Source organism: Triticum dicoccoides, chromosome 3A, assembly GCF_002162155.2.
Source record: "Triticum dicoccoides isolate Atlit2015 ecotype Zavitan chromosome 3A, WEW_v2.0, whole genome shotgun sequence".
NCBI classification, from domain to species: Eukaryota; Viridiplantae; Streptophyta; class Magnoliopsida; order Poales; family Poaceae; genus Triticum; species Triticum dicoccoides.
In genome coordinates this window covers 572405439-572477527 of record NC_041384.1, presented here as the reverse complement: position 1 = coordinate 572477527, position 72089 = coordinate 572405439, and positions in this window count along the sequence as shown.

Below are 72089 nucleotides of genomic sequence, written 5' to 3'. Positions count from 1 at the left end.
AAGTGGCGATGTGTGTTGGAAGTGGTTGCAAAATTGATATGATCATCATCACACACTCCCTATACTTTCGAGATTAGTGTTGAACCTAAAATAAATGTTATTTGGTGTTTCCGTTAAGCATGAATATGATTGGATTGTGTTTATTGCAATATGGTTATTCATTTAAGTCAAAGAATAATTGTTGTTCTATTTACATGAATAAAACCTTCTATGGTCATACACTCAATATAAATGTTTTATTGAATCTCGATCGTAGTGATACACATATTCATAATATTGAAGCCAAAAGATGCAAAGTTAATAATGATAGTGCAACTTATTTGTGGCACTGCCGTTTAGGTCATATTGGTGTAAAGCGCATGAAGAAACTCCATGCTGATTGGTTTTTGGAATCACTTGATGCTTGCGAACCATGCCTCATGGGCAAGATGACTAAGACTCCGTTCTCCGGAACAATGGAGCGAGCAACTGACTTATCGGAAATAATACATACTGATGTATGCGGTCCGATGAGTGTTGAGGCTTGCGGCGGGTATCGCTATTTTCTAACCTTCATAGATTATTTGAGCAGATATGGGTATATCTACTTGATGAAACATAAGTCTGAAACATTTGAAAAGTTCAAAGAATTTCAGAGTGAAGTGGAAAATCATCATAACAAGAAAATAAAGTTTCTGCGATCTGATCGTGGAGGAGAATATTTGAGTTACGAGTTTGGTCTTTATTTGAAACAATGTGGAATAGTTTCGCAACTCACGCCACCTGGAACACCACAGCGTAATAGTGTGTCCGAACGTCATAACTGTACTTTATTAGATATGGTGCGATCTGTGATGTATCTTACTGATTTATCACTATCATGTTGGGGTTATGCATTAGAGACAACTGCATTCACGTTAAATAGGGCACCATCTAAATTGGTTGAGACGACACCATATGAACTATGTTTTGGCTAGAAACCTAAGCTATCATTTCTTAAAGTTTGGGGCTGCGATGCTTATGTGAAAAAGTTTCAACCTGATAAGCTCGAACCCAAATAGGAGAAATGTGTCTTCATAGAATACCCAAAGGAAACTGTTGGGTACACCTTCTATCACGGATCCGAAGGTAAGATCTTTGTTGCTAAAGGTGGATCCTTTCTAGAGAAGAAGCTTCTCTCGAAAGAAGTGAGTGGGAGGAAAGTAGAACTTGATGAGGTAATTGTACCTTCTTCCAAATTGGAAATTAGTTCATCACAGAAATCAGTTCCAGTGATTCCTACACCAATTAGTGAGGAAGCTAATGATGATGATCATGAAACTTCAGATCAGGTTACTACTGAACCTCATAGATCAACCAGAGTACGGTCCGCACCAGAGTGGTATGGTAATCCCGTTCTGGAAGTCATGTTACTAGACCATGACGAGCCTACGAACTATGGGGAAGCGATGATGAGCCCAGATTCCGCAAAATGGCTTGAGGCCATGAAATTTGAGATGGGATCCATGTATGAGAACAAAGTATGGACTTTGATTGACTTGCCCGATGATCGGTGAGTCATTGAGAATAAATGGACCTTCAAGATGAAGACGGACTGACGGTGTCCTGGACTAGGGGGTACTCACCACGTCATCTCCCGATCTGTTAGATTTGGCCGAGGACCCCCATGACCGTATACTCATGGGCCAGTTCGGATAGCTGCCGCATACATGGAAGATTCTACAAAACTTGGTGATCAAGACAAGGACTCCTCCCCACCGGCGTATTCGGCTAGGACTCTTGTTATCCTAGGCCTCTGGTGCATTATGTAAACCAAGGCCAGGCTAGTCGATAGAGATATACAACAATCATACCATAGGCTAGCTTCTAGGGTTTAGCCTCTCTGATCTCGTGGTAGATCTACTCTTGTACTACCCATATCATCAATATTAATCAAGCAGGATGTAGGGCTTTACCTCCATCAAGAGGGCCCAAACCTGGGTAAAACATTGTGCCCCCTGCCTCCTGTTACCATCCGCCTAGGCGCACAGTTTGGGACCCCCTAACCGAGATCCACCGGTTTTGACACCGACATTGGTGCTTTCATTGAGAGTTCCGCTGTGTGATTGGCAAAAGGATCGATGGCTCGTCTGCAGGTCAACTGTGGTGCCGGCATCTTTCGCCGGCTCGACTAGTCACCTTGGCTCGACCGAGGACCGTGATCCATCTCCGATCATCATGTTCGGACGAGGGCCTTCATCAACATCAACTCCGATCTCTATCAAGATCATGGAGGAATCATCCATGGAGCTCGGGGGCTCAACGTCAACATTGCCCTCGGGCGACCGTGGTGTTTTTCCGAACATCAAACTTGTATCCCCTGCCACCACCTCTTAGAGCATCGCTTTGACGATCCCTTTGGTGTAATTATGAGGAATTGAGTCTACAACAGCCCTGCAAAATTTCGTCGAGTTCCGATGGAGGAATCTCCGACAATCTACGATATACCGGAGCCCTGTCAAATCTGGACAGGAATCTGGTCGAGTTTAGGGCGTGGTCTCCAGAGCCTAGCTCGGAGGTCCTTTGGAAAATCCAACCGTTCATCTACTGCGGAATTCCCATATATACCACCCCACCAAATTTCAGCTCGATCTGATGGTTCAAACTCCTGGAACCTTCCGATGAGTGGATCAATTTTCGGATCCGTTTTCTGCGCTAATATGGATCCGACCCGAATTCATGGTCCTTTATGAACGTGACATTGGACAACCTTTTTAGAGGAATTCTCTTCTAGGGTATTGTGCGTTGTTTTTAAACACGCGTACGTAAATTTTTAAGCCTCTCCCGAGGTCGCCTTCATCATCATGCTGGTGTCAAACCAGACCGACGATATTGCTCCAAGGCTGCCGACCTACGCTAGACATGTCGTCACTTTATTGAGCCGAGCTCAACTTCTTCGGATCATCATCTCGGCAAGCCGAACAAGAGTCCGGCATCGCGAAGGATAAATCATCACCAACATTGCCGCCCACGGATTACACGAAGCGGGCATACCGGCATCGCCGCACGGTCACTTCATCAAGCCGGCATCGACCACGTCATTGCTTATTCAAGCTGGTGTCCATCATGCTGACCTACTTCGACTCATCGGCTGACATCGAGGCTTCGACATCGCGGCTGGACCGGGGGCTTCGCCATCTCTTCATCAACCTACTCTGGACACTTCGGCATCACTAGCCGACCAGCTCCGTCACGTTAGCTGGACCGAGGGCTTTGCTTCGGCGAGCCAACCTTTGCCAGCATTGCCATGCCGTCGTTTTATTGAGTCTCAATTTTGGGAATCACCTTCCTTCGGATTGCTACAACAAATAAACCAGGTGCTATTAATCCCAGTATTTTTTGCTTGTTTGGGTTCATTTTTCCCAAAGAATTATTACTCTAGTTTGTCCATCATATGTACACAGGTCTATCAAATGGTGGCTGCATTAACGACAGTCGCATGGTGGTTTGGTCAGTTTCCGTACATAGTCCGGCGAACGCCGCATCCGGAGCTCGGACCGACCTGTGAATTCAGGCTTTGCCACGCCTTTACCGCATCACGCCGACGCCCTACATTGACATTGACTTCGGCGCCAGGACATATTTCTTTTACTACTCACTTTGCATAAATTATTTATTATGCAACGATTTTTTTAATTATCATTATTACTATTATCTCCAGTTTGCACTATTTTTTGTGCACAGGAAAATGATCCAGGGACTTCGGCGTCACTCTGCGGGTCTACATTGACCGTGCTATGTCACCACTTCGGCGTGTCGAGCTCTCCGCTCCGCCACCTCGGGACCGGCTTGGGGGATGGAACCTTGTCCCGCATCAAGCTTGGACCGCGTCATCAATACCGAACACATTAACCAGCTAAGTCGCTTTCATGCTCAAAGTTTTAATTTCTAACTTGTGTTCGGTTCGACTAAGCATTATACTTTTTTGGAAAAAAGTTGCTTGTAAAAATTTCCTTGTCCAAACTTTGTTTGTGACGCATAAATTCAAATACCCAATTCATTTGGGGGCTTCCTTCATGAAGCTTTTCCTCTTGCATATGATTATACTTGTACGCCTTCGTTCCTTGTTCGTGTATTACGCTACAATATGCACCATATTGACTTAAGCGATTTGCAAGCTGGGTTGCCTGGCTCCTATGCTTACCCCTATGTTCCCGATTGTTCGGCTAGGGAGTAAAGGGAGCACCTCTGCGATTGTCACGACTGGGTCCTCCGAGCTCTGACCTCAGACTGGGTGAAGCCAAAAGCTAGCGCTCTTATTGTTTTTAATCATGGTCGGCACACAACGGAACTCATGAGTACAAAAAATCTATTGCACAAGTCTCATAGTAATAATGAGCACCGAAGAAAGGTATCGATGGGGGTACTATTTTCTTCGAAGATGCTTCTTACACTTTGTCTGTAATATAGCATAAGTTCCATGAGCGCGCTTTGTCTGTTACAGCCTTATGGCCCGGTTGCCTGGTTATCGGAAACACTGTCGATATTCTCGATAGGTGGAGTACATAACACTTTTCGGTCCTTGACCGAAGAGGGAGAAGCCGACGATCGGTTAAGACGCGTTTAAAGTTCGGTTGAACAAAGATATGATATAAGTACTTCGGTACATACAATCATTATACATAAAATCTTTTACCCAAGTCACTTGGGGGCTCTTAAAATTTATATGAGCTATTTTATAGTAAATGTGTTTTCTTCTTGGTCGTTGCAAAGTCTTTTTCTATCTCTCCTTTTTCGATGTGAGTGTGTGGTCAATAGCCAAATAACCCATTTTCTCTCTAGTGATCGCTCAAGTTTAGTTCGCTAAACCGGTCTAACGAGAAGCACTCCGCCTTCAGGATAGGAGGCTGCTGCTGTAGGCTGACCCGCTTGAAGTCTTGAGATCGGATGTGTAATGTTAAAGCACGACAGAAGCACTCTTTTTTTCTAAGACCAATTTTCGGATTGGCACCGAACACTTGATCTTGTTCGGACGTTAAGTTTTTACTGACGTTTTTTGGTTTTCCAAGCTTATGGAACTTTTAAACTATTTGTGTGTTTTCAGCACAAGTCTCGCAGTGCAATGTTGGACACCTTTATAGATTCGGCAAAAATATTCTCAGATATTGCTATATATGCATCGGTTTCAAATTGTGTCTTCGGTCAATAGTTGGGTTGCCCGGCTCCTGCACTTGCTTCCTACGTTCCGCTTTGTTCGGCTAGGCGTGCAAAGGGAGAACCACTGCGATTGTGCTTCCAGCTCACACGGTTAAGCACCTCAGTGGAGAAAGCCGAAAACTGACTGTCACAATAAGCGTAAACTGGTCAGCGATCCGATGACTGTGTTAAATGACGGGCCACTCATAACAATGGCCGAAGTGTTTACGGCTTGACCTCAACTGTCGCCGAACACTACCGAGGGCTATTAACTGGCCTCCCAAACTAAATCCTCGATATTTTCTCTTACATTAGAGCTGAGATTTCATGATCATGCTTAGCATGACAACCCAAAGAAAGAAACCGATAGCGGGACTATTTTCTTTGGAAGACATTTCTGATGTTAAACCGTAATATAACATATCTCTCTGCGTACCTTTGTTTATAAAACCGTATGGCCAGATTGCCTTGTTTGTCGTAAATCTTTGCCCTCATAAAGGCTTTATAAAGTAGGAAAAACACTCCTCGGTGTCGGTGTACAAAAAGAGGGGTACACTTTTTGTACCCCTATAACTGTGCATGGGCAGTCTGAGCCGCGGGCACCACCACACCAAGCAAGGCAAGGGAGGTGAGCTAGGGTAAGACCGAAGCTCAAGAGAACTATGACGCCAAGACCATGAAGAGCAAAGGGGATGAAGCGGACTCCCCCGGCAAGATCCTTGCCGGGAGACAGTTCTAGCAGCCCCGGCAAGACCCTTGCCGCGTTGACTCGTCCCGCGCCTACGGAGCGAATCACCCTTGAGTCCACTGCCCCCAAAGGGCAAGGATTCGAGAGACATCCCCGTGGCAGCATGCAGATCTTCGTGAAGACATTCAAGATCAGATACACACTAAGGAGGCGACAACCCTTGGCGGGATCCCAGCCGAGGAAGACCACAAGGCCCCCGGCAAGCGCCTTGCCGGGGATGACAGCAGGCGCCTCGGCAAGACCCTTGCCGGGGCCCCGGCAAGGCCCTTACCGAGGACACCCGCAGGGCCACCATCAGGCCCACGCCAACTAAACCTCCACCGCCGTTTGCATGCAGCTGCCGACCCAACCAGCTGGGCAGGCACCTGCGTGGTGGCATGCAGATCTTCGTGAAGACCCACCGCTGCGCCACCTCAGCTGCTTGCCTACCTACGTGGCATCTCAGGCATTGCTGGCCAGGGCGCGTGTCGACACAAGAAGGAGCGACGACGACGGACGAGGCAGATCTCTCCCCCGTCCCCGATAAAGCAAGGACACCTAAGCAAGACGCATTAAATGCTCCTTGTCATGTAATGTGAGAGATAACCTCGCATCAATGTTCCCTTTCCACCTCCTGTGTGCCACTGTGGCAACCCCTTTTCCTATAAAGGAGGCCTGAGGCGACTAGGAGAGGGATTCGGCTTTTTGGAGATCCTCACGCCCCATAGCTAGCTCAAGAACACAAATATACAATCCACCAAAGCAGGAGTAGGGTTTTACGCATCCTTGCGGCCTGAACCTGGATAAACGAACCATGTGCTACCTGCTAGATCCGCTCTTCTCATGACCCCGCGCCCCGCCAACCGTAGTAGGGATTCTTGTGATCCCATAGGTGTCGTTCCCCACCGACATCTCTGGCGCGCCAGGTAGGGGGCGCAGTTGTGAGAATCAGCTCTAGTAATCAGCCCAGCACTCCTTCGTCTTTGTGGCTCTTGGACAGGGAAGGAGGCCGGAAGATCAGCGCTCGAGCGACTACAAACAGAAGCTAAGTTGCACTGAACCCTTATTTGTTCTATCCTTTTTATATGAGGTTATTCCCCCCGGAGATGTCACGCCTTTGTATGAGAAACCTGCACGCCAAGGGGCTCTCCCATGATCGGCAACGCCCTTGCCCTGTTTCGAGTCTGCTCAACAGCTCAAGCGGCTGCGTCGAGAATGGCAGAGTAGCCTTCCGCGACCAACAACGCTCTCGATTCTGACTCGAGTCAAGCTCGACAGTTCGAGCGACCGCGTTCGGAACGGAAAGGTGGCTCGTCCGGCAGCACACGTACCCAGCAGGCCCATGGGGATCCGTCCCCAAAACGCCGCTAGGGGCTTCCGCACCGGCGAGCCTACCCAATCGGCATAGGGCGCGCATACAAAGAGGAATTGAACGGGGAAATAACATACATGAAATTAAAAGTATTGCAAAGTTATATTACATCACATCATTGCTGTGGTTCTAACTAAAGATGAAATTTGTCTTGGTCATGAACCTGCAACGGCGGTGAAGAACGGGATGCCTAATCCCGGCGCTGGCCTTCCACCCTCTTGATTTCGTCGATGCTGCTGATGACGGGCTTGATACACTCCTTGAGCACCGTGAGGTCAATACCCTCCGGCAAGCTATCCATCGCGGCATCGAAGTCGAGGTCGGGATTCCAGTATGCCATCTTGGTGAGGACCTTGGTCATGACCCCCCGGCAAAGTCGCCGGGCTTCCCTGGCCAACGTGGCCGCTCGGTTGGAGTGAAGATAAGCCAAGGCTCCGAGGATGCCCACAAAGAACAGGGTCAGCTTGGTGTTGACGGTCCCGCTGCGCTCAAGGGCGTACCTCACGTTTGGCATCCCCATGGTGGCCAACTGCGAGGTGACCCTGCCGGTGACCTCCTCCAGACGGCTGATCCATCTGTTCTCGCCCGCCACATAATCCTGGTGGGAGGCGGCCTCGTTCACCCACAGCTGCTTCTCCTCCTCCAGACTCCTGGTCAAGGTCTCCTCCCGAGCCCTGCTCTCTGACAACATCTTCTCGAGATCCTCCAGCTTCAGCTTGAGATCTCTGACGGAGTTTGCGCTTCGGAGAGCTCCCTAGCCCTGCTGATGACCGCTCCTTGCGCCTCCACCAAGGCGCTGTTGAGCGTGCTCTTCTCGTTGGACAGCTTGAGGGCCTGCTCCTTCAGCTCGTCCTGCGCCACCTCCAACTCCCTTACTTTGCTGGCATCGGCCAGAGCCTGGGCATCGAGCGCCTCCTTGTGCCTCTGCTCTAGCTCGCGAGTCCGCCATGCGACAAGGGCCTCGAGCTCCTCATCCTTGCCACGGAGCGCTGCGGCAAGCTTCGCCTCACGCGCGGTGAGGTCCTCTTCCTGGGAATCCAGTGCGGCTTGATGCTGGTTCCGGATGGCCTCGGCCGTGGCAGCTAAGGTCGCCGCCTGTTCCCGGGCCTTCTCGATGTCAGCCATCTTCATGGTGAGCTCGACATTGCGCTTGGCCAATTCCTCCTGAAAGACCCTCTGCTCCTGGCGAGTCTGGTGGAACAAGGTCTGCGCCTCAACAACGCGTGCCTTGAAATCCACCTCCGCCTGGTCTACCGTTGCCGTCCTGGACTTAACCTTGTCCAGACGGACACAGTAGAGCGCCTGGAGTTTTCGGAAGTTGGCCCCCATGGCGCGGAAAAGCTGCTCTTCTGGAGAACCATCACCGCCAACGTCCGGCTCACCGACAACCTCGAGCCCGGTGGCGGCAAGCACCTCGCCGTCAAAGACTTCCCCTTCGGCGGGCGCCCGGGAACTTGACGCCCCTGGAAGGTGGACGAAAAGATCGTCGCCCACCTTCAGATACCTGCCGGGGCCCGAGGTTGAGGAGGAGGAAGGCTGATCATCAACCGCCTCTTCCTCGGCGGTGGCCTTGCCGGCTTCCCTGGCAGGCCCACCATTGGCGCCCTCGGTAGAAGCCCCGCCGGTCGCCTTGGCGGCCCCTGCAGTGGTGTCCTCGGCAGCATCCTTGGCGGCCTCATCAGCGGCAACCTCGGCAGCATCCTTGGCGGCCTCCTCAGCAATGTTCCCAACAATGGTATCCACATCCTCCATACCTATTGAAGGAGGGCCTGGGTAGTAAGGGGAGCATTGAAGCCAAGAAAAAGAATAAGGGAAAAACAAAGACGGAGGACAGGCGACTCACCAGTGCCAGGGTGTGAAGCAGAAGTCCCCTCCCCGCCAGCATCCGACGCCATGGCAGAGTCACCAGTGCCCAAGTTCCCCTCTTCCTCCATGGGTGTGGGCTCCGTGCTTGATGCCCTTGCCGGGGACGCCCCTCGCGGCGGCGTGGTCGATGGGGGTGGTGTGTTGGGGGTAGCCCTCTGCGGCTCCTCCTGCTGCCGCTCCCCTCCTGCAAACCCGACAAGGTCAACAGCATAGCATCGAACGCCTACCACATGTCGAGTAAGAGGAGGGTGACGAACTTACGCTGGGGGCTGTGCCGGGGGCTGCTGTCCGGGCTGCTCAACACCACCAGTGGCGTCTTTGAAGCCCCAGCTGGGGGCTGACTGCTCGCCGAGGCCTTCGCCCTCTTCACCCTCTGGGCCAACGTCTCTGCATCCCTGCAAAAGCAAAAACGGATCAAGATGGGTGGCTTAATTCAGAGGAATGGAAATGGCAGTAAGGAACGGAGTACTTACTCGTCATCCACCTCCTCCTCTTCCACCACTTTCCTCTTCCTCTTCGGGCTGAGAGGCCCGAGATCAAAAGTGACCTCCGCGTCAACATCCGAGTCGACATCTGCCGGAGGAGGCGAAGACGGCGGGGTTTGTGCACGCCCAAATGAAGAAGGGGCTGATGTCTTCTTCTTCTCAGCGGCCTTCATCGGCCTCTTGGCTGCCGTGGCCCTCGTGTGACGCCCAGACCCCTCCAGGGTCAATTGAGGCCGCGCAGCCCTGCCGGGCCGGACCGACTCGCCGGAGCCAGCCCACCGCGGGACTCACCCTCTTCCCCTGGTTGGCGTCGAGCCCGCTGCCACGTCCTCCTCCGACGACTCGTCGGCCGCGTCTTCGATGAGCGGAGCTCCAGTGTCGGCGCTGCTGACCTCCCCGGAGGCCGCCGCCCACCAGGTGAGCTCCTCTTCCTCCACAGCCGTTGCGGCCTTGTCCTCCACACCCCCGGTGCTGCCGGCCTCCACGGCAAGCTGTGCCTCCCTCGCCCTAGTGGCGATGTAGTCCAGCTCTGCCTGGGTGGTGTCCATGACAAGTCACCGCTCGGCGTCAGCATTGACATACACCTCGATCAGGGTGTCAAAGAATTGATGCACATCTGCGTCCTTCGGCTCCTCCCAGCTCGGGACAGGGCCGTGCGCATTACAGTCCGGCATCATGGCAATGATCTCGGACCGACGCGAATTGTTGCACAACGGGACCACCCCCACTGGCAGCTTGAAAAACGGCCCCTTGAGGGCCTTGCCAACCTTTGCGGCAGCCCTCGCGGCCTTGCCGTCTGTTCGACCTCGCCATCGCGACCCACATCGAGCTGGAAAAGCCGCTGGCAGAAGTGGGCATGCGCCATCACTGTGAAGTTGTGATCAAGGCTGGGGCGAAGTCGCATAATGTCAGCCGGATTCGTAAAGAGCCAAGCTGGCCTCCCCTTGTTGTGCAACGGGGCAATCTAGCGACGAATGAAGTCCGCCCCGATCATCTCAAGGGTGAGTCCAGCCCGGGTGAGCCGGAGAATCCTGGTGGTGGCGACAGTGAGCCTCCCGTCGGCGGTGTCGACATCGCTCCAATCGCTGCCGCGAACCGGCGACACTCGGCGGACCTTGCAGAATTCCGGCGGGTTTTCATCCTCAATCCAACACCACCGGCCGCGCCATTCCTCCCACCTCTCCTTCACGGCACCGTCCGGGTACGCCCCCTTGGATCTTGGGATCCAGGTGACGCAACCAGAGACGGCACCTCCCGGCTGGATCCGAGGGAAGAAGTAATGGCGGAAGAGCACCGTGTTGGGCTGCACCCTGGCAAAGCCTTCGCAAAGATGCGCGAAGAAAGCCATGCACGCCACCGCATTCGGAGTAAAATCCAAGAGGCGAAAGCCGAAGGTGTGCATAATGTCGCAGAAGAAATCGGAGAAAGGGGGCATAACCCGCAAGAAAGATAATCGACGAAAAAGGGATACCGATTTTGAGCAGGATCGGCGCAAGCAGCAGGGATGACGCGCGTGGCCGGGTGTCCTGAATTATCTCCCCCCGTCTTCGCTCCCCATAGGGGCCTGAAGGAGGCCCGGAGCTCTTGAACATCAACCGTCGAGGGGAAGAAAAAGGCAGACTTCGTCCGGTCCCCCGACAACGCGCTCTCCGGCGGCTCCACAGTCCCAGCGCCCTTAGCCATCCCCTTGCCCTTGATGGATTTGGGCGCCATGGCAACCAAGAAGTTTAGAGGGCTGAGGAAGGGGGATGGTGAAGCAACAACAGCGGGCGACGGCGGAAGCTTAAGAAGGAAGGAAGAGAGGAAACGGTGGCTCTGAGATTGGAAAAGGCACGAGGAAAGAGGAGAAAGTGAGCAGCGCACTCGCGGTTATTCCTTTTTTATGGGGGAAAACACGGGCCGCCTCCTTTCACATTTACTACGACGTGACACATGCCTGCGGGAACCAACCCCACGCATGCCGCGCACGTCACACGCGCCTCCCCACACCGCGGCACGCGCGGGAATCGTGGGAAGCGCAATGCGCGAAGAATCTTACCACGGTAAAAACCGCCCCGCCTGCCCGCGCACCGTTTTTGGGCCTAGCCCAAACAACGCGTTGCGCTTATGTGTGGCCCAGGCCCGGGGGCTCCTGTCAGTGTACAAAAAGAGGGGTACACTTTTTGTACCCCTATAACTGTGCATGGGCAGTCTGAGCCGCAGGCACCACCACACCAAGCAAGGCAAGGGAGGTGAGCCAGGGTAAGACCGAAGCTCAAGAGAACTACGACGCCAAGGCCAAGACCATGAAGAGCAAAGGGGACGAAGCGGACTCCCCCGGCAAGATCCTTGTCGGGAGACAGTTCTAGCAGCCCCAACAAGACCCTTGTCGCGGCGACTCGTCCCGCGCCTACGGAGCGAATCACCCTTGACTCCACTGCCCCCAAATTGCAAGGATTCGGGAGACATCCCCGTGGAAGCATGCAGATCTTTGTGAAGACATTCAAGATCAGATACACACTAAGGAGGCGACAACCCTTGGCGGGATCCCAGCCGAGGAAGACCACAAGGCCCCCGGCAAGCGCCTTGCTGGGGATGACAGCAGGCGCCTCGGCAAGACCCTTGCCGGGGCCCCGGCAAGGCCCTTATCAAGGACACCCGCAGGTCCACCATCAGGCCCACGCCGACTAAACCTCCACCTCCGTTCGCATGCAGCTGCCGACCCAACTAGCTGGGCAGGCACCTGCGTGGCGGCATGCAGATCTTCGTGAAGACCCACCGCTGCGCCACCTCAGCTGCTTGCCTACCTACATGGCATCTCAGGCATCGCTGGCCAGGGCGCATGTCGACACAAGAAGGAGCGGCAACGACGGACGAGGCAGATCTCTCCCCCGTCCCCGATAAAGCAAGGAAACCTAAGCAAGACGCATTAAATGTGCCTTGTCATGTAATGCGAACGATAACCTCGCATCACTGTTCCCTTTCCACCTCCTGTGTGCCACTGTGGCAACCCCTTTTCCTATAAAAGGAGGCCCGAGGCGACCAGGAGAGGGATTCGGCTTTTTGGAGCTCCTCATGCCCCATAGCTGAAGGAAATATGCCCTAGAGGCAATAATAAAGTTATTATTTATTTCCTTATAATCATGTTAAATGTTTATTATTCATGCTAGAATTGTATTAACCGGAAACATAATACATGTGTGAATACATAGACAAACAAAGTGTCACTAGTATGCCTCTACTTGACTAGCTTGTTAATCAAAGATGGTTATATTTCCTAACCATGAACAATGAGTTGTTATTTGATTAACGGGATCACATCATTGAGAGAATGATCTGATTGACATGACCCATTCCATTAGCTTAGCACCCGATCGTTTAGTATGTTGCTATTGCTTTCTTCATGACTTATACATGTTCCTATAACTATGAGATTATGCAACTCCCGTTTACCGGAGGAACACTTTGGGTACTACCAAACATCACAACGTAACTGGGTGATTATAAAGGAGTACTACATGTGTCTCCAAAGGTACATGTTGGGTTGGCGTATTTCGAGATTAGGTTTTGTCACTCCGATTGTCGGAGAGGTATCTCTGGGCCCTCTCGGTAATGCACATCACATAAGCCTTGCAAGCATTGCAACTAATGAGTTAGTTGCGAGATGATGTATTACAAAACGAGTAAAGAGACTTGCCGATAACGAGATTGAACTAGGTATTGGATACCGACGATCGAATCTCGGGCAAGTAACATACCGATGACAAAGGGAACAACGTATGTTGTTATGCGGTCTGACCGATAAAGATCTTCGTAGAATATGTAGGATCCAATATGGGCATCCAGGTCCCGCTATTGGTTATTGACCGGAGACATGTCTCGATCATGTCTACATTGTTCTCGAACCCGTAGGGTCCGCACGCTTAAGGTTACGATGACAGTTATATTATGAGTTTATGCATTTTGATGTACCGAAGGTTGTTCGGAGTCCCGGATGTGATCACGGACATGACGAGGAGTCTCGAAATGGTCGAGACGTAAAGATTGATATATTGGAAGCCTATGTTTGGATATCGGAAGTGTTCCGGGTGAAATCGGGATTTTACCGGAGTACCGGGAAGGTTACCGGAACCCCCCGGGAGCTAAATGGGCCATGATGGGCTTTAGTGGAAAAGAGAAGAGGCAGCCCTACATGGGCTGCGCGCCCCCCCTTCCCCTAGTCCTATTAGGACTAGGAGAGGTGGCCGGCCCCCTCTCTCTCTTTTCCCCCTCCGCGAATCCTATTCCAACTAGGATTGGGGGGGTCCTACTCCCAGAGGGAGTAGGACTCTCCTGGCGCGCCAAGCTTGGCCGGCCAGCCTCCCCCTCTAGTCCTTTATATACTGAGGCAGAGGCACCCCAGAAACACACAAGTTGATCCGCGTGATCTATTCCTTAGCCGTGTGCGGTGCCCCCAGCCACCATAGTCCTCGATAATACTGTAGCGGAGTTTAGGTGAAGCCCTGTTGCTGTAGTACATCAAGATCATCACCACGCCTTCGTGCTGACGGAACTCTTCCCCGACACTTTGCTGGATCGGAGTCCGGGGATCGTCATCGAGCTGAACGTGTGCTCAAACTCGGAGGTGCCGTAGTTTCGGTGCTTGATCGGTTGGATCGTGAAGACGTACGACTACTTCCTCTACTTTGTGTCCATGCTTCCGCAGTCGGTCTGCGTGGGTACGTAGACAACACTCTCCCCTCTCGTTGTTGTGCATCACATGATCTTGCGTGTGCATAGGAATTTTTTTGAAATTACTACGAAACCCAACAGTGGCATCCGAGCCTAGGTTTTTTATGTTGATGTTATATGCACGAGTAGAACACAAGTGAGTTGTGGGCGATATAAGTTATACTGCCTACCAGCATGTCATACTTCTGTTCGGCGGCATTGTTGGACGAGACGACCCGGACCAACATTACGCGTACGCTTACGCGAGACCGGTTCCCTCGACGTGCTTTGCACATAGGTGGCTTGCGGGCGACTGTCTCCCCAACTTTAGTTGAACCAAGTGTGGCTACGCCTGGTCCTTGCGAAGGTTAAAATGGAGTCTATTTGACAAACTATCATTGTGGTTTTGATGCGTAGGTGAGATTGGTTCTTGCTTAAGCTCGTAGCAGCCACGTAAAACTTGCAACAACAAAGTAGAGGACGTCTAACTTGTTTTTGCAGGGCATGTTGTGATGTGATATGGTCAAGACATGATGCTGAATTTTATTGTATGAGATGATCATGTTTTGTAACCGAGTTATCGGCAACTGGCAGGAGCCATATGGTTGTCGCTTTATTGTATGCAATGCAATCGCGATGTAATGCTTTACTTTATTACTAAGCGGTAGTGATAGTCGTAGAAGCATAAGCTTGGTGAGACGACAACGATGCTACGATGGAGATCAAGGTGTCACGCCGGTGACGATGGTGATCACGACGGTGCTTCGGAGATGGAGATCACAAGCACAAGATGATGATGGCCATATCACATCACTTATATTGATTGCATGTGATGTTTATCCTTTTATGCATCTTATCTTGCTTTGATTGACGGTAGCATTATAAGATGATCTCTCACTAAAATTATCAAGAAGTGTTCTCCCTGAGTATGCACCGTTGCTAAAGTTCTTCGTGCTGAGACACCACGTGATGATCGGGTGTGATAGGTTCTACGTTCAAATACAACGGGTGCAAAATAGTTGCACACGCGGAATACTCAGGTTATACTTGACGAGCCAAGCATATATAGATATGGCCTCGGAACACGGAGACCGAAAGGTCGAGCGTGAATCATATAGTAGATATGATCAACATAACGATGTTCACCATTGAAAACTACTCCATCTCACGTGATGATCGGTTATGGTTTAGTTGATTTGGATCACGTAATCACTTAGAGGATTAGAGGGATGTCTATCTAAGTGGGAGTTCTTTAATTAATTTGATTAACTGAACTTAAATTTATCATGAAACTTAGTACCTGATTAGTATCTTGCTTGTTTATGTTTGATTGTAGATAGATGGCTCGTGCTGTTGTTCCGTTGAATTTTAATGCGTTCCTTGAGAAAGCAAAGTTGAAAGATGATGGTAGCAATTACACGGACTGGGTCCGTAACTTGAGGATTATCCTCATTGCTGCACAGAAGAATTACGTCCTGGAAGCACCGCTGGGTGCCAGGCCTGATGCAGGAGCAACGCCGGATGTTATGAACGTCTGGCAGAGCAAAGCTGATGACTACTCGATAGTTCAGTGTGCCATGCTTTACGGCTTATAATCGGGACTTCAACGACGTTTTGAACGTCATGGAGCATATGATATGTTCCAGGAGTTGAAGTTAATATTTCAAGCAAATGCCTGGATTGAGAGATATGAAGTCTCCAATAAGTTCTATAGCTGCAAGATGGAGGAGAACAATTCTGTCAGTGAGCAAATACTCAAAATGTCTGGGTATAATAATCACTTGATTCAATTGGGAGTTAATCTTCCAGATGATTGCGTCATTGACAGAATTCTTCAATCACTGCCACCAAGCTACAAGAGCTTCGTGATGAACTATAATATGCAAGGGATGAACAAGACTATTCCCGAGCTCTTCGCGATGCTGAAAGCTGCGGAGGTAGAAATCAAGAAGGAGCATCAAGTGTTGATGGTCAACAAGACCACTAGTTTCAAGAAAAAGGGCAAAGGGAAGAAGAAGGGGAACTTCAAAAAGAACGGCAAGCAAGTTGCTACTCAAGAGAAGAAACCCAAACCTGGACCTAAGCCTGAAACTGAGTGCTTCTATTGCAAGCAGACTGGTCACTGGAAGCAGAACTGCCCCAAGTATTTGGCGGATAAGAAGGATGGCAAGGTGAACAAAGGTATATGTGATATACATGTTATTGATGTGTACCTTACTAATGCTCGCAGTAGCACCTGGGTATTTGATACTGGTTCTGTTGCTAATATTTGCAACTCGAAACAGGGACTACGGATCAAGCTAAGATTGGTTAAGGACGAGGTGACGATGCGCGTGGGAAACGGTTCCAAAGTCGATGTGATCGCAGTCGGCACGCTACCTCTACATCTACCTTCTGGATTAGTATTAGACCTAAATAATTGTTATTTGGTGCCAGCGTTAAGCATGAACATTATATCTGGATCTTGTTTGATGCGAGACGATTATTCATTTAAATCAGAGAATAATGGTTGTTCTATTTATATGAGTAATATCTTTTATGGTCATGCACCCTTGAAGAGTGGTCTATTCTTGTTGAATCTCGATAGTAGTAACACACATATTCATAATGTTGAAACCAAAAGATGCAGAGTTGATAATGAGAGTGCAACTTATTTGTGGCACTGCCGTTTAGGTCATATCGGTGTAAAGCGCATGAAGAAACTCCATTCTGATGGACTTTTGGAACCACTTGATTATGAATCACTTGGTACTTGCGAACCGTGCCTCATGGGCAAGATGACCAAAACACCGTTCTCCGGTACTATGGAGAGAGCAATAGATTTGTTGGAAATCATACATACAGATGTATGTGGTCCGATGAATATTGAGGCTCGTGGCAGATATCATTATTTTCTCACCTTCACAGATGATTTAAGAAGATATGGGTATATCTACTTAATGAAACATAATCTGAAACATTTGAAAAGTTCAAGGAATTTTAGAGTGAAGTTGAAAATCATCGTAACAAGAAAATAAAGTTTCTACGATCTGATCGTGGAGGAGAATATTTGAGTTACGAGTTTGGTGTACATTTGAAAAATTGTGGAATAGTTTCGCAACTCACGCCACCCGGAACACCACAGCGTAATGGTGTGTCCGAACGTTGTAATCGTACTTTACTAGATATGGTGCAATCTATGATGTCTCTTACTGATTTACCGCTATCATTTTGGGGATACGCTCTAGAGACGGCCGCATTCACGTTAAATAGGGCACCATCAAAATCCGTTGAGATGACGCCTTATGAACTATGGTTTGGCAAGAAACCAAAGTTGTCGTTTCTGAAAGTTTGGGGCTGCGATGCTTATGTGAAAAAGCTTCAACCTGATAAGCTCGAACCCAAATCAGAGAAATGTGTCTTCATAGGATATCCAAAGGAAACTATTGGATACACCTTCTATCACAGATCCGAAGGCAAGACTTTTGTTGCTAAATTCGGAAACTTTCTAGAGAAGGAGTTTCTCTCGAAAGAAGTGAGTGGGAGGAAAGAAGAACTTGACGAGGTAACTGTACCTGCTCCCTTACTGGAAAGTAGTACATCACAGAAAACTGTTTCAGTGACACCTACACCAGTTAGTGAGGAAGCTAATGATAATGATCATGAAACTTCAGATCAAGATACTACTGAACCTCGTAGATCAACCAGAGTGAGATCCGCGCCAGAGTGGTACGGTAATCCTGTTCTGGAAATCATGCTACTAGATCATGATGAACCTACGAACTATGAAGAAGCGATGGTGAGCCCAGATTCCGCAAAATGGCTTGAAGCCATGAAATCTGAGATGGGATCCATGTATGAGAACAAAGTATGGACTTTGGTTGACTTGCCCGATGATCGACAAGCAATTGAGAATAAATGGATCTTCAAGAAGAAGACTGACGCTGACGGTAATATTACTGTCTACAAAGCTCGACTTGTCGCAAAAGGTTTTCGGCAAGTTCAAGGGGTTGACTACGATGAGACCTTCTCACCCGTAGCGATGCTTAAGTCTGTCCGAATCATGTTAGCAATTGCCGCATTTTATGGTTATGAAATTTGGCAAATGGATGTCAAAACTGTATTCCTGAATGGATTTCTGGAAGAAGAATTGTATATGATGCAAGCAGAAGGTTTTGTCGATCCAAAGGGAGCTAACAAAGTGTGCAAGCTCCAGTGATCCATTTATGGACTGGTGCAAGCCTCTCGGAGTTGGAATAAACGCTTTGATAGTGTGATCAAAGCATTTGGTTTTATACAGACTTTCGGTGAAGCCTGTATTTACAAGAAAGTGAGTGGGAGCTCTGTAGAATTTCTGGTATTATATGTGGATGATATATTACTGATTGGAAATAATATAGAATTTCTGGATAGCATAAAGGGATACTTGAATAAGAGTTTTTCAATGAAAGACCTCGGTGAAGCTGCTTACATATTAGGCATAAAGATCTATAGAGATAGATCAAAACACTTAATTGGACTTTCACAAAGCACATACCTTGACAAGATTTTGAAGAAGTTCAAAATGGATCAAGCAAAGAAAGGATTCTTGCTTGTGTTACAAGGTGTGAAATTGAGTAAGACTCAATGCCCGACCACTGCAGAAGATAGAGAGAATATGAAAGATGTTCCCTATGCATCAGCAATAGGATCTATCATGTATGCAATGCTGTGTACCAGACCTGATGTGTGCCTTGCTATAAGTCTAGCAGGGAGGTACCAAAGTAATCCAGGAGTGGATCACTGGACAGCGGTCAAGAACATCCTGAAATACCTGAAAAGGACTAAGGATATGTTTCTCGTATATGGAGGTGACAAAGAGCTCATCGTAAATGGTTACGTTGATGCAAGCTTTGACACTGATCCGGACGATTCTAAATCGCAAACCGGATACGTGTTTACATTAAACGGTGGAGCTGTCAGTTGGTGCAGTTCTAAACAAAGCATCGTAGCGGGATCTACATGTGAAGCGGAGTACGTAGCTGCTTCGGAAGCAGCGAACGAAGGAGTCTGGATGAAGGAGTTCATATCCGATCTAGGTGTCATACCTAGTGCATCGGGTCCAATGAAAATCTTTTGTGACAATACTGGTGCAATTGCCTTGGCAAAGGAATCCAGATTTCACAAGAGAACCAAGCACATCAAGAGACGCTTCAATTCCATCTGGGATCTAGTCCAGGTGGGAGACATAGAGATTTGCAAGATACATACGGATCTGAATGTTGCAGACCCGTTGACTAAGCCTCTACCACGAGCAAAACATGATCAGCACCAAGGCTCCATGGGTGTTAGAATCATTATGGTGTAATCTAGATTATTGACTCTAGTGCAAGTGGGAGACTGAAGGAAATATGCCCTAGAGGCAATAATAAAGTTATTATTTATTTCCTTATAATCATGATAAATGTTTATTATTCATGCTAGAATTGTATTAACTGGAAACATAATACATGTGTGAATACATAGACAAACAAAGTGACACTAGTATGCCTCTACTTGACTAGCTCGTTAATCAAAGATGGTTATGTTTCCTAACCATGAACAATGAGTTGTTATTTGATTAATGGGATCACATCATTAAGAGAATGATCTGATTGACATGACCCATTCCATTAGCTTAGCACCCGATCGTTTAGTATGTTGCTATTGCTTTCTTCATGACTTATACATGTTCCTATAACTATGAGATTATGCAACTCCCGTTTACCGGAGGAACACTTTGGGTACTACCAAACATCACAACGTAACTAGGTGATTATAAAGGAGTACTACAGGTGTCTCCAAAGGTACATGTTGGGTTGGCGTATTTCGAGATTAGGTTTTGTCACTCCGATTGTCGGAGAGGTATCTCTGGGCCCTCTCAGTAATGCACATCACATAAGCCTTGCAAGCATTGCAACTAATGAGTTAGTTGCGGGATGATGTATTACAGAACGAGTAAAGAGACTTGCCGGTAACGAGATTGAACTAGGTATTGGATACCGACGATCGAATCTCGGGCAAGTAACATACCGATGACAAAGGGAACAACGTATGTTGTTATGCGGTCTGACCGATAAAGATCTTCGTAGAATATGTAGGAGCCAATATGGGCATCCAGGTCCCGCTATTGGTTATTGACCGGAGACATGTCTCGGTCATGTCTACATTGTTCTCGAACCCGTAGGGTCCGCACGCTTAAGGTTATGATGACAATTATATTATGAGTTTATGCATTTTGATGTACCGAAGGTTGTTCGGAGTCCCGGATGTGATCATAGACATGACGAGGAGTCTCGAAATGGTCGAGATGTAAAGATTGATATATTGGAAGCCTATGTTTGGATATCGGAAGTGTTCCGGGTGAAATCGGGATTTTACTGGAGTACCGGGAAGGTTACCGGAACCCCCCGGGAGCTAAATGGGCCATGATGGGCTTTAGTGGAAAAGAGAAGAGGCAGCCCTACATGGGCTGCGTGCCTCCCCCTTCCCCTAGTCCTATTAGGACTAGGAGAGGTGGCCGGCCCCCTCTCTCTCTTTTCCCCCTCCGTGAATCCTATTCCAACTAGGATTGGGGGGGGGAATCCTACTCCCAGAGGGAGTAGGACTCTCCTGGCGCGACAAGCTTGGCCGGCCAGCCTCCCCCTCTAGTCCTTTATATACTGAGGCAGAGGCACCCCAGAAACACACAAGTTGATCCACATGATCTATTCCTTAGCCGTGTGCGGTGCCCCCAGCCACCATAGTCCTCGATAATACTGTAGCGGAGTTTAGGCGAAGCCCTGCTGCTGTAGTACATCAAGATCGTCACCACGCCGTCGTGCTGACGGAACTCTTCCCCGACACTTTGCTAGATCGGAGTCCGAGGATCGTCATCGAGCTGAACGTGTGCTCGAACTCGGAGGTGCCGTAGTTTCGGTGCTTGATCGGTTGGATCGTGAAGACGTACGACTACTTCCTCTACGTTGTGTCAACGCTTCCGCGGTCGGTCTGCGTGGGTACGTAGACAGCACTCTCCCCTCTCGTTGCTGTGCATCACATGATCTTGCGTGTGCGTAGGAATGTTTTTGAAATTACTACGAAACCCAACAATAGCTAGCTCAAGAACACAAATATACAATCCACCAAAGTAGGAGTAGGGTTTTACGCATCCTTGCGGCCTGAACCTGGATAAACGAACCGTGTGCTACCTGCTAGATCCGCTCTTCTCACGACCCCGCGCCCCGCCAACCATAGTAGGGATTCTTTTGATCCCATAGGTGTCGTTCCGCACCGACACTCGGCTACTGGCCGAGGAGGTGGAAGCCGATGGTCGGTCAACAAAGTTTTATACAATGTGGATCCGAGCATTAATGACGTAAAGTACTTGGATACATAGAGTCATTACACATAATTTGTGATTTTACTATGGATATTGATCCTTAATTAGGCCACCCATGCCCGCATTAAGGCTCGGGGGCTACTGGGCTTTGGGCTTATTATTTACAAATATTAAAGGGGCACATCGATCCCCTGATCTGGAGTTGCCACCCGACCAGTGTCTCGGGGGCTACTGCATTGCCTATCCAATACAGAAAATTTTAAGTGCAATACAATTTCCGAGGAGATTTTGATCCTCAGGTTGGTCGGCCGCACCCAACCTGAGTCTCGAGGACTGAGCATGCCGCTTTTTGTGTCCCGAAGTACCCTACCGAGCTAGGACTTGATCCTCAGGCCGATTTTACAAATCAACCTGAGTCTCAGCGGCTACTGGGATCAGCAGTCTTACGTCATCCTTCAGGTGCATCTCGGGTTTTAAACCGATACACACCTTGAGGGCTACTGGCTATATATCTCGGCAGAGAATAAATTGCACCAATCAAAAATATTGACAAAAAATCGGCCCACAGTCGGGGTGGTGCACCACCTCGGAAGCAGTCCGGCATAAAGCTCGGGCCCTAGTGGCTGGCTCCATAGAGGGCATTTCCAGCATTAAGCTCGGCTAAACTCCTTTATATTTTTTGGACCAAGATGATCTATGACATCTTGGATATAGTCCGACATTGGAGCTTGGACACAGTCCGGCGTTGGAGCTCGGATATATTTCGGCATTGGAGCTCGGAAGCAGTCCGGCATTAGTGCTCGGCTGCAAAAGATACCTCGAATGCTATCTGGCATTAGAGCTCGGACGCAAGAGGACACTGCCTCCCGGGAACAACTTCAAACCCGAGGTGTGGCATAAAAATAACAAGGCATTGATAAAGGCCGGAAACTTAAAGAGGCTCCTCGGATACCCGACGTGTAAACTCGTCGAATGCATTTCGGCGATCCTCAAGATCGAAGATGGGAAGATTTGTTGAACCAGTTTCCAAGACCGACAACCAAAGATGAAGAACAGTTCGGAAGAATCGAGGAGCATCTCTAACTTGAAGACAGGTTCAGGGGTCTACTGACGGTGTCCTGGACTATGGGGTACTCACCACGTCATCTCCCAATCTGTTAGATTGGGCCGAGGACCCCCATGGTCGTATACTCATGGGCCAGTTCGGATAGCTGCCGCATACATGGAAAATTCTACAAAACTTGGTGATCAAGACAAGGACTCCTCCCCACCGGCGTATTCGGCTAGGACTCGTGTTATCCTAGGCCTCTGGTGCATTATATAAACCGAGGCCAGGCTAGTCGATAGAGATATACAACAATCATACCATAGGCTAGCTTCTAGGGTTTATCCTCTCTGATCTCGTGGTAGATCTACTCTTGTACTACCCATATCATCAATATTAATCAAGCAGGACGTAGGGTTTTACCTCCATCAAGAGGGCCCGAACCTGGGTAAAACATTGTGCCCCCCGCCTCCTGTTACCATCCGCCTAGACGCACAGTTCGGGACCCCCTATCCGAGATCCGCCGGTTTTGACACCAACACACATGTTGATAGTAGTGTTACTATCTACAAAGCTCGTATTGTCGCAAAAATGTTTTTGACAAGTTCAAGGTGTTGACTACGATGAGATTTTTCTCACTCGTATCGATGCTTAAAAGTCTGTCCGAATCATGTTAGCAGTTGTCGCATTTTATGAAATCTAGCAAATGGATGTCAAAACTGTATTCCTTCATGGATTTCTTAAAAGAAGAGTTGTATATGATGCAACCAGAAGGTTTTGTCGATCCTAAAGGTGCTAGAAAAGTGAGCAAGCTCCAGTGATCCATCTATGGACGGGTGCAAGTATCTCGGAGTTGGAATATATGCTTTGATAAAGTGATCAAAGCATGTGGTTTTATACAGACTTGCGGTGAAGCCTGTATTTACAAGAAAGTGAGTGGGAGCACTACAACATTTCTGATAAGTATATGTGAATGACATATTGTTGATCGGAAATAATGTATAATTTTCTGGAAAGCATAAAGGAGTGTTTGAAAAGAGTTTTTGAAAGAAAGACCTCGATGAAGCTGCTTACATATTGATCATCAAGATCTATAGAGATAGATCAAGACGCTTGATAAGTTTTTTCAATGAGTACATACCTTGACAAGATTTTGAAGTAGTTAAAAATGGAACTGTCAAAGAAGGAGTTCTTGCCTGTGTTGCAAGGTGTGAAGTTGAGTAGAGACTCAAAACCCGACCAAGGCAGAAAATAGAAAGAGAATGAAAAGTCATTCCCTATGCCTCAGTCATAGATTCTATAAAGTATACTATGCTATTCACTAGTCCTATTGTATACCTTAGCATTTTTCTGGCAAGGGAGTACAATAGTGATCTAGTAGTAGATCACTGGACAACGGTCAAAATTATCCTTAGAGGACTAAGGAAATATTTCTCAGTTATGGAGGTGATAAAAGAGTTCATCGTAAAGAGTTACGTCGATGCAAGCTTTTTACATCGATCTAGATGACTCCAAGTGTCGTCTGGATACATATTGAAAGTGGGAGCAATTAGCTAGAGTAGCTCCGTGCAGAGCATTGTAGACATAGAAATTTGCGAAATACATACGGATCTGAATGTTGCAGACCCATAGACTAAACTTCTCTCACAAGCAAAACATGATCACTCTTTGGGTATTAATCACATAGAGATGTGAACTAGATAATTGACTCTAGTAAACCTTTTGAGTGTTAGTCACATGGAGATGTGAACTAATCACATAAGGATGTGAACTATTGGTGTTAAATCGCATGACGATGTGAACTAGATTATTGACTCTAGTGCAAGTGGGAGACTGAAGGAAATATGCCCTAGAGGCAATAATAAAGTTATTCTTTATCTCCTTATACCATGATAAATGTTTATTATTCATGCTAGAATTGTATTAACCGGAAACTTAGTACATGTGTGAATACATAGATAAACACAGTGTCACTAGTATGCCTCTACTTGACTAGCTCATTGAATCAAAGATGGTTAAGTTTCCTAGCCGTAGACATGAGTTGTCATTTGATTAACGGGATCACATCATTAGAGAATGATGTGATTGACTTGACCAATTCCGTTAGCTTAGCACGATGATCGTTTAGTTTGTTCCTACTGCTTTCTTCATGACTTATACATGTTCCTCTGACTATGAGATTATGCAACTCCCGAATACTGGAGGAACACTTTGTGTGCTACCAAACGTCACAACGTAACTGGGTGATTATAAATGTGCTCTACAATTGTCTCCGATGGTACTTGTTGAGTTGGCATAGATCGAGATTAGGATTTGTCACTCCGATTGTCGGAGAGGTATCTCTGGGCCCTCTCGGTAATGCACATCACTATAAGCCTTGCAAGTAATGAAACTAATGAGTTGGTTGCGGGATGATGTATTAGGGAACGAGTAAAGAGACTTGCCGGTAATGATATTGTGCTAGGTATTGAGATACCGACGATCGAATCTCGGGCAAGTAACATACCGATGACAAAGGGAACAACATATGTTGTTATGCGGTTTGACCGATAAAGATCTTCGTATAATATGTAGGAGCCAATATGAGCATCCAGGTTCCGCTATTGGTTATTGACCGGAGATGTGTCTCGGTCATGTCTACATAGTTCTCGAACGCGTAGGGTCCGCACGCTTAACATTCGGTGACGATCGGTAATATGAGTTTATGTGTTTTGATGTAGCGAAGGTAGTTCAGAGCTCCGAATGAGATCGAGGACATGACGAGGTGTCTCGAAATGGTCTAGACGTAAAGATCGATATGTTGGACAACTATATTCGGACATCGGAAAGGTTCCGAGTTATTCGGGTATTTTTCTGAGTACCGGAGAGTTACGGGAATTCGCCGGGGAGTATATGGGCCTTATTGGGCTTTAGAGGAAAGAGAGAGGGGAGGCTGCACTCCCCCCAAGGCTTAGGCTGTGTTTGGTGTAGCTTTTGCTCCAACTTCTGGCTTTTGGAAGCTATAAGCTAACCAAAGGGGGAGAAAAGAGAAGCAGAAGTAGCAAAAGCTAGTGCTTCCCCGTAGTGTAATTTCGCAGCAGCGAAACCCCCAACTTCAGTCGTGCACTTTTAGTTGTCCCTTGGAAGTTTAGTAGTATTTACCCACGTTTGCCACTCGCAAGTGAAAAATGATTGGGCCACATCCAACAGCACACACCACCCCTCGTTGTCCCCATCCACCCGAGCGGCAGCTAGGGTTCCTAGCCGCCGCCAGCACCGCCGCGCGCCCAGCCGCCTCCCCGCTGTGACCTCCTCCCTCATCCACTGCCCGTCGGACCTCCTCCCTTCGCCTCCTCGTGGCCCCTCCCTGTCGCGACCTCATCCCTCCCCCATCGCCGGCCCTCCACCGCCGTGCGCCCAGCCGCCGGCGACGCCTCCTATAACTCCAGCGCGACCTACTCCCTCCATTCTGCAAGGTACTGCGCCCCTTTCCTTCCAATCCCCAACCCCCTCCCACCTCCTGTACAAGTAGAAATAGGATGATTTTTTTTTGCTCGTTCATATTGTTGTGTATTTATGATGTAAAGTGGATGAAATTTTGATGGGATGATGCATATTGCTTGTCATATTGGTGTATATTGATGTGAAATCGATGAAATTTTGATAGTATCACTGCACATTGTCGTGTGTTCCTATACAATGATAAATACTTGCTGCATTTTGCTCTAGATTACATGATTGCTTGCTGCAGATTGCTATGCAATTGCTTGCTGGACCATATATATTGATTTAGTGCTATGCCATTTTTTTCTTGACTAAAGTATGACTGAAAAGGCTGTGTGGGATGATGCCCATTTGAAGAAACTCATTGATATATTGAGAGAAGAGGTTTCAAATGGAAATAGATCATTAGGTCATCTAAGAAAGAAGGGCTGGAAAAATGTTTTGGAGAAATGGGAAGCAAGAACGGGAAAGAAGTATCCTAAGGATAAATTCAAGAACAAATGGGATGAATAAAAATGAGTATGTTTGGTTCACGGAGCTGAAAAATGAAGCTACTAGACTTGGATGGAATGATGCAAAGGGGACGGTTGATTGCTCAAAAGAATGGTGGGACAGACATCTTGTGGTAAGAGTTTGCATTTTTTTTAATTGACATGCTTTATATGATTGCAGTACCTTACCTGCACTCTTATTATTATTTTAGAGATGCCAGGAGAGGACAAAAAAGAAATGCAACAATTTGAAGTTCAAGAAGAACGGACCAAAGCACCTTGAAGATTTACATATCATATTTCAGAATGTACATCTCACTGGAGCTAGTGCTTCTTGTGCTGGATATATTTCCTCCGATGAATCAAGTGATGACAATGCAGTTCTTTTGGAGAAACCAGAAGATAATGCTGAAATAAAATTGTCCTCTTTGAAGAAACCAAGTGCAAGCAAGAAGCGCAAGCAACCCTCTAATGTAAATGAGGAGAAGGATGGAAGAGTCCCTTCTTACGGTTTTACTGTTGGGGAACGTAGTAATTTCAAAAAAAAATCCTACGCACACGCAAGATCATGGTGATGCATAGCAACGAGAGGGGAGAGTGTTGTCCACATACCCTCATAGACCGAAAGCAGAAGCGTTAGCACAACACGGTTGATGTAGTCGTACATCTTCATGATCCGACCGATCAAGTACCGAACGCACGGCACCTCCGAGTTCTGCACACGTTCAACTCGATGACGTCCCTTGAACTCCGATCCAGCCGAGTGTTGAGGGAGAGTTTCGTCAGCACGACGGCGTGGTGACGATGGTGATGTTCTACCGACGCAGGGCTTCGCCTAAGCACCGCTACGATATGATCGAGGTGGATTATGGTGGAGGGGGGCACCGCACACGGCTAAGAGATCAAGAGATCAATTGTTGTCTATGGGGTGCCCCCTGGCCACGTATATAAAGGAGTGGAGGAGGGGAGGGGCCATCCCTCTCTATGGCGCGCGCTAGGGGAGTCCTACTCCCACTGGGAGTAGGATCCCCCCTTTCCTAGTAGAACTAGGAGCCCTTCCAAGTAGTAGGAGTAGGAGAGAAGGAAAGGGAAAAGAGAAGAGAAGGAAGGAGGGGGCGCATCCCTTCCCTCTAGTCCAATTCGGACTAGGCCTTGGGGGCGTGCGGCCTGCCTCTCTCTCTTTCCCCTACAGCCCAATAAGGCCCATACACTCCCCGGCGAATTCCCGTAACTCCCCAGTACTCCGATAAATACCCGAATCACTCGGAACCTTTCCGGTGTCCGAATACAGTCGTCCAATATATAGATCTTTACATCTGGACCATTTCGAGACTCCTCGTCATGTCCCCAATCTCATATGGGACTCCGAACTACCTTCAGTACATCAAAACACATAAACTCATAATATAACCGTCATCGAACTTTAAGCGTGCGGACCCTACGGGTTCGAGAACTATGTAGACATGACCGAGACACGTCTCTGGTCAATAACCAATAGCGGAACCTGGATGCTCATATTGGCTCCTACATATTCTACGAAGATCATTATCGGTCAAACCGCATAACAACATATGTTGTTCCCTTTGTCATCGGTATGTTACTTGCCCGAGATTCGATCGTCGGTATCTCAATACCTAGTTCAATCTCGTTACCGGCAAGTCTCTTTACTCGTTCCATAATACATCATCCCGCAACTAACTCATTAGTTGCAATGCTTGCAAGGCTTATAGTGATGTGCATTACCGAGTGGCCCCAGAGATACCTCTCCGACAATCGGAGTGACAAATCCTAATCTCGAAATACGCCAACCCAACAAGTACCTTCGGAGACACCTGTAGAGCACCTTTATAATCACCCAGTTACATTGTGACGTTTGGTGGCACACAAAGTGTTCCTCCAGTAAACGGGAGTTGCATAATCTCATAGTCATAGGAACATGTATAAGTCATGAAGAAAGCAATAGCAACAAACTAAACGATCAAGTGCTAAGCTAACAGAATGGGTCAAGTCAATGACATCATTCTCCTAATGATGTGATCCCGTTAATAAAATGACAACTCATATCTATGGTTAGGAAACATAAGCATCTTTGATCAACGAGCTAGTCAAGTAGAGGTATACTAGTGACACTCTGTTTGTCTATGTATTCACACATGTATTATGTTTCTGCTTAATACAATTCTAGCATGAATAATAAACATTTATCATGATATAAGGAAATAAATAATAACTTTATTATTGCCTCTAGGGCATATTTCCTTCAGTCTCCCACTTGCACTAGAGTTAATATTCTAGTTCACATCGCCATGTGATTCAACACCAATAGTTCACATCACCATGTGATTAACACCCATAGTTCACATCGACATGTGACCAAACACCCAAAGGGTTAACTAGAGTCAATAATCTAGTTCACATCGCTATGTGATTAACACCCAAAGAGTACTAAGGTGTGATCATGTTTTGCTTGTGAGAGAAGTTTAGTCAACGGGTCTGCCACATTCAGATCCGTAAGTATTTTGCAAATTTCTTTGTCAACAATGCTCTGCACGAAGTTACTCTAGCTAATTGCTCCCACTTTCAATATGTATCCAGATTGAAATTTAGAGTCATCTGGATCAGTGTCAAAATTTGCATCGACATAACCCTTTACGACGAACCTTTTTTGTCACCTCCATAATCAAGAAACATATCCTTATTCCACTAAGGATAATTTTGATCGATGTCCAGTGATCTACTCCTAAATCACTATTGTACTCCCTTGCCAAAATCAGTGTAGGGTATACAATAGATCTGGTACATAGCATGGCATATTTTATAGAACCTATGGCCAAGGCATAGGGAATGACTTGCATTCTCTTTCTATCTTCTGCCGTGGTCGGGCTTGAGTCTTACTCAGTTTCACACCTTGTAACACAGGCAAGAACTCTTTCTTTGACTGTTCCATTTTGAACTACTTCAAAATCTTGTCAGGGTATGTACTCATTGAAAAACTTATCAAACGTCTTGATCTATCTCTATAGATCTTGATGCTCAATATGTAAGCAGTTTCACTGAGGTCTTTCTTTGAAAAACTCCTTTCAAACACTCCTTTATGTTTCGCAGAATAATTCTACATTATCTCCAATCAACAATATGTCATTCACATATACTTATCAAAAATGTTGTAGTGCTCCCACTCACTTTCTTGTAAATACAAGCTTCACCGCAAGTCTGTATAAAACTATATGATGTGATCAACTTATCAAAGCGTATATTCCAACTCCGAGATGCTTACACCAGTCCATAGATGGATCGCTGGAGCTTGCATATTTTGTTAGCACCTTTAGGATTGACAAAACTTTCTTGTTGTATCATATACAACTCTTCTTTAATAAATCCATTAAGGAATGTAGTTTTTTTTATCCATTTGCCAGATCTCATAAAATGTGGCAATTGCTAACATGATTCGGACAGACTTAAGCATAGATACGAGTGAGAAACTCTTATCATAGTCAACACCTTGAACTTGTCGAAAACCTTTTGCGACAATTCTAGCTTTGTAGATAGTAACACTACTATCAGTGTCTGTCTTCCTCTTGAAGATCCATTTAATCTCAATGGCTCGCCGATCTTTGGGCAAGTCAATCAAAGTCCATACTTTGTTCTTATACATGGATCTCATCTCAGATTTCATGGCCTCAAGCCATTTCGCGGAATCTTGGCTCATCATCGCTTCCTCATAGTTCGTACGTTCGCCATGGTCAAGTAATATGACCTCCAGAACAGGATTACCGTACCACTATGGTGCGGATCTCACTCTGGTTTACCTACGAGGTTCGGTAGTAACTTGATCTGAAGTTACATGATCATCATCATTAGCTTCATCACTATTTGGTGTAGTAGTCACATGAACAGATTTTTGTGATGAACTACTTTCCAATAAGGGAGCAGGTACAGTTACCTCATCAAGTTCTACTTTCCTCCCACTCAGTTCTTTCGAGAGAAACTCCTTCTCTAGAAAGGATCCACTCTCAGCAATGAATATCTTGCCTTCGGATCTGTGATAGAAGGTGTACCCAACATTTTCTTTTGGGTATCCTATGAAGATGCACTTCTCCGACTTGGGCTTGAGCTTGTCAAGATGAAACTTTTTCACATAAGCATTGCAACCCCAAATTTTAAGAAACGACAACTTAGGTTTCTTGCTAAACCACAGTTCATATGGTGTCGTCTCTACGGATTTAGATGGTGCCCTTTTAATGTGAATGCAGCTGTCTCTAATGCATAACCCCAAAACGATAGCGGTAAATCAGTAAGAGACGTCATAGATCGCATCATATCTAATAAAGTACGGTGACGACGTTCGAACACACCATTACACTATGGTGTTCCAGGTGGCGTGAGTAGTGAAACTATTTCACATTGTTTTAACTGAAGGCCAAACTCGTAACTCAAATATTTTACTTCTGCGATCATATCATAGAAACTTTTATTTTTGTTACAATGATTCTCCACTTCACTCTGAAATTCTTTGAACTTTTCAAATGTTTCAGACTTGTGTTTCATCAAGTAGATATACTCATATCTGCTCAAATCATCTGTGAAGATCATAAAATAATGATACCTGCCGCGAGCCTCAATATTCATCGGACCACATACATCAGTATGTATGATTTCGAACAAATCTTTTGCTCGCTCCATTGTTCCGGAGAACGGAGTCTTAGTCATCTTGCCCATGAGGCATGGTTCGCAAGCATCAACTGATTCATAATCAAGTGATTCCAAAAGCCCATCAGCATGGATTTTCTTCATGCGCTTTACACCAATATGACCTAAAAGGCAGTGCCACAAATAAGTTGCACTATCATTATTAACTTTGCATCTTTTGGCTTCAATATTATGAAAATGTGTATCACCACGATTGAGATCCAACAAACCATTTTCATTGGGTGTATGACCATAGAAGGTTTTATTCATGTAAACAAAACAACAATTATTCTCTAACTTATATGAATAACCGTATTGCAATAAACATGATCCAATCATATTCATGCTCAACACAAACACTAAATAACATTTATTTTAGGTTTAACACTAATCCCAATTGTATAGGGAGTGTGCGATGATGATCATATCAATCTTGGAACCATTTCCAATACACATCGTCACTTCACCCTTAACTAGTCTCTGTTCATTCCGCAACTCCTGTTTCGAGTTACTATTCTTAGCAACTGAACTAGTATCAAATACTGAGGGGTTGCTATAAACACTAGTAAAGTACACATCAATAACATGTATATCAAATATACCTATGTTCACTTTGCCATCCTTCTTATCCGCCAATTACTTGGGGTAGTTCCGCTTCCAGTGACCAGTCCCTTTGCAGTAGAAGCACTCAGTTTCAGGCTTAGGTCCAGACTTGGGTTTTTTCACTTGAGTAGCAACTTGCTTGCCCTTCTTCTTGAAGTTCCCATTTCTTCCCTTTGTCCCTTTACTTGAAACTAGTGGTTTTGTTTACCATCAACACTTGATGCTTTTCTTGATTTCTACCTTCGTCGATTTCAGCATCACGAAGAGCTTGGGAATCAGTTCTGTTATCCCTTGCATATTATAGTTCATCACGAAGTTCTACTAACTTGGTGATGGTGACTAGAGAATTCTGTCAATCACTAGTTTATCTGGAAGATTAACTCCCACATATTCAAGCGATTGTAGTACCCAGACAATCTGAGCACATGCTCACTGCTTGAGCTATTCTCCTCCATCTTTTAGCTATAGAACTTGTTGGAGACTTCATATCTCTCAACTCAGGTATTTGCTTGAAATATTAACTTCAACTCGTGGAACATCTCATATGGTCCATGACGTTCAAAACGTCTTTGAAGTCCCAATTCTAAGCCGTTTAAGCATGGTGCACTAAACTATCAAGTAGTCATCATATTGAGCTAGCCAAACGTTCATATCATCTGCATCTGCTCCTGTAATAGGTTTGTCACCTAGCGGTGCATCAAGGACGTAATTCTTCTGTGTAGCAATGAGGATAAACCTCAGATCACGAATCCAATCCGCATCATTGCTACTAACATCTTTCAACTTAGTTTTCTCTCGGAACATATCAAAAATAAAACAGGGGAGCTAAACGCGAGCTATTAATCTACAACATAGATATGCTAATACTACCAGGACTAAGTTCATGATAAATTTAAGTTCAATTAATCATATTACTTAAGAACTCCCACTGAGATAGACATCCCTCTAATCCTCTAAGTGACCACGTGATCCATGTCAACTAAACCATGTCTGATCATCACGTGAGATGGAGTAGTTTCAATGGTGAACATCACTATGTTGATCATATCTACTATATGATTCACGCTTGACCTTTCGGTCTCAGTGTTCCGAGGCCATATCTGTTATATGCTAGGCTCGTCAAGTTTAACCTGAGTATACCGCGTGTGCAACTATTTTGCACCCGTTGTATTTGAACGTAGAGCCTATCACACCCGATCATCACGTGGTGTCTCAGCACGAACAACTTTCGCAACGGTGCATACTCAGGGAGAACACTTATACCTTGATAATTAGTGAGAGATCATCTTATAAAGCTACCGTTGAACTAAGCAAAATAAGATGTATAAAAGATAAACATCACATGCAATCAAAAAATGTTACATGATATGGCCATCATCATCTTGTGCCTTTGATCTCCATCTCCAAAGCATCGTCATGATTTCCATCGTCATCGGCATGACACCATGATCTCCATCATATTGATCTATATCAATGTGTCATCACATGGTCGTCTCCCCAACTATTGCACTTGCAACTATTGCTATCGCATAGTGATAGAGTAAAGCAATTATTTCGCACTTGCATCTTATGCAATTGTCGGCGTTCTGGGAACGGGGGTCCCCAGACTTGCCTGCCTGCAGCCTGCGGCGTGGCTCAAAGGGGGCCCAGCATGGCCTGTCTTCATCAACACAGACCCAAGACCCTCGCGAGGGGCCAAGCCTCGCGGGGCGGACGAAACGGAGCTTCCTCAGGCACGGCCTCATCAGGCTGGCTCGCGAGGAGGCGGAGAGATCAAGCCGGGGTACCTCATGAGGTGCCCGTGACGCAAGCCATGACGACCAAGGGCGCCAGGCGGGCGCCAGCCCGCGTAGTGTCCTCCTTTCCTCTTTGGTGCAAAGGGAGCAAGCGCAGGCGAGAGCATCAAGCGAAGGCACCCGTTTAGGTGCAACGAGACCAAGACCAGTCCAACGGTAGGGAGGAAGTCATTGTGGAGCCCAAGCCAGCGTCACCACCAGAGTCTTTGGCAGGCGAGGACCAACTTTAGTCAGGATAAGTGTACCAGATGTTCCCCTTCAAAATGGCCAATTGTTGGCGCCCTTCCCGCTCAATATTTGGGAAGAGGCCCAGGGCCTTTGCCTATAAATAGGGCTAGCCACCCACAGAAGAGGAGGATCGAAATCAGAGAGAGGATTGAGAAGAGAGAGAGAGAGAGAGAGAGAAGGGTGACTGAACTCCCCGTAGCAGTTCATCCCCCCAACCAAGAACAGACCCTCGCGAGGTTGTTCTTCCTTGTATTGCTCATCATCATCAGCCCAAGAGGCAATCCACCACATCACACACTGGAGTAGGGTATTACACCACAACGGTGGCCCGAACCAGTATAAACCCTGTGTCTCTTGTGTTGTTCTTTCCATGGCTTAGATCTTAGCGAGGCGAAGGGGTGCAGGAAGGTAGAAGGCGAAATCTCCACGCGCACCCTAGTGTTCGAACCTCAAGGGTCTGCCGGAACCCGAAATCCGACATTTGGCGCGCCAGGTAGGGGTGCGCCGGAATTCGTCTTCCACCACCCCGTTCTCCTCCGACCATCGCGTCCATGTCTGACGCTCGTCGGGCCCGCGCCGAGCGCCGGGCCGCTCTCGCCTCCCGCGTCGCACAGACGGCTCCTGTCGGTGGGCGTCCTCGCCGTTCCCCGTCACCTGCCGTCAACGCCGCGACCGGCCCAGCGGGGGACGAGCAGCAAGCGTTGTCTCAGCATCCGTCCGTGCGGCAAGACGGCCGCACCGCTACTCCCTCTCTCACCCCAGCTGGTTCTTCGTCCCGCGCGCTCCGCGCACCCATGGAGGCTCGAGCTGCGCTCATCGCGGCAAACGAGCTCCTGCGCTACCGTCCCGTCGACGACGTCTATGAAGAATGGCTCGACCGCGTCGCCGAGCTCGTCCGTGCCACAGGGGGTTCTCCTGCACCGACCGTTCCGCTACACCGCACCCCACCCCGCGCGGGCGACGAAGCTCCGGTGACGCTCCGGCCGCCTCCTCCTCAAGAAGGTGCCATGGCTCCAAGGCGCATGGCCCCTGGGCGGAACCCGCTCCGTCAGGTGCCAGCGCGGCAAGAGCAGAGCTGCCAAGAAGTCCCTCGCCCGCAAGAAGCTGCCCGAGCGCTCCCTGCTCCAGCACGTCACGACCACGCTCCTGCTCCCGCACGTCAAGACCCCGCGCTACTCCCAGTTGCAGCACATGGGGACATGCAAGACCAAGCTCTCCGTCACCCAAGGCCTCCCGTGGCCACAGCTGGCTACCGTGCCTTCACCACCGAGCTACGCAGCATCGCGTGGCCCGGCAAGTTCAAGCCAGACCTGCCTCCTCGTTACGACGGCACGGCCGACCCTGCGGAGTTCCTCCAGCTATATGAGCTAGGCATCGAAGCTGCCAACGGAGACGAGAAGGTCATGGCGAATTGGTTTCCCATGGCGCTCAAGGACGGGGCCCGCACCTGGCTCCTGAACCTGGCTCCAGGCATGATCTCCTCCTGGGACGAGATGCGCACCTGCCGTGAGCGACATGCGCCGCATCAAGCAACAACCCAGAGAGACCCTGCAGAAGTACATCCAGCGCTTCAACAACGCACGCCTCAAGATTCCCAAGGTGACCGAGGAGGCCATCATCTCAGCCTTCTCTGACGGCGTGCGCGATGTCAAGATGAAGGAGGAGCTGGCGATGCATGAAGACCTGTGCACCTCCTTGGAGTTGTTCAACTTGGCAACCAAGTGCGCCAGGGCTGAAGAAGGGCGTCTCTCCCTCCTCGAGCTGTCTACCGCAGACCCAGAAGAGAAGAAGCCCAAGGCCAAGGATGTGAAGCACAAGGGGGCTATCGTGCTCGCGGCAGAACCAGACACCAAGCGGGGCAGAGATCAGCCCGAACCTTCCAAGGGCAGTTGGTACTGTGTGTACCACGACCTCCACACCCACAACACCAACGAATGTCAAGAGCTCCGAGCCGTGCGAGAAGGAAGGATCGGCCGTCGCCCCGACCGCGGTGACTGGGGCTATGGTCGAGGAGGAGTAAGGAACGCAGGACACTGGCAAGACCGCTGCCCGCGCCAAGGGTGGCGCGATCAACCTCGCGAGGATCACTGGCAAGACCCGCCTCGCGAGGGAGACTGGAGGGATGAAAGCACAAGTGCTCCCTAGGTGGTTTTGGTAATTGGTGACAACATATCTCTTGTTGGACTAACACTTCTATCTAGCATGTTTCAGATAAGTTCAACATTGGCATGGCATGGATATGAAAGTGGAACCCTCAAAATGCTAAGGACAATGGAGTGACCGAGTTTGGCTTAGAGTTTAGGTCATATGTGGATATGGGAAAGTAGTTGAGGGTTTTGGAGCATATCACTAAGCACATGGAGCAAGAGGCTCATTAAGCAACACCTCATCCCTCCTTTATAGTATTGGCTTTTCCTATGGACTCAATTACCGGGGAAAGCTTGCCGCCGTGAACAGTAACCTTGTCGGGGAAAGCTTGCCGCCGTGACAGTAACCTTGCCAGGGAAAGCTTGCCGCCATGATAGTAACCTTGCCGGGGAAAGCTTGCCGCCGTGACAGTAACCTTGCCGGGGAAAGCTTGCCGCCGTGACAGTAACCTTGCCGGGGAAGAGCCACTCCATTGTCCTTAGCATTTTGAGGGTTCCACTTTCATATCCATGCCATGCCAATGTTGAACTTATCTGAAACATGCTAGATAGAAGTGTTAGTCCAACAAGAGATATGTTGTCATCAATTATCAAAACCACCTAGGGAGCACTTGTGCTTTCAATCTCCCCCTTTTTGGTAATTGATGGCAACATACATCAAAGCTTTAGATAAAGATGTACAGAACAGCAAGTAAAGCTTTGGAAGAACATGTAGCAAGCATAGGCTCCCCCTACATGTATGCACTCATGTAAATATGAAATATAGAGGCATGTGAGAGCATAAACATGACAGAGTAGGCAATGTGTTACATGTATCTTGGCCATATGCATCAGAGCAAAAGATTATTAAGGAAAGTACCTTCATGCTCATGAGTCCTTCTTGCAAACAGTATGTACATAAGCAAGAACTCCTCATACTCATGATTTTGATGCATATACTTACCTTGTGGTCTCGAGTTGGCTTAGGATGGAATGAACCTGTAAACAAGGTTAGATAACACAGGTACGTCCACTAGCCAGAGCAAACAAAAGAAACCACAAGAATGCCAAGACTGGGATGACATGTAGAGAGTAATAACATTGGATTCAACATGTCCCCAAGAATAAAGATATGCAATGAATTTGACTGATTTCTTTTCCCTTAGGTGTCTTGCTCCCCCTGAATCTTAAATGGGATATTGGGAGAAGATAGGAAACAGAAATCAGAGCTGAATAGAACTTAATTCAAATGAGTTCATATGAACATGTCTTTCCCCCAAGAAGACATGTGGCATCTCTCCTCTTGAACAACAAGCATCTGGGATCCTTGAGTATTTTCTCTCCCCCTTGAGGTCTCTCTCTCCCCCTTAATACTTTCTCTCTTGTGGGTTTGGTCCTTGAGACTGTTTCTCTCCCTTGATGTGATCTCTCTCTCCTACAAGCTTTGATGTGATCTCTCTCTCCCCCTTTGACATCAATTTCCAAGAAGGTTTTTCCTGGAATCCGTCGAATAGGTTTGGTCCTTGAGATTCAGCACAAAGCAGAGGATAAAATTGTGATGCTTGTGGAGGACAAGATTCATTGAGTGGAGCTGGATCAGAAGAAATGTAGAACAAGTGGCAAACTGTTTTTCTGATTGCAAAGTCGGTGGCACCGAGTGGCACATTTCGGTGGTACCGAAAAGATTCCGTTGGACCGAAATTTGCAAGTCGGTGAGACCGAGTTTACACAGAGAAAAACACTTGTCACCTCAGCTCACTAGTCAAGTAAGATCTCACAAAAGATTTGCAATGAATTAGCTGAAGGATTTGCAAGGAATGTGATGCAGAAATATGCAGAACAAGAACAAAAAGAAAAAAAGTGAAAGTTTCTAGATGAAGTTTTTTTGTTTGAGAGAGAAGGAAACAAATATGCAGGGAACAAATGCAATAACTCAGAAAAGGACACAAGAGAACTTCATCTAGAATTGGGTGGTGACATAGTCACCTATGTTAGAGTATATTGACTTAGGAGTCAAGTGAGGACACTTGATCATAGGTCATACTCATCGTTTAAGCTCAAAATGGGGTTACCATTTTTCGTTTAAGCATCTTGATGTATTCACATCTTGTTGAGTTGCTTTGACTCATGACTCGGAGTAAAGCTTATCTAAGATGGAATGACATACCTTGGGTGGTGATGTGGTTCTTGCTCATGTAGTTGAACTTGTGTGGGTGCTCAGGGGTGATGTAGTTCATCAAGAGTTGGGAGCACCACTTGGAGTTTGAGTTTATCTACCTACATGGGTTAGTTCTTGCAAGGAAGAGCACTTGTGTATCCAAAAATGACAATCATGAAGCTTAACATAGAATTTGTCAAAGGATATGTTTGAATGGTTTTGTGCTTCCTTGTCTTAAACCACTATTGTATAGAGTCTTGGTGATGTAGAGATTGCTCAAGATATGAGTGAGTCGCAATCTCATGGAATTAGATTCAACCAAGCACCTATAAGGGTTAGACAACATACAAGGTGCAAATATATCCAAGACATAAGATAGTTATCATAAGAGATATATCATGGATTAGTCATAAGCTCATGTCTTGCATGTACCCAATGGAGTTTCTACTCCAAGTTCGAGGCATGAATGATGTTCAATTCTCCTCTCAACCTGCAAAATACTTTCTCATCAAGCGGTTTAGTGAATATATCTGCTAATTGCTTATCGGTGCGAACATGCTTAAGGTTGATGTCACCCTTAGCAACATGATCTCGAATGAAATGATGACGAACTTCAATATGCTTAGTTCGAGAATGTTGTACAGGATTATGACCAATTTTGATAGCACTTTCATTGTCACAAAGCAGTGGAACATGTTTCACATAAATCCCATAATCTTTAAGAGTTTGTGTCATCCAAAGTAATTGAGCACAACATGAACCAGCGGCAATGTATTCCGCTTCGGCGGTGGATAAGGATACCGAGTTTTGTTTCTTGGAAGACCAAGACACAAGAGATCTACCAAGAAATTGACAAGTACCCGAAGTGGACTTTCTATCAACCTTGTCTCCGGCATAATCTGAGTCAGAATAGCCAACCAGATCAAAAGAAGACCTCTTAGGATACCAAATGCCAAAATTTGGTGTATGATTAAATATCTCACTATCCTTTTCACAGCCTTAAGATGACAATCTTTAGGAGCAGCTTGATATCGAGCACACATGCACACACTTAGCATAATATCGGGACGTGAAGCACATAGGTATAACAATGAACCAATCATAGAGCGATAAACCTTTTGATCAACAGGTTCACCATCTTTAGTCAAATCATTATGTCCACTAGTGGGCATGGGTGTAGACATACCTTTGCATTCTTGCATATTGAACTTCTTGAATAAGTCCTTGGTGTACTTTGTCTGAGAGACAAATGTACCTTCCTTAGTTTGCTTGATTTGCAACCCGAGAAAGAATTTGAGTTCACTCATCATAGACATCTCAAACTTCTCTGACATTAGCTTTCCAAACTTTTCACTAAAGAGAGGGTTAGTTGAACCAAATATGATGTCATCAACATAAATTTGGCATACAAATAGTTCTCCATTAACCCTTTTAGTAAAAAGAGTAGAATCAATTTTACCAATTTCAAAACCACTTGTAATAAGGAACTTGGTCAAGCATTTATACCATGCTCTAGGAGCTTGTTTGAGACCATAAAGAGCTTTGTGAAGTTTGTAAACATGATTAGGTTTCTTAGGATTGACAAAGCCGGGAGGTTGTTTGACATAAACTTCCTCCTCTATTTCTCCATTTAGAAAAGCACTTTTAATGTCCATTTGGTACAAGGTGATATTATGGTGATTAGCATAGGCAAGTAAGATGCGAATGGACTCAAGTCTAGCAACGGGAGCATATGTCTCACCATAGTCCATACCTTCGACTTGTGTGTATCCTTGGGCGACGAGACGTGCTTTGTTGCGGACCACTTGTCCATCTTCATCTTGCTTGTTGTGAAACACTCATTTGGTACCAATGATATTGTGGTTGTTGTCGGGCTTCTCAACCAATGTCCAAACTTGGTTTCTCTCGAAATTATGTAGCTCTTCATGCATAGCGTTTATCCAATCCGGATCTTCCAATGCTTCTTCAACCTTCATTGGTTCAATGCTAGAGATGAATGAATAGTTTTCACAAAAGTTAGCTAAACGAGTTTTTGAGCGAGTGATTCTCCTGGTTTGTATATCATTGAGGATTTGCTCAACGGGATGATCTTTGGCAATTCTTGCTCGAACTCGTGAGAGCTTTTGCTTGGGTCTTTGTTGAGCATCTTCTTCATCTTGTTCTTCTTCTTGGCCTTCTTCATTGTTGACGTTGTCGTTCTCTTGTCGTGGTGGAGAAGGAGGTTGTTGATGTTCATCTTGACGTACTTCCTTGTTTTCTTCATCTTGGTGTGTCCCACTTGTGGATGCATCCGTGTTGATTCTTGGTTCACCTTGTTGTGAAGTAGAAGCTTCCACTTGGACGGATGAAGTACTCTCCTTCACCTCCGTTGGACGAATTTTGCCAATGGACAAGTCTTGGATTGCTTCTGAAGGGTCTTTGTCTCCTACATCAATTGGCAATTGCTCTACTTGCGAGCCATTAGATTCATCAAACTTCACATCTACCGTCTCTTCAACCTTTCGGGTGAAATTGTTGTAGACACGGTAAGTGTGAGAGTTTGAGCCATAACCAAGTAGAAAACCTTCATGATATTTAGGAGCAAACTTTGAACGACGATGCTTATCAAGAATGTAGCACTTTGAGCCGAATACTCGAAAGTATCCAACTTGAGGCTTGTTACCGGTGAGGAGCTCGTATGCCGTCTTGCCGAGTAGCTTGTGAAGATATAAGCGATTTGTTGCCTGACATGCTGTCTCAACCGCTTCTGCCCAAAAGTGCTTTGGCGTCTTGTATTCATCAAGCATTGTCCTTGCCATTTCGATGAGCGTCCGGTTCTTCCTCTCAACAACTCCATTTTGTTGAGGTGTGTATGTAGCCGAGAACTCGTGTGAAATCCCTTCTTCGTCAAGAAAGGTGTCCACATTTGCGTTCTTGAACTCTGTTCCGTTGTCACTCCGAACCTTCTTGATCTTCACATCAAACTGATTTTGGGCTTTCCTAGCGAAGCATCTGAAGATCTTCTGGACCTGCGATTTGTCACTGAGGAAAAACACCCACGTGAATCTTGAAAAATCATCAACTATAACTAGACCAAAGGAATTTCCACCGAGACTCTTGTAGGCATTGGGACCAAAAAGATCCATGTGAAGCAGCTCGAGTGGCCTCCTTGTGGTCATGATGTTCTTCACATGATGTCTCCCTCCAACCTGTTTACCTGCTTGACAAGCACTGCAAAGTCTATCCTTATCAAATATGACATCGTTAACTCCAAGGATATGATTTCCTTTAATAAGCTTGTCAAGGTTTCTCATGCCAACGTGACCTAGTCGTCTATGCCACAACCAACCTTTTGAGGATTTAGCAATAAAGCAAGTTTTAGGTTGTGCCTTTTTAGAGAAATCGACAATGTAAAGATCACCTCTACGCATACCGGTAAAGACCATTTTATGATTGTCTCGACAAAAGACTTGGCAATCTATCTCAGTAAATAAGACATTCAAACCGAAATCAGCAAGTCTAGATACAGAAAGTAAGTTATAGCCAAGAGATTCAACGAGCATGACATTTTGAATGGAACTATCATGTGAGATGGCCACCTTACCAAGGCCAACCACTTTACCCTTTGAGTTATCACCAAAGGTGACATATTTTCGAGGGCCGTTGTTTTCAGCAAGCTCATGAAACATCTCTTCATCTCCGGTCATATGATCAGTACATCCACTATCAAGAACCCATTCCTTTCCTCCTGACGCATATCCCCGAAGATTTGCCATAAGACCAAAATGTCTCATTGCATTATCAAGATCGGAGTCACTATCATCATCATCATCATAATATTCATGTTCATCATGATCTTGTGACTCATCATTTCCTAGAGAGGGTAATTCATTAGATAAATGATCAAAGTGATTACTTTTATGAATTCTTATAGCTTTGAGTATGATATCATTAATGATTCCAACATCTCCTTTGGTATGCTTAAGATTGACAAGTTCAAGAAGACATTTACCAAAACTAGGATCACTAGAGTTCATCTTACTCAAGGCAATAGATTTATGGAGTATTTCATCCAAAGTTTTCAAGGAGTGATTGGGAAACCATTCCTCAAGAAATTTCCATATAGTATAGGCGCAATTTTGAGTAGGCAAACTAGCAATCAAATCTTTGGGCAAACCTCTAATGATGAGCTCAATAGTTCTAAGATTGCGAATCATATCAATATCTTCATCTAGGGTAGGATGCAAAGGATCAATATGAGGTGCACAAGGGCTAGCAATATACTTGTTCAAATGATATTGATTGAAGATTACAAGCATCTCATTTTTCCACTCATGAAAATACTTTCCATCAAGAATAGGCACTCTATGTCTAAGACTCCCTAGAGTAGACACATCCATCTTCCTCCAATGGTGATTAAACGAAGGCAATGGAGACCAAAGCTCTGATACCACTTGTGGGATCTAGAAGTAGATGTGTCTAGAGGGGGGGTGATTAGACACTTCGTGCTAAAGTTGCAATTTTTAAGCTTTTTCAGTTTAAGTGGAGTTTAGGCACTATTTCAACACACACAATACATATCAAGCAAGCAAGCAAAGAGCATATGAGCAGCGGAATGTAAAGCATGCAACTTGCAAGAATGTAAAGGGAAGGGTTTGGAGATTTCAAACGCAATTGGAGACACGGATGTTTTTCCCGTGGTTCGGATAGGTGGTGTTACCCTACATCCACGTTGATGGAGACTTCAACCCACGAAGGGTAACGGTTGCGCGAGTCCACACAGGGCTCCACCGAAGGGCAACGGTTGCGTGAGTCCACAAAGGGTCCACGGAGAAGCAACCACCCACAAAGGGTCCACGAAGAAGCAACCTTGTCTATCCCACCATGGCCATCGCCCACGAAGGACTTGCCTCACTAGCGGTAGATCTTCACGAAGTAGGCGATCTCCTTGCCCTTACAAACTCCTTGGTTCAACTCCACAATCTTGTCGGAGGCTCCCAAGTGACACCTAGCCAATCTAGGAGACACCACTCTCCAAGAAGTAACAAATGGTGTGTAGGTAATGAACTCCTTGCTCTTGTGCTTCAAATGATAGTCTCCCCAACACTCAACTCTCTCTCATAGGATTTGGATTTGGTGGAAAGAAGATTTGAGTGGAAAGCAACTTGGGAAGGCTAGAGATCAAGATTCATATGGTAGGAATGGAATGTCTTGATCTCAACACATGAGTAGGTGGTTCTTTCTCAGAACATATGAGTTGGAATGATGTGTGTGTTCTGATGGCTCTCTCACTTAATGAGAAAGAGGTGGAGGGGTATATATAGCCTCCACACAAAATCCAACCGTTACATAGTTTTCCAATCTCGGTGGGACCGAATAAATAAACTCGGTCTGACCGAAAATGTAAACCTAGTGACCGTTAGGAATTTCGGTGGGACTGACATGCAACTCGGTAGGACCGATTCGGTTAGGGTTTGGGCATAACGTAATCTCGGTGAGACCGATTACACAAACTCGGTGAGACCGAATTTGGTAATTAACTAACCAGAGAGTTGGTCAGGCAAACTCGGTGGGACCGATTTGCTCTTTCGGTGAGACCGAGTGGAACTCGGTGAAACCGAAAGTTACAAAGGGGAAACACTGAGTTTACATTGCAATCTCGGTGGGACCGAGTGCGTATCTCGGTGAGACCGAGAATATTGCAATAGGTAACAGAGAGTTTGCAATCCCATCTCGGTGGGACCGAGAACCTTATCGGTAGAACCGAATTGCTAGGGTTTGGCAGTGGCTAATGACAAGTGAAACTCGGTGGCGCCGGATAGACCTCGCGAGGATCGCCCGCAAGGCAACGCAGGCCTCCCTCCGCTGCCATCGCAGCCAAGGAGAAACGAGGACCGCCATCAGGACGAGGGGGCTGGGGGCTTCCAGGAGCCGCGCGCGATCGCCTGCATCCTGGGCGGGGCTCAAGCCCCAGCCTCTCAACGCATCTTCAAGCAGTTCGCCCGCGAAGTGAATGCAGTCCTCCTCAAGCTCGAAGCCACGCGCCCTCTCAGGTGGTCGGCGTGCGCCATCACGTTCAGCTCAGCAGATCAGCTCAAGTGTGCGGCCATAGCCGGAGTCCTCCCGATGCTTTGTTCCCCAATCATCAGCAACGTGGTGGTAACCAGGACCCTCATTGATGGTGGGGCAGGCCTCAACGTCCTGTCCATGGAAACATTCAACAACCTCCAAGTGCCCTACAACCAGCTTTAGCCAACCAAGCCTTTCTCCGGAGTCACCGACGGCTCCACGGTCCCGATTGGGCAGGTCCGCCTCCCTGTCACCTTCGGGGCACGCGACAACTACCGCACTGAGCTCATCGACTTCGACGTCGCCCACATTCGCCTGCCGTACAACGCCATCCTTTGGGTACCCAGTGCTGGCCAAGTTCATGGCCGTAACTCACCATGGCTACAATGTCCTCAAGATGCCAGGAAGTGGCGGAGTCATCACGGTGCCCTGTGAAGAGAAGGACGCAGTGTGTTCCCTGGAACGAGCCTTTCAGGCCGCATCACTGGGAGACCCGGATCGCGGAAGCAGGAGGCTTCTCGAGACCACCCCCAAGAAGAAGAAGACATCATCCGGCCCAGCCCCTCAGGAGGCAGGCCCCTCAGGGCCCGCGCCTGCGCAGGGGGAACCTCCTTCCATCGCATAGGAAAGCGCGCCCGGCGCCCTCCTCAGGCAGGGCTCGGGGGCTCTCCCTTGGAGGGCCACCGACCTGGCTAAGGTCACAAGGGAGGCGCTTGGGCGCCACATGGAGGCGTGTTTCGAAGCACGTTTCCCTCAAGAAGGAGTAAGGCAAGGAGAGCCAGACCCTCAGGAGTTCGTCAACAAGGCCATTCAGGAGCTACAGGAGTCAAGAGTCATCAAAGGCGACCGCCGCCTACCCACTGTGGCTCCCCATCCAGGCGAGGATGGTGGGTTGCGCGTCTGCATCGACATACCAGGGCTCAATCGAGTCGCCTCTCTGGAGCGCCTCTGGCCCTCGCGAGTGGGGCGCTGTGAAGGTCCACCCCACAGCTATGTTCGCATGCCTTACGGCTTGCCGAACGCGGCTGCCACGTGCCAGCGCCTCATGAGGGGCATCATGGAGGCTCAAGAGGCCAGGCGTTCCGCAGCCCTGGCGGAGATGGAGATGGTCCGCGAGGGGCCACCAGCGCCTCCGGAGCCTCCCCGGCCCCCTGGGCCTGGGGGCTCGTGAGGATCGGCTTCTGCAACCCACCGAGTCAGCTACACCAACACTCCTTCGTTCTCAACATCATCAGGTGACATCTTTCAAGTTTCATTTCCAGCTGGGAGCGCCCCCCCAGGGCTGCATTATTCCCAGGCCTCGTGGGTCCGTCCCTGCGTCATGTATCCCTTTTATTTCATGTTGTTAGCTTACTTTGTTGGGGGCGCCCCACGGGCTGCATCATCCCCAAGTCGCTCGGGCCAGACCCAGCGGCATGTATCTCTCTTGCGTTTATTTCCGGCTATGCGTTCGACCCACCATGCTTGATTATTTGGTGCTTGTCCACGGCACCTCTTCTTCTCCATGCCAACCACTTGCATGTTAAAGGGGGGGTACCTGAGCATCGCAACTCAGGGCTCTTACTGGCTCCCCAGCCCTCACCCTCTGGCCTTGTCCACGGCATCACGACCTGGCATACCAGCGACGGCTGAGACCAGCTCGAGGGCCGGGACCCGAGGACGTAGAGTGCCGGCATCTAACCAAATTTGCAGGGACACATCACAAGATAAGGCCCAGTGCCAGGCGCAACCCGCCTAGAGGTAGGGCCCCGTGAGTCCCACGCTGGCTCACGGGTGCCCAGATACACCTCGCCAGGCCCTACCGTGGCAGCCACGTGTCAGGGCGGGGCTGTACACGCCCCGGGGGCTCCTCCCGGAGGGGAGCCCCCTCCCATGTACCAGTGGAAGCACCATGCTCCGCGCTGGCTGACGACACTGCCGAGGAGCGGCTATGCCCGTACACATACGGAAGCGCTATGCTCCGCGCTGGTGATAAACAACTGAGGGCGGCCACCGGGCCGCATCATCCTTAGGGAGCCCAGAGCTTAGTGTCTAGCCTCATCGTAACGCCTCCCCTCGGGAGTGCCGCGCGAGGGGGCTGGGCACGGGGGCTGCGCCTGGGTCACGCCCAGACGCACGCCACCCAGCCAGGCCCCCCCGGGCCTGGTTCGTCGCGCGTCTCTCCCCTAGCGGAGCCAAGGTACGAAGGCCATTCGAGCATCAAGGGGGACTCCTGAGCATCGCGACTCAGGAGCTTAACTGGTCATGTAGCCCCTCACTCCTTAGTTCCGAAAGGCTAATGGCGGTTGAGGTATGCGCGCGGCCGGGCTCTACAGACATAGAACGGTAGATCCACCCACATCACACCTCCCTACTTGTTGTTCGTGCGCCAAGGGGGACTCCTGAGCATCGCGACTCAGGAGCCTAACTTGTCACGTAGCCCCTCACTCCTTGGTCCCATCCTGGTTTCCGGTCGGGGCTAACGACGGCTGAGGTATGCGCGGGGCCGGGCTCTGCCGGCGTAGAACATAAGCAAGTAGGAAGGAGAAGCGTAAATTTCAAGGAATTCAAAAGCAAATATTACAGTCCATACTGTTATCTCAATGCCAAACGCAAGTTTAAATGCCTCCCCGAGGCATGATACATGTGCAGGAATTAAAGGCAGGACAGGAGCCACAACGGAGTCACTTGTCGGCGGTGGAGCAGCATGGAGTGGGTACGCCTCATGGAGCAGCGGGGTCGGCAGCGCCTTGCTTCGGCTTGGTGCTGAAGGCCCGAAACTTCCCCAGCAGAGCCTCCACGCGACCCTTCACGGCCTCGGCAGCGGCAGCGGCACGCTCGCCGCTTACTGGCTCCAGCAGGCTGTCGAGGTCGACGCCGGGATCGCGAAGGTAGATGTGGGTGAGGACCCGCGTCAGCGCAGCAGAAGACAGGACACGCGCCTCGGCCTCGGCCGTGGGGCCAAGGCCAAGGGCGACATCTTCAAGAGCGCGAACCAGGAAGGGAAGCAGCTTGGCGGGGCCGTCCTCGGCACCAGCCAGCGGGCTCTCCAGGCCGCTGTCGTAAAGCGTCCTCAGCGAGGAGCGAGCCTTTGCCTCCATCTCAGCGAAGGCCACGCGGTCCTCGGCAAGAACCTGGGCCTTGTCGTCCAGCTCGACCTTCCTCGCCCCCAACTCCTGCTCCAGCGCGCCTAGGCGGTCGCGGCGCTTCCTGAGCTTGGCCTCCCAGCCCTCGACGGCCGCCTCGCGAGCCTTCACACCTTCTTCCTGCTCTTGGCGAAGGCGGACCTCTTTCGCGAGCTGGTCCCGCAGGCCTTGCAGCTCGTCCTCCAGCGCCTTGCAGCGACCACGGACGTCGACCACCTCCCCCAGGGCTGCGTCACGAGCAGCCTTCGCCTCAAGGACGGCCTGCCTCTCCTCATCGCAAGCCGTCGAGGCCTGGACCAGCACCGCCCGAATTGAAGCGTCGGAGCGAATCCATCCTGAAACCAGCTCCAAGCACCCGGCCACCAAGCGAGGGTCAGCGCCAAGAAGATCCTGCCGCAGCCGGTCCAGCTCAGCAGCAGCACGATCTAGAACGGCAGGAGGAGTCGGAGAGACAGCAGACGGTGGAGTAGGAGGAGAAGGCGGCAGTGCGACCACAGCATCCTGAGGCGGAACTTGCTGCGCCCCAACGGCTGAAGTGGCGGTAGCAGGCAAAGGCACCTCGGGAGTCACTTGGGCCATGGGGGCTAAGCTCGCCCCAGCCGGCTCAGCCAGGCCTCGCGAGGACAACCGGGCAGGAGAAGCCCGTGCGTCGCGGTCACCTTCCTTCGCGGGCGGAAGCGCTACCATGGATGGAACCTCAGGAGCTCCCTTCGGCTTCTTTGCTGCGGGCGCCAGCCTATCCATGAGATGCGGACGTCAAGCCTCAGAAGCAGAACAAGAAATAAAGACAAGAATCAAGCGCTTACGGGTCGTCGCCAGTAAGCTCAAGCGGCCTCCGGCCAAATTTGAAGCCTGAAAGCCGGCTGGAAGGGTCAACCTCGGGAAGCTTGGAAGCGGAAGGCGCGTCTGCGGTCCGCCTCGGGGCCGGGGCAGACCCACGGGAGATCAGCCCGGTCCTGTCCTTCTTCGGGATCGGGGGAAAGCTCCCGCCGTCCTGCTCGTCATCATCCTCGTCGTCATTGCTCAGAGAGAGGCGGAGAACACGGGACCTGCACCGGGGGAGGGGAGCCCTCGACTCTTCGTCAGTCGCCTCGGAGTTAGGCCCTTTTTCCTGCTCCCCTCCTTCCTCCTCTTCGCTGGGGTCGTCGGAGGACACGTCCACCGATTCCCTGGGAGTTTCCATGGGCATGGGCCCGTCCCCGTTGAAGACGGGCCTGTACTCCACTACCTGCTCCCAGTCGTCGCGGAGGAACAAGGGCGTAGGAGCGCCCTCCAACCTCGCCACATCGCCCCCGACCAGAGATTGGAGGACCGTAGCCAGATCTTCGTCGGCCAAGGCCGCGGGGCTCAGATGGGGCCTCCACATCAGAAGTGAGTGCTGCAGAAGCGGAGCCAGCTGGTGCTCCAAGAATTCCCGCAGCAGCGACGCGTCGGTCAGCTTCGCCGCCGCCACGTTGGCCGGCCTCAGATCCGCGTCCATCTTCTCCAACACCAGCTTCGCGCAGGGGTCCGCGAGCTCCGCTCGACCCCAATCGCTGGAGCTCGTGGGTTGCTCCGTGGGCAAGATCAGCCGAGGGTGGATGCGCCCAGCATCTGCCAAGACCCACTTGCTCCTGAAGCCCTCAATCCTTTTCCCAGGGTTCGAAATGGCAATGGCGCCACCGTACGTGATGAAGCTCGCGCACGCGGAAGCAGGACCACGAGAGGTCCGGAGGTAGAAGTAGTGGCGCAGCAAGGCCACTGAGGGCTGCACCCCTATGTGAGCCTCACAATAATAGGCGAAGATTGCCAGGAGAAGGACGGAGTTGGGGTGGAGATGCAGAGCCTGTAGCTTATAATGGCGGAGGACGGAGAAGAAGAACTCGGAGAAGGGAGGCACCAGGCCAGCAGCAATGGCGCTTACAAAGAACGGATTGAAGGTGCTCCCTTGGCCCTCAGGGGTGGCGGAGCCGGCCTTGAACACCTTCCCCCTGTCGATGCCCTGCGCCACCGCCATCCGGCGCAACCGGGTGAGGCTCGCCTCCAACAAGTTCGGCGAGTCTAGGGCAGACGAGTACCAAACTCCGACCGGGGACTGACGAGGCGCCATGGCTTCCTAGGTCACGCGGTCGGAGTAGATCTGGAAATTTTGGAGGAAGGAAGGAGAAGCGCAAGAAAGGGGATATGAGCAGCAACCGGAGAAAGCAAAAAAGCAAAGCCTAGGCAGATGCCTCTCCTTATCAACTCGCGCGGTTGTGGAGACACCCACGTCCAGTCAACCGCCATGCGGCGCCCAAGGCTGCAGGCTGTTAGGGCCTGCGGCACTTCGCCCTTGCCCTTTCGCCTCCCTGCACGGCCAAGTCCGGGTGCGCCTTGGGCCCGGGGGCTACTGTCGGTGTTCTAGGAACGGGGGTCCCCAGACTTGCCTGCCTGCGGCCTGCGGCGTGGCTCAAAGGGGGCCCGGCACGGCCCATCTTCATCAACACAGACCCAAGACCCTCGCGAGGGGCCAAGCCTCGCGGGGCGGACGACACGGAGCTTCCTCAGGCACGACCTCATCAGGCTGGCTCGCGAGGAGGCGGAGAGATCAAGGCGGGGTACCTCACGAGGTGCCCGTGACGCAAGCCATGACGACCAAGGGCGCCAGGCGGGCGCCAGCCCGTGCAGTGTCCTCCTTTCCTCTTTGGTGCAAAGGGAGCAAGCGCAGGCGAGAGCATCAAGCAAAGGCACCCATTTCAGTGCAACGAGACCAAGACCAGTCCAATGGCAGGGAGGAAGTCATTGTGGAGCCCAAGCCAGCGTCACCACCAGAGTCTTTGGCAGGCGAGGACCAACTTTAGTCAGGATAAGTGTACCAGATGTTCCCCTTCAAAATGGCCAATTGTTGGCGCCCTTCCCGCTCAATATTTGGGAAGAGGCCCAGGGCCTTTGCCTATAAATAGGGCTAGCCACCCACAGAAGAGGAGGATCGAAATCAGAGAGAGGATCGAGAAGAGAGAGAGAGAGAGAGAGAGAGAGAAGGGTGACTGAACTCCCCCTAGCAGTTCATCCCCCCAACCAAGAACAGACCCTCGCGAGGCTGTTCTTCCTTGTATTGCTCATCATCATCAGCCCAAGAGGCAATCCACCACACCACACACTGGAGTGGGGTATTACACCACAACGGTGGCCCGAACCAGTATAAACCCTGTGTCTCTTGTGCTGTTCTTTCCATGGCTTAGATCTTAGCGAGGCGGAGGGGTGTAGGAAGGTAGAAGGCGAAATCTCCGCGCGCACCCCAGTGTTCGAACCTCAAGGGTCTGCCAGAACCCAAAATCCGACAGCAATAAAGAGACAACCATAAGGCTTCTGCTAGTCGTCGATAACTTCAACAAAACATGATCATCTTATACAACAACTTATATCTCATCACGTCTTGACCATATCACATCACAACATGCCGTGCAAAAACAAGTTAGACGTCCTCTACTTTGTTGTTGCAAATTTTACGTGGCTGCTATGGGTTAAGCAAGAACCGTTCTTACCTACGCATCAAAACCACAATGATAGTTTGTCAAGTTAGTGTTGTTTTAACCTTTTTAAGGACCAGGCGTAGCCACACTCGGTTCAACTAAAGTTGGAGAAACTGACACCCGCTAGTCACCTATGTGCATAGCACGATGGTAAAACCAGTCTCGCATAAGCGTACACATAATGTCAGTCCGGGCCACTTCATCCAACAATACCGCTGAAACAAAGTGTGACATGCTGGTAAGCAGTGTGACTTATATTGCCCACAACTCACTTGTGTTCTACTCATGCATATTACATCAACGCATAAAACCTGGCTCTGATACCACTGTTGGGGAACGTAGTAATTTCAAAAAAAATCCTACGCACATGCAAGATCATGGTGATGCATAGCAACGAGAGAGGAGAGTGTTGTCCACATACCCTCGTAGACCGAAAGCGGAAGCATTAGCACAACGCGGTTGATGTAGTCGTACGTCTTCACGATCCGACCAATCAAGTACCGAACGCACGGCACCTCCGAGTTTTGCACACGTTCAACTCGATGACGTCCCTCGAACCCCGATCCAGCCGAGTGTTGAGGGAGAGTTTCGTCAGCACGATGGCGTGGTGACGATGATGATGTTCTACCGACGTAGGGCTTCGCCTAAGCACCGCTACGATATGATCGAGGTGGATTATGGTGGAGGGGGGCACCGCACACGGCTAAGAGATCAAGAGATCAATTGTAGTTTATGGGGTGCCCCTGGCCATGTATATAAAGGAGTGGAGGAGGGGAGGGGTCGGCCCTCTCTATGGCGCGCCCTAGGGGAGTCCTACTCCCACCGGGAGTAGGATTCCCCCTTTCCTAGTAGAACTAGGAGCCCTTCCAAGTAGTAGGAGTAGGATAGAAGGAAAGGGAAAAGAGAAGAGGAGAGAAGGAAGGAGGGGGCGCAGCCCTTCCCCCTAGTCCAATTCGGACTAGGCCTTGGGGGGCGCACGGCATGCCTCTCTCTCTTTCCCCTAAAGCCCAATAAGGCCCATACACTCCCCGGCGAATTCCCGTAACTCCCTGGTACTGTGATAAATACCCGAATCACTCGGAACCTTTCCGGTGTTCGAATATAGTCGTCCAATATATTGATCTTTACGTCTCGAACATTTTGAGACTCCTCGTCATGTCCCCGATCTCATTCGGGACTCCGAACTACCTTTGGTACATCAAAACACATAAAATCATAATATAACCATCATCAAACTTTAAGCGTGCGAACCCTACGGGTTCGAGAACTATGTAGACATGACCGAGACACGTCTCCGGTCAATAATCAATAGCGGAACCTGGATGCTTATATTGGCTCCTACATATTCTACGAAGATGTTTATCGGTCAAACCGCATAACAACATACGTTGTTCCCTTTGTCATCGGTATGTTACTTACCCGAGATTCGATCGTCGGTATCTCAATACCTAGTTCAATCTTGTTACCAGCAAGTCTCTTTACTCGTTCCGTAATACATCATCTCGCAACTAACTCATTAGTTGCAAGGCTTATAGTGATGTGCATTACCGAGTGGGCCCAGAGATACCTCTCCGACAATCGGAGTGACAAATCCTAATCTCGAAATACGCCAACCCAACAAGTACCTTCGAAGACACATGTAGAGCACCTTTATAATCACCCAGTTACGTTGTGACGTTTGGTGGCACACAAAATGTTCCTCCGGTAAACGGGAGTTGCATAATCTCATAGTCATAGGAACATGTATAAGTCATGAAGAAAGTAATAGCAACAAACTAAACGATCAAGTGCTAAGCTAACGGAATGGGTCAAGTCAATCACATCATTCTCCTAATGATGTGATCCCGTTAATCAAATGACAACTCATGTCTATGGTTAGGAAACATAAGCATCTTTGATCAACGAGCTAGTCAAGTAGAGGCATACTAGTGACACTCTGTTTATCTATGTATTCACACATGTATTATGTTTCCGGTTAAGACAATTCTAGCATGAATAATAAACATTTATCATGATATAAGGAAATAATAATAACTTTATTATTGCCTCTAGGGCATATTTCCTTCATTTACAAGCAGACATGTCAGAAGATAGAAAGTGGAGTCAACAAGATAACCTCAAGTGTGGAGGCATCATCGGTGCCAACCAACCATGTCCCTGCCATTTCAGAGATCATGAAGATGGTGAAAGAATGTGGTGTCAAAGAAGAAACTGCTGTCATTCACACAACACTCACTCTTATGGTGAAGCCTAACTTTAGGGAAATCTTCAATGCTCTTGAAACAAAAGAAGGGAGGCTTGATTATCTGAAGAGGGAGCATGAGAGGGAGATGTTGAAGCACGTGTAGGCTTATGTTCTAGAACTATATTTGGTTATGTCATGGTCTTGTGGATTAAATGTGTTTTGTTGTAGACCATATTTGCTTATGTTGTGAACCATGTTTGCTTATGTTCTGGAACCATGCTTGCTTATGTTATGAACCATATTTATTTCACTTGTCGCAACATGATTGTGTTGTGAACAATATTTGTTTATGTTTCTAGCAGTATACATATTGTTAAAATTATTTATTAAGTTGTTGACCATGATGGAACCATGATTGTATTTTAACATCTTCATGTTCCTGTGTAGATGGATTCAAGGATGGAAGAAGTGGCCAAAAAGGGCCAGGAGGGACTGAAAGTTCTAGCTGAACTTGGGAAGCAGGCTGCTATCATGGGAAACCTAGGTAACCTTTATGTTGGGCGGTACTTGAACAAAATATACAGATTGCCTCAGCAAACAGGACTTCAATGGGTCATGGAGTGTTATGGTCGTCCCCAATACTTTTATAAAATGTTTCAGATGAGCACTGATGTTTTCATAGCACTTCAGGATTTGCTTGTCTCTACATATGGTTTGACATCAACCACTAATGTTTCCTCAATTGAGTCACTGGCCATGTTCTTATGGATCGTTGGAGGCCCTCGATCATTCGCTCAAGTTGAGAACCGTTTTGTACGGTCACTTTGGACAGTTCATACAAAGTTTAAGGAAGTTCAGTTATGTTTGCGGAAGTTAGCGGAAGATATCATCAAACCGACATATCCTACTTTTAGCTATGAGCATGAAAGGATTAAAGATGAACATTTCTAGCCTCATTTCAAAGGTGCTATTGGTGCAATAGATGGATCACATGTGCCAGTTTCAGTACCAGCAGATGATGCGGTTAACCATAGATGTTGGCATGGTTTTACATCTCAGAATGTGCTTGTAATATGTGACTTTGACATGAGGTTTACCTTTGTTGTTGCAGGTTGGCCGGGTTGTGCACATGACACCAGGATCTTGAATCATGCATTATCACATTTCTCTTTATTTCCTGTACCTCCCAAAGGTATAACATACTAACAAAAAAATCCCATCGGTAATTCTATTCTTATGTGCGACGCTAATTTGTTGTACATTTTTAGGGAAATATTATCTTGTGGACTCTGGATATCCAAATCGAACGGGATACCTTGCTCCTTTCAAGGGGAGTACATACCATCTATCGGAATTCCATCTTCGTCGTGACCGTCCACCTCAAGGGAAGTATGAGGTGTTCAACTTTCTACATTCATCCCTTCAAAATGTTGTTGAACGTACTTTTGGGGTGCTCAAGCAGAAGTGGCGCATATTGAAAGGAGTCCCAAGTTTCTCACCTCGTACACAGAAGCATATCATCATTGTTTGCATGCCATTGCATAATTTCATTCGTGATAGCAAGTTGCGTGAATTTTTTTTGATAAATGTGATGCCGATGATGAGTATGTACCTCCAGTGCTATAGCGAGAGCTGGCACCAACACAAGCCGATCTGGTTGAAGAGGAGGAGAATGAAGATAGCATGAACAATATTCGTAGTAGGATAGCCGATGCTTGTCTAGCGATGGAAACATAAGTTTAGCTATGTTGACAGATGTCATCATCATGTGAAACATATGTGTTTTGTATGGTGCATGTGTTTTGTAATAATATTATGGGATCACTATCTATTTTATGCAACATCAAAGTATAGTCGTTTGCGTATATGTTAGCAATGAATGGCCTGAATTGTATTTTTTCTCCTTTGAAAAATGATAGTTCAGTTACCTACAAATGTATATATATCACTGCTTTACAGTCAATCAGCATATAAACAAACTCACTCAGGTCTTATGGGCATTACACACAATTCACAGCCACATCTACAATTTCACAGTCGTTTTAACCAAACAGCCTCCAGCTTTTCTACAGCAGCATTTACGCAGCAGCTTCTTGATGACCCACAAGTATAGGGGATCTATCGTAGTCCTTTCGATAAGTAAGAGTGTCAAACCCAACGAGGAGCAGAAGGAAATGATAAGCGGTTTCCAGCAAGGTATTCTCTGCAAGTACTGAAACAAGTGGTAACAGATAGTTTTGTGATAGGATAATTTGTAACGAGCAACAAGTAACAAAAGTAAATAAAGTGCAGCAAGGTGGCCCAATCCTTTTTGTAGCAAAGGACAAGCCTGGACAAACTCTTATATAGAGAAAAGCGCTCCCGAGGACACATGGGAATATCATCAAGCTAGTTTTCATCACGTTCATATGATTCGCGTTCGGTACTTTGATAATTTGGTATGTGGGTGGACCGGTGCTTGGGTACTGTCCTTACTTGGACAAGCATCCCACTTATGATTAACCTCTATTGCAAGCATCCGCAACTACAACAAAAGTATTAAGGTAAACCTAACCATGGCATGAAACATATGGATTCCATCAGCCCCTTATGAAGCAACGCATAAACTAGGGTTTAAGCTTCTGTCACTCTAGCAACCCATCATCTACTTATTACTTCCCAATGCCTTCCTCTAGGCCCAAATCATGGTGAAGTGTTATGTAGTCGGCGTTCACATAACACCACTAGAGGAGAGACAACATACATCTCATCAAAATATCGAACGAATACCAAATTCACATGACTACTAATAGCAAGACTTCTCCCATGTCCTCAGGAACAAACGTAACTAATCACAAAGCATATTCATGTTCATAATCAGAGGGGTATTAATATGCATATAGGATCTAAACATATGATCTTCCACCAAATAAACCAACTAGCATCAACTACAAGGAGTAATTAACACTACTAGCAACCTAATAGCACCAATCCCGGACTTGAAGACAAGAATTGGATACAAGAGATGAACTAGGGTTTTGAGAGGAGATGGTGCTGATGAAGATGTTGATGGAGATTGACCTCTCCCGATGAGAGGAGTGTTGGTGATGACAATGGCGATGATTTCCCCCTCCCGGAGGGAAGTTTCCCCGACAGAACAGCGCTGTCGGAGCCCTAGATTGGATCCGCCAAGGTTCCGCCTCGTGGCGGCGGAGTTTCGTCCGAGAAGATGGCTTATGATTTTTTTCCTCATCGAAAGACTCCATATAGCAGAAGATGGACATCGGAGGGCCACCAGGGGGCCCACGAGGTAGGGGGCGCACCCCCCACCCTCGTGGGCAGGGTGTGGCCCCCCTGGTGAACTTCTTGCACTCAGTATTTTTTATATATTCTGAAAATATCTTCCGTGAAGTTTCAGGACTTTTGGAGCTGTGCAGAATAGGTCTCTAATATTTGCTCCTTTTCCAGCCCAGAATCCCAGCTGCCGGCATTCTCCCTCTTTATGTAAACCTTGTAAAATAAGAGAGAATAGGCATAAGTATTGTGACATAATGTGTAATAACAGCCCATAATGCAATAAATATCGATATAAAAGTATGATGCAAAATGGAGGTATCAACTCCCCCAAGCTTAGACCTCGCTTGTCCTCAAGCGAAAGCTGAAATCGAAAAATATGTCCACATGTTTAGAGATAGAGGTGTCGATAAAAATGAAATACGGACATGAGGGCATCATGATCATTCTTAGAACAGCAACTTATATAATTCTTGTCATATGATTTCTTATGCTAGGGTAATAATTCAATCACAATTTCAAGTATGAATCGTAAACTTCATTGAAAACTAACAAACTATAATCTCAGTCATTGGAGCAATTGCAATTTATCATAACATAGGAAAGAGTCAATGTATAAGAGCTTTTCAGCAAGTCCACATACTCAACTATCATATAGTCTTTCACAATTGCTGACACTCACGCAATACTTATGGGTATGGAGTTTTAATTGGACACAGAGAAAGATAGGGGCTTATAGTTTTGCCTCCCAACATTTTACCTCAAGGGTAATGTCAACAATAATAGTTCATGAGAACTCACATCCAATTAGCCATATATACCAGGATCTTTCCAACATACTGTGCTTGCCAAAGGATAAAATGTAAAAAGGAAGGGTGAAGATCACCATGACTCTTATGCAAGGTAGGAGATAAAAGTAAAAGATAGGCCCTTCGCAGATGGAAGCAGAGGTTGTCATGCGCTTTTATGGTTGGATGCACAAAATCTTAATGCGAAAGAACGTCACTTTATATTGCCACTTGTAATATGGACCTTTATTATGCAGTCTGTCACTTCTATTTCTTCCATATCACACGTTCGTATAAAGCTTATTTTCTCCCACACTAATAAGTCATACGTATTTAGAGAGTAATTTTTATTGCTTGCACCAATGACAACTTACTTGGAGGATCTTACTCAATCCATAGGTAGGTATGGTGGACTCTCATGGCAAAACTGGTTTAAGGGTATTTGGAAGCACAAGTAGTATCTCTACTTGGTGCGATGAATTTGGCTAGCATGAGGGGGAAAGGCAAGCTCAACCATGTTGGATGATCCATGACAATATAATTTATCTCAGATGTAAGAAAACATAACCCATTACGTTGTCTTTCTTGTCCAACGTCAACTCTTTAGCATGTCATATTTTAATGAGTGCTCACAATCATAAAAGATGTCCAAGATAGTATATTTATATGTGAAGACCTCTCTTTCTTTATTACTTCCTATTAATTGCAATGATGACCAAAACTATGTTTGTCAACTCTCAACAACTTTTATTCATCATACTTTTTCTATGTGAGCTCATTACTCTCCATAATATCCATATGATCCCTTTGTTTCCCTTTTTTATTCTTTCTCTTTTCTTTTATTCACTTAGGATCATGGCAAAATAATCAAGCCCTTGACTCAACACTAATCTTTATTATATATAGCTCACGAACTCGATTACATAGAGGGATCATAAAGCAAAACTCAAAACTAGATCATGCCATAAACTTTATTCTACTAGATCAAGATATTATCAAAAGGATCGAACTAAGAAAAATAGTAAAGATAAAAGTGATGGCGATACGATACCGGGGCACTCCCCCAAGCTTGGCAGTTGCCAAGGGGAGTGCCCATACCCATGTGATTATGTCTCTCTTTTCGGGGATAGTGATGTGATATTCTTGGCGATGATGCCCCTCTGGATACGATCCTCCTCCTCAAGCTTATTGACTTGCTGCTTGAGGTCCATTATTTCCTTTCGGAGTTTTCCTGTAACAGCCAAAGCTCCCTGCACCCCAAGGGTGTTGCATAGCTGCGGGAGAACCAGTGACACTCTTTTTCATATTCTCATAAGAAATAAATCTAACATTGGAAGGAATGACCGAGTTTGGAATAGCCGAGCTCTGCAGTTCTCCCATTGTGAATCCAGCTTGGAAGCGGGAAGTGACTTCTTGATCCTCTTCCATGGCATCTATCCTCTTCAAATCAGTCTCCATTTCTTCCTCCGTTGCTTGCCCAAAGAGGTCAACATTGTTGTTTGTCATTGATCTCGGTGCCGGATGAGACACCAGGCTCTCCCCGACTGGCTCTTGTGAAGACAACTTGCTCTAATTTACAGCAGCAACAGCTCGAAACACAAACAGAGGATAATTGCGTGATATGGGAGTCAAAACCCCCGGGAGATTATAAAATGAATTTTACCGACCAAAATACGTATTGTGCAAGAAAACGGAGTCCGGAAAGCACACAAGGTTCCCACAAGGTAGGGGAGCGCGCCAAGGAGGGTAGGGCGCGCCCTCCACCCTCGTGGAGGCCTCATGTCCTTCCCAGACTACTTCTTATTTTTCTAATTTTCTAAATATTCCAAAATGGAGAAATATTGCCTTAAAAACTATTTTGGAGTCGGTTTACTTACCGTACCACATACCTATTCCTTTTCGGAGTCTGAAACGTTCCGGAAAGTGTCCCTTATGTATTCCTCCGGGGTTACGGTTTCAATAACGTTGGTTTAAACATTTATGGGATTACCTGAGATATAATGTTTGATTCTTTGACCGTTCACCACCTTCGGATTTGTGCCTTCGTAGTTGTTGATTTTTATGGCACCGGAACGATAGACCTCCTCGATAACGTAAGGACCTTCCCATTTAGAGAGAAGTTTTCCTGGAAAAAATCTTAAACGAGAGTTGTATAGCAATACATAATCACCTACATTAAACTCGCGCTTTTGTATCCTTTTATCATGCCATCTTTTAACTTTTTCTTTAAACAACTTGGCATTTTCGTAGGCTTGGGTTCTCCATTCATCAAGTGAGCTAATATCAAATAACCTCTTCTCACCAGCAAGTTTAAAATCATAATTGAGCTCTTTAATAGCCCAATATGCTTTATGTTCTAGTTCGAGAGGTAAGTGACATGCTTTTCCATAAACCATTTTATACGGAGACATACCCATAGGATTTTTATATGCAGTTCTATAGGCCCATAATGCATCATCAAGTTTCTTGGACCAATTCTTCCTAGACCTATTGACAGTCTTTTGCAAAATTAATTTGAGCTCTCTATTACTCAATTCTACTTGACCACTAGACTGAGGGTGATAAGGGGATGCAATTCTATGATTAGCATCATACTTAGCAAGCATTTTACGGAAAGCACCATGAATAAAATGTGAACCACCATTAGTCATTAAATATCTAGGGACTCCAAATCTTGGAAAAATAACTTCTTTAAGCATTTTAATAGAAGTGTTATGATAAGCACTACTAGTTGGAATAGCTTCTACCCACTTAGTAACGTAATCAACAACAACTAAAATATGTGTATATCCATTAGAGGAAGGAAAATGTCCCATATAGTCAAAGCCCCAAACATCGAATGGTTCAATAACGAGTGAATAGTTCATAGGCATTTCTTGGCGTCTACTAATATTACCAATTCTTTGACATTCATCACAAGATAAGACAAACTTACGGGCATCCTTGAAGAGAGTAGGCCAATAAAAACCAGATTGCAATACCTTATGTGCAGTTCTATCTCCAGCATGGTGTCCTCCATAAGCTTCAGAGTGACACTTGTGTAGGATCTGTTCCTGTTCATGCTCAGGTACACAACGTCTAATAACACCATCTACTCCTTCTTTATAAAGATGTGGGTCATCCCAAAAGTAATGCCTCAAATCATAGAAGAACTTTTTCTTTTGCTGGTATGTGAAACTAGGTGGTATAAACTTAGCAACAATGTAATTAGCATAATCAGCATACCATGGAGCAGTATGAGAAGCATTTATGACATTTAATTGCTCATCAGGAAAGCTACCATCAATAGGTAGTGGGTCATCAAGCAATTTTCTAACCTAAACAAGTTATCTGCAACGGGGTTCTCAGCTCCCTTTCTATCAACAATATGTAAGTCAAATTCTTGTAGCAAGAGAACCCATCTAATAAGTCTAGGTTTAGCATCTTCCTTTTCCATAAGATATTTAATAGCAGCATGATCAGTGTGAATAGTTACTTTAGAATCAACAATATAAGGTCTGAACTTATCACAAGCAAATACAACTGCTAAGAATTCTTTTTCAGTAGTAGCATAATTTCTTTGAGCATTGTCTAGGGTTTTACTAGCATATTGAATAACGTTTAATTTCTTGTCAACTCTTTGCCCTAGAACAGCACCTACAGCATAATCACTAGCATCACAAATAATTTCAAAGGGTAAATTCAAATCAGGTGGCTGAACAATAGGTGCAGAGATAAATGTTTTCTTAAGAATTTCAAATGCTTCTACACAATCATCATCAAAGAAAAATGGTATATCTTTTTGTAATAAATTAGTGAGAGGTCGAGAAATTTTTGAGAAGTCCTTAATGAACCTCCTATAAAATCCGGCGTGACCAAGGAAACTTCTTATACCTTTGATGTCCTTGGGGCATGGCATCTTTTCAATAGCATCAACCTTGGCTTTATCAACTTCAATACCTCTTTCAGAACTTTATGCCCCAAGACAATACCTTCATTAACCATAAAGTGGCACTTTTCCCAATTCAAGACAAGATTAGTTTCTTCACATCTCTGCAAAACTCGATCAAGGTTGCTCAAGCAATCATCAAAAGAAGATCCATAGACGGAGAAATCGTCCATGAAAACCTCACAAATCTTTTCACAAAAGTCAGAGAATATAGCCATCATACATCTTTGAAAGGTAGCAGGTGCATTACATAAACCAGAAGGCATACGTCTATAAGCAAAAGTACCAAAAGGGTAAGTAAAAGTAGTCTTTGATTGATCCTTGGCTGACACAGGTATTTGAGAGAAACCAGAATAACCATCTAGAAAGCAAAAATGTGTATGTTTGGATAATCTTTCTAGCATTTGATCGATAAAAGGTAAGGGGTAATGATCCTTTTTAGTAGCCTTATTTAATTTACGGAAATCAATTACCATCCTATAACCTGTAATAATTCCTTGAGGAATCAATTCATCTTTATCATTAGGAACGACAGTAATACCTCCCTTCTTAGGGACACAATGGACAAGACTTACCCACTGACTATCAGCAACGGGATAGATTATACCTTCCTCAAGGTGCTTTAGTATTTCCTTTCTTACCACTTCTTTCACTTTAGGATTCAGCCGTCGTTGATGATCACGAACTGGTTTAGCATCTTCTTCCAAATCTATTTTATGTTGACATAGAGTGGGACTAATGCCCTTAAGATCATCAAGAGTATACCCAATAGCAGCACGGTGCTTCTTCAGAGTTTTCAATAATCTCTCTTCCTCATGCTCTGAAAGGTTAGCACTAATAATAACAGGATATATCTTTTTCTCATCAAGATAAGCATATTTAAGAGTATCAGGCAACGGTTTAAGCTCAAACACGGGATCACCCTTGGGTGGAGGAGGATCCCCTAGGATTTCAACAGGCAAATTGTGTTTCAGAATAGGTTCCTGTTTAAAGAATACTTCTTCTATTTCCCTTCTTTCATTCATAAACATATCATTTTCATGGTCTAGTAAATATTGTTCTAAAGGATCACTAGGAGGTATGGCAATAGAAGAAAGACCAATAATTTCATCCTTACTAGGTAATTCTTCTTCATGGTATTGTCTACTAAATTTAGAGAAATTAAATTCATGAGACATATCATCTAAACCGATAGTAACATCCTTTTTGCAATCTATCTTAGCATTAACAGTGTTCAAGAAGGGTCTACCAAATATAATGGGACAAAAGCTATCTTGTGGGGAACCAAGAACAAGAAAATCAGCAGGATATTTAGTTTTCCCACACAAGACTTCAACATCTCTAACAATTCCCATTGGTTAAATAGTATCTCTATTGGCAAGTTTAATTGTGACATCAATGTCTTCTAACTCAACGGGTGCAATATCATGCATAATTTCTCTATATAGGCTAATAGGTATTGCACTAGCACTGGCACCCATATCGCATAAACCATGATAACAATGATCTCCTATTTTAACAGAAATAACAGGCATGCCTACCATAGGTCTAGGTTTATCTTTAGCACAAGATTTAGCAATTCTAGCAGTTTCATCACAAAAATAAATAACATGCCCATCAATATTATTAGCCAAGAAATCTTTAACAATAGCAATATCAGGTTCAACTTTAATTTGCTCAGAAGGTGTATAAGTTTTAATATTGCTTTTACGAACCACGGTTGAAGCTTTAACATGATCCTTTATCCTAACAGGAAAAGGTGGTTTCTCAACATAAGAAGTAGGAACAATAGGATCATTATAAGTGATAAGTCTTTTCTTCAACTTTAATAGGTGCAGCTACTTTTACTTCTATGGGAGGATGATATTTAAACCACTTCTCCTTGGGGAGATCAACATAAGTAGCAAAAGATTCACAGCAAGAAGCTACTATCTCAGATTCAAGTCCATATTTAGTGCTAAATTTACGGAAAACATCAGTATCCATAAAAGATTTAACACAATCAAACCTAGGTGTCATACCTGACTCCTTACCTTTGTCGAGGTCCCAATCTTCAGAGTTGCGTTTAATTCTTTCCAATAAATCCCATTTGAATTCAATAGTCTTCATCATAAAAGAGCCAGCACAAGAAGTATCAAGCATGGTGCGATTGCTATCAGAAAGCCGAGCACAAAATTTTTGAATAATCATTTCTCTTGAGAGCTCATGATTGGGGCATGAATATAACATTGATTTAAGCCTCCCCCAAGCTTGAGCGATAATTGTGATCACGATGAACTTCGCGATGCATAGGATAAAACTTCTGATGAAATTCCAATTTCAATCGTTTGTAGTTCCATGACCCTGTATCATCACATAGCCTATACCATGTCGATGCATCTCCCTTCAAAGATAAAGGGAAGACCTTCTTCTTAACAACATCTTCGGATACACCTGCAAGCTTAAATAATCCACAAACTTCATCCACATATATTAGATGCTCATTAGGATGCTTTGTTCCATCTCCTACAAAAGGATTAGCTGGCAGTTTTTCTATCATACCCGAAGGAATTTCAAAGCACACATTTTCATTTTCATTTGGTTCAGTAGGTTGAGGAGCAACTCTTTGCTCTACTGGTCGGGGTGAAGATACCCTGAACAAGCCCCTTAGAGGATTACTTTCCATAGTAACAAGTGACAGTAAATTTCAGCACACTATATAAAATTTTCCTTACTGAATTCCACCTACCAAAGGCGCTTCACTCCCCGGCAACGGCGCCAAAAAAGAGTCTTGATGACCCACAAGTATAGGGGATCTATCGTAGTCCTTTCAATAAGTAAGAGTGTCGAACCCAACGAGGAGCAGAAGGAAATGATAAGCGGTTTCCAACAAGGTATTCTCTGCAAGTACTGAAACAAGTGGTAACAGATGGTTTTGTGATAGGATAATTTGTAACGAGCAACAAGTAACAAAAGTAAATAAAGTGCAGCAAGGTGGCCCAATCCTTTTTGTAGCAAAGGACAAGCCTGGACAAACTCTTATATAGAGAAAAGCGCTCCCGAGGACACATGGGAATATCATCAAGCTAGTTTTCATCACGTTCATATGATTCGCGTTCGATACTTTGATAATTTGGTATGTGGGTGGACCGGTGCTTGGGTACTGTCCTTACATGGACAAGCATCCCACTTATGATTAACCTCTATTGCAAGCATCCGCAACTACAACAAAAGTATTAAGGTAAACCTAACCATAGCATGAAACATATGGATCCAAATCAACCCCTTACGAAGCAAGGCATAAACTAGGGTTTAAGCTTCTGTCACTCTAGCAACCCATCATCTACTTATTACTTCCCAATGCCTTCCTCTAGGCCCAAATCATGGTGAAGTGTTATGTAGTCGACGTTCACATAGCACCACTAGAGGAGAGACAACATACATCTCATCAAAATATCGAACGAATACCAAATTCACATGACTACTAATAGCAAGACTTCTCCCATGTCCTCAGGAACAAACGTAACTACTCACAAAGCATATTCATGTTCATAATTAGAGGGGTATTAATATGCATATAGGATATGAACATATGATCTTCCACCAAATAAACCAACTAGCATCAACTACAAGGAGTAATTAACACTACTAGCAACCTACTAGCACCAATCCCGGACTTGAAGACAAGAATTGGATACAAGAGATGAACTAGGGTTTTGAGAGGAGATGGTGCTGATGAAGATGTTGATGGAGATTGCCCTCTCCCGATGAGAGGAGATTGGTGATGATGATGGCGATGATTTCCCCCTCCCGGAGGGAAGTTTCCCCGGCAGAACAGCTCTGCCGGAGCCCGAGATTGGTTCCGCCAAGGTTCCGCCTCGTGGCGGCGGAGTTTTGTCCGAGAAGATGTCTTATAATTTTTTCCTCATCGAAAGACTCCATATAGCAGAAGATGGACATCGGAGGGCCACCAGGGGGCCCACGAGGTAGGGGGCACGCCCAGGGGGGTAGGGCGCGCCCCCCACCCTCGTGGGCAGGGTGTGGCCCCCCTGGTGAACTTCTTGCGCTCAGTATTTTTTATATATTCTGAAAACAACTTCCTTGAAGTTTCAGGACTTTTGAAGCTGTGCAGAATATGTCTCTAATATTTGCTCCTTTTCCAGCCCAGAATCCCAGTTACCGGCATTCTCCCTCTTTATGTAAACCTTGTAAAATAAGAGAGAATAGGCATAAGTATTGTGACATAATGTGTAATAACAACCCATAATGCAATAAATATCGATATAAAAGCATCATGCAAAATGGACGTATCACTTCTTCACAGCAGCTTTTCCACAGCAACTTTTTCAGAATCTGCAGCTCAACCAAACACAGCCTTAGTCCGAATTGGACTAGGGGGAGGGGTTGCACCCCCTCCTTCCTTCTCTTCTCTTTTATCTTTCCTTCTCTCCTACTCCTACTACATGGAAGGGGGTAGGACTCCCCAGGGCGCGCCATAGTAGAGGGCCGGCCCTCCCCCTCCTCCACTCCTTTATATACGATGAGGGGGGCACCCTAGGACACAGAAGTTGATTGTTCCAAGCCGTGTGCGGTCCCCCCTCCACCATAATCCACCTCAATCATATCGTAGTGGTGCTTAGGCGAAGCCCTAAATCGGTAGCAACATCATCACCGTCATCACGCCGTCATGCTGACGGAACTCTCCTGTGAAGCTCTACTGGATCGGAGTTCGTGGGACGTCACTGAGCTGAACGTGTGCTGAACTCGGAGGTGTCGTGCGTTCTGTATTTGGATCAGTTGGATCGTGAAGACATATGACTACATCAACCGTGTTCTCATAACGCTTCTGCTTATGGTCTATGATACGTCTCCAACGTATCTATAATTTTTGATTGCTCCATGCTATATTATCTACTGTTTTGGACTATATTGGGCTTTATTTTCCACTTTTATATTATTTTTGGGACTAACCTATTAACCGGAGGCCCAGCCCAGAATTGTTGTTTTTGCCTATTTCAGTGTTTCGGATAAACGGAATATCAAACGGAGTCCAAACGGAATAAAATCTTCGGGAACATGATTTTCTCACCGAACGTGATCCAGGAGACTTGGAACCTGCTCCAAGGAACAAAACAGGCGGTCACGAGGGTGGGGGTGCCCCCCCTAGGGCGCGCCCCCTGCCTCGTGGGCCCCTCGTTGCTCCTCCGGCGTACTTCTTCCTCCTATATATACACATGTACCCCCAAACGATCAGAACAGGAGCCAAAAACCTAATTCCACCGCCGCAACTTTTTGTATCCACGAGATCCCATCTTGGGGCCTGTTCCGGAGCTCCACCGGAAGAGGGCCGTCATCATGGAGGGCTTCTACATCATCCTAGCCCCTCCGATGAAGTGTGAGTAGTTTACCTCAGACCTTCGGGTCCATAGTTAGTAGCTAGATGGCTTCGTCTCTCTCTTTGAATCTCAATACAAAGTTCTCCCCCTCTCTTGTGGAGATCTATTCGATGTAATCTTCTTTTTGCGGTGTGTTTGTTGAGAACGATGAATTATGGGTTTATGATCAAGTCTATCTATGAATAATATTTCAATCTTCTCTGAATTCTTTTATGTATGATTGGTTATCTTTGCAAGTCTCTTCGAATTATCCGTTTGGTTTGGCCAACTAGATTGGTAGTTCTTGCCATGGGAGAAGTGCTTAGCTTTGGGTTCGATCTTGCAGTGTCCTTCCCCAGTGACAGAAGGGGCAGCAAGGCACGTATTGTATCGTTGCCATCGAGGATAACAAGATGGGGTTTATTTCATATTGCATGAATTTATCTCTCTACATCATGTCATCTTGCTTAAGGCGTTACTCTGTTTTTAACTTAATACTCTAGATGCATGCTGGATAGCGGTCGATGAGTGGAGTAACAGTAGTAGATGCAGAATCGTTTCGATCTACTTGTCACGGATGTGATGCCTATATACATGATCATGCCTAGATATTCTCATAACTATGCTCAATTCTGTCAATTGCTCAACAGTAATTTGTCCACCCACCGTAAAATACTTATGCTCTTGAGAGAAGCCACTAGTGAAACCTATGGCCCCCGGGTCTATTCTCATCATATCAATCTCCATCACTTTAATCTTGCTTTGTTTTTACTTTGCCTTTACTTTTTACTTTGCATCTTTATACCAAAAATACCAAAAAAATATTATATCTATCAGATCTCATTCTCGTAAGTGACCGTGAAGGGCTTGACAACCCCTAATCGCGTTGGTTGCGAGTAGCTATCGCTTTATGCAGGTACGAGGGACTTGAGCGTGGGCTCCTACTAGATTGATACCTTGGTTCTCAAAAATTGAGGGAAATACTTACGCTACTCTGCTGCATCATCCCTTCCTCTTCGGGGAAAACCAACGCAAGCTCAAGACGTAGCAGTCTACGAGGCTATGTAGACAATACTCTCCCCTCTCGTTGCTATGCATCACCATGATCTTGCGTGTGCGTAGGAAATTTTTGAAATTACTACATTCCCCAACACTCCCCTCTTTCCTACTCCTACTAGGAGGGGGAATGGAAGGGGGGAAGGAGAAGGAAAGCCCCCCCCCCCTTCATAGTCCAATTCAAACCAGAGGGGGGGTGTGCGGCCTGCCCTGGCCGGCCCCTCTCTCTCCACTAGGGCCCAACAAGGCCCATTAACCCCCGGGGGGTTCCGGTAACCCCTCCGGCACTCTGGTAAAATCCCGATTTCACCCGGAACTCTTCCGATGTCCAAATGTAGGCTTCCAATATATCAATCTTTATGTCTCAACCATTTCGAGACTCCTCGTCGTGTCCATGATCATATCCGGGACTCCGAACTACCTTCGGTACATCAAAACATATAAACTCATAATACCGATCATCACAGAACTTTAAGCGTGCGGACCCTACAGGTTCGATAACTATGTAGACATGACCGAGACACGTCTCCAGTCAATAACCAATAGCGGAACCTGGATGCTCATATTGGTTCCCACATATTCTATGAAGATCTTTATCGGTCAAATGCATAACAACATACGTTGTTCCCTTTGTCATCGGTATGTTACTTGCCCGAGATTCGATCGTCGGTATCTCAATACCTAGCTCAATATCGTTACCGGCAAGTCTCTTTACTCATTCTGCAATGCATCATCCCGCAAATAGCTCATTAGTTGCATTGCTTGCAAGGCTTATAGTTTTTGGGGAATGTAGTAATTTCAAAAGAATTCCTACGCACACGCAAGATCATGGTGATTCATAGCAACGAGAGAGGAGAGTATCGTCCATGTACCCTTGTAGACCATAAGCGGAAGCGTGATGAGACCGCGGTTGATGTAGTTGTACGTCTTCACGATCCGACCGATCCAAGTACCGAATGTACGGCACCTCCGAGTTCAGCACACGTTCAGCTCGATGACGTCCCATGAACTCCGATCCAGTAGAGCTTCATAGGAGAGTTCTGTCAACACGACAGCGTGATGACGGTGATGATGTTGCTACCGACGCAGGGCTTCGCCTAAGCACCGCTACAATATGATCGAGGTGGATTATGGTGGAGGGGGGCACTGCATACAACTTGGAATAATCAACTTGTGTGTCTTGGGGTGCCCCCTGCCCCCGTATATAAAGGAGGGGAGGGCCGGCCCTCTACTATAGCGCGCCCTGGGGAGTCCTACTCCCACCGAGAGTAGGATTCCCCCTTTCCATGTAGTAGGAGTAGGAGAGAAGGAAAGGGAAAAGAGAAGAGAAGGAAGGAGGGGGCGCAGCCCATCCCACTAGTCCAATTCGGACTAAGCCTTAGGGGGCGCACAGCCTCCCCTCTCTCTTTTCCCTAAAGCCCAATAAGGCCCATATACTCCCCGGCAAATTCCCGTAACTCTCCGGTACACCGAAAAATACCTGGATCACTCGGAACCTTTCCGATGTCCGAATATAGTCGTCCAATATATCGATCTTTACGTCTCGACCATTTCGAGACTCCTTGTCATGTCCCCGATCTCATCCGGAACTCCGAACTACCTTCGGTACATCAAAACACATAAACTCATATTTTCGATCGTCACTGAACATTAAGTGTGCGGACCCTACGGGTTCGAGAACTATGTAGACATGACCGAGACACGTCTCCAGTCAATAACCAATAGCGGAACCTGGATGATCATATTGGATCCTACATATTCTATGAAGATCTTTATCGGTCAAACCGCATAACAACATACGTTGTTCCCTTTGTCATCGGTATGTTACTTGCCCGAGATTCGATCGTCGATATCTCAATACCTAGCTCAATCTCGTTACCGGAAAGTCTCTTTACTCGTTCCGTAATGCATCATCCCGCAACTAACTCATTAGTTGCATTGCTTGCAAGGCTTATAGTGATGTGCATTACCGAGAGGGCCCAGAGATACCTCTCCGACAATCGGAGTGACAAATCGTAATCTCGATCTATGCCAACTCAACAAGTACCATCGGAGACACCTGTAGAGCACCTTTATAATCACCCAGTTACATTTTGACGTTTGGTAGCACACAAAGTGTTCCTACAGTATTCGGGAGTTGCATAATCTCATAGTCATAGGAACATGTACAAGTCATGAAGAAAGCAGTAGCAACAAACTAAACGATCATCGTGCTAAGATAACGGAATGGGTCAAGTCAATCACATCATTCTCTAATGACATCCCGTTAATCAAATGACAACTCATGTCTATGGCTAGGAAACTTAACCATCTTTGATTCAACGAGCTAGTCAAGTAGAGGCATACTAGTGACACTCTGTTGTCTATGTATTCACACATGTACTAAGTTTCTGGTTAATACAATTCTAGCATGAATAATAGACATTTATCATGATATAAGTAAATAAATAATAACTTTATTATTGCCTCTAGGGCATATTTCCTTCAGTCTCCCACTTGCACTAGAGTGAATAATCTACTTCACATCTTTATGTGATTAGTTCACATCTCCATGTGACTAATACCCGAAGGGTTTACTAGAGTAAATAATCTAGTTCACATCGCTATGTGATTAACACCCAAAGAGTGATCATGTTTTGCTTGTGAGAGAAGTTTAGCCTATGGGTCTGCAACATTCAGATCCGTATGTATTTTGCAAATTTCTATGTCTACAATGCTCTGCACAGAGCTACTCTAGCTAATTGCTCCCACTTTCAATATGTATCCAGATCAAGACTTAGAGCCATCTAGATCAATGTAAAAAGCTTGCATCGACGTAACTCTTTAAGACAAACTCTTTTATCACCTCCATAACCGAGAAATATTTCCTTAGTCCTCTAAGGATAATTTTGACCGTTGTCCACTATCTACTCCTAGATCACTATTGTACTCCCTTGCCAGAAAGATGCTAAGGTATACAATAGGACTGGTAAACAGCATAGCATAGTTTATAGAACCTATGACTGAGGCATAGGGAATGACTTTTCATTCTCTTTCTATTTTCTGCTGTGGTCGGGTTTTGAGTCTTTACTCAACTTCACACCTTGCAACACAGGCAAGAACTCCTTCTTTGACTGTCCATTTTGAACTATTTCAAAATCTTGTCAAGGTATGTACTCATTGAAAAAACTTATCAAGCATCTTGATCTATCTCTATAGATCTTGATGCTCAATGTGTAAGCAGCTTCATCGAGGTCTTTCTTTCAAAAACTCTTTTCAAACACTCCTTTATGTTTTCCAGAAAATTCTACATTATTTCCGATCAACAATATGTCATTCACATATACTTATCAGAAATGATGTAGTTCTCCCACTCACTTTCTTGTAAATACAGGCTTCACCGCAAGTCTGTATAAAACCATATGCTTTGATCACTTTATCAAAGAATATATTCCAACTCCGAGATGCTTGCACCAGTCCATAGATGGATCGCTGGAGCTTGCTCACTTTGTTAGCACCTTTACGATCGACAAAACCTTCTGGTTGCATCATAGACAACTTCTTCTTTAAGAAATCCATTAAGGAATGCAGTTTTGACATCCATTTGCCAGATTTCATAAAATGCGGCAACTGCTAACATGATTCAGACAGACTTTTAAGCATCGATACGAGTGAGAAAATCTCATCGTAGTTAACACCTTGAACTTGTCGAAAACATTTTGCGACAATTCGAGCTTTGTATATAGTAACACTACTATTAGCATCCGTCTTCCTCTAGAAGATCCATTTATTCTTAATGACTCGCCGATTATTGGGCAAGTCAATCAAAATCCATACTTAGTTCTCATACATGGATCCCATCTCAGATTTCATGGCCTCGAGCCATTTCACGGAATCTGGGCTCATCATCGCTTCCTCATAGTTCATAGGTTCGTCATGGTCAAGTAACATGACATCCAGAATAGGATTACCGTACCACTCTGGTGCGGGTCTCACTCTGGTTGACCTACGAGGTTCGGTAGTAACTTGATCTGAAGTTACATGATCATCATCATTAGCTTCCTCACTAATTGGTGTAGGAGTCACAGGAACAGATTTTTGTGATGAACTACTTTCCAATAAGGGAGCAGGTACAGTTTCCTCCCACTCACTTCTTTGGAGGGAAACTCCTTCTCTAGAAAGGATCCATTCTTAGCAACGAATGTCTTGCCTTCGGATCTGTGATACAAGGTGTACCCAACTGTCTCCTTTGGGTATCCTATGAAGACACATTTCTCCTATTGGGGTTTGAGCTTATCAGGATGAAACATTTTCACATAAGCATCGCAACCCCAAACTTTAAGAAATGACAACTTTGGTTTCTTGCCAAACCAGAGTTCATATGGCATCGTCTCAATGGATTTAGATGTTGCCCTATTTAACGTGAATGCAGTTGTCTTTAATGCATAACCCCAAAACAATAGTGGTAAACCGGTAAGAGACATCATATATTGTACCATATCTAATAAAGTACGGTTACGATGTTCGGACACACCATTACGTTGTGGTGTTCCAGGTGGCGTGAGTTGTTTCAAATGAATACCAAACTCGTAACTCAAATATTCGCCTCCGCGATTAGATCGTAGAAACTTT